Source organism: Elephas maximus, chromosome 19 (assembly GCF_024166365.1).
Source record: "Elephas maximus indicus isolate mEleMax1 chromosome 19, mEleMax1 primary haplotype, whole genome shotgun sequence".
Lineage (NCBI taxonomy): Eukaryota > Metazoa > Chordata > Mammalia > Proboscidea > Elephantidae > Elephas > Elephas maximus.
Window position 1 is genome coordinate 46271486 of NC_064837.1, and position 60948 is coordinate 46332433.

The 60948-nt window shown below is 53.6% G+C and overlaps 4 protein-coding genes, 1 long non-coding RNA gene and 1 other non-coding gene across 16 annotated transcripts; 4 read left to right on the plus strand and 2 right to left on the minus strand.

The window, feature by feature from the left end:
* The first annotated feature begins 7470 nt into the window (after positions 1 to 7470).
* On the plus strand, positions 7471 to 27969 carry MLLT6 (MLLT6, PHD finger containing). 5 transcript variants are annotated; one of them, XM_049859848.1, is made up of 20 exons: positions 7471 to 7657; positions 8885 to 8964; positions 9446 to 9500; positions 9741 to 9850; positions 10901 to 11004; positions 11254 to 11347; positions 13696 to 13854; positions 14538 to 14636; positions 17663 to 17882; positions 18414 to 19028; positions 19480 to 19661; positions 19898 to 20006; positions 21160 to 21226; positions 21418 to 21563; positions 21927 to 22124; positions 22225 to 22313; positions 23426 to 23775; positions 24209 to 24299; positions 25227 to 25583; positions 26173 to 27969. In XM_049859848.1, the coding sequence occupies exons 1-20, from the start codon at positions 7549 to 7551 to the stop codon at positions 26212 to 26214; spliced, it is 3276 nt and encodes a 1091-aa protein (XP_049715805.1). In that variant the 5' UTR covers positions 7471 to 7548; the 3' UTR covers positions 26215 to 27969. The 5 variants fall into 5 exon arrangements, with proteins under 5 accessions (XP_049715805.1, XP_049715807.1, XP_049715806.1 ...); XM_049859850.1 differs by having other exon boundaries at positions 17663 to 17801; XM_049859849.1 differs by having other exon boundaries at positions 13699 to 13854.
* A 2596-nt stretch (positions 27970 to 30565) lies between these two features.
* CISD3 (CDGSH iron sulfur domain 3) lies at positions 30566 to 34609 on the plus strand. The gene is made up of 4 exons (XM_049859932.1): positions 30566 to 30803; positions 31173 to 31202; positions 31741 to 31860; positions 33973 to 34609. The coding sequence occupies exons 1-4, from the start codon at positions 30756 to 30758 to the stop codon at positions 34150 to 34152; spliced, it is 378 nt and encodes a 125-aa protein (XP_049715889.1). The 5' UTR covers positions 30566 to 30755; the 3' UTR covers positions 34153 to 34609.
* On the minus strand, positions 34608 to 46883 carry PCGF2 (polycomb group ring finger 2). Of its 6 annotated transcripts, none has more exons than XM_049859929.1 (10): positions 46856 to 46883; positions 40345 to 40496; positions 39634 to 39730; positions 39254 to 39309; positions 39121 to 39171; positions 38790 to 38898; positions 38558 to 38612; positions 38374 to 38472; positions 36862 to 36942; positions 34608 to 36270 (listed from the first exon to the last, which is right to left on the minus strand). In XM_049859929.1, exons 2-10 carry the CDS (start codon positions 40454 to 40456, stop codon positions 35893 to 35895), a joined length of 1038 nt encoding a protein of 345 aa, XP_049715886.1. In that variant the 5' UTR covers positions 40457 to 40496; positions 46856 to 46883; the 3' UTR covers positions 34608 to 35892. The 6 variants fall into 6 exon arrangements, with proteins under 6 accessions (XP_049715886.1, XP_049715883.1, XP_049715885.1 ...); XM_049859926.1 differs by lacking the exon at positions 46856 to 46883 and adding an exon at positions 45949 to 46714; XM_049859928.1 differs by lacking the exon at positions 46856 to 46883 and adding an exon at positions 41532 to 41617.
* Positions 36938 to 41574, plus strand: LOC126062405 (uncharacterized). Of its 2 annotated transcripts, none has more exons than XR_007514033.1 (5): positions 36938 to 39554; positions 39890 to 40001; positions 40106 to 40411; positions 40711 to 40789; positions 41358 to 41574. It is a non-coding gene; the product is annotated as an uncharacterized LOC126062405 (long non-coding RNA). The 2 variants fall into 2 exon arrangements; XR_007514034.1 differs by having other exon boundaries at positions 40723 to 40789.
* Positions 46884 to 50607: 3724 nt separating the features above from the next.
* On the minus strand, positions 50608 to 50681 carry TRNAN-GUU (transfer RNA asparagine (anticodon GUU)). The gene has a single exon. It is a non-coding gene; the product is annotated as a tRNA-Asn (tRNA).
* A 1063-nt stretch (positions 50682 to 51744) lies between these two features.
* On the plus strand, positions 51745 to 60585 carry PSMB3 (proteasome 20S subunit beta 3). Its single transcript, XM_049859931.1, has 6 exons — positions 51745 to 51865; positions 52196 to 52380; positions 54534 to 54641; positions 57765 to 57942; positions 59337 to 59431; positions 60470 to 60585. The coding sequence occupies exons 1-6, from the start codon at positions 51863 to 51865 to the stop codon at positions 60516 to 60518; spliced, it is 618 nt and encodes a 205-aa protein (XP_049715888.1). The 5' UTR covers positions 51745 to 51862; the 3' UTR covers positions 60519 to 60585.
* Positions 60586 to 60948: the final 363 nt, after the last annotated feature.

The window sequence follows — 60948 nt, forward strand, 5'->3', positions numbered from 1 at the left end:
GATACAAAGGATATGATAGAAGATATAGGATATTACATATACTTCAAAAGTGTTTTATAATTTTTAATGTGATACACATATTCAACCCTCGTCTCAGACAGTCCACTTGGACCTGAAATTAGCAAGCCCCAACCTGAGCTCATCAACCTTCTCCCAATCCAGCTCTTTCCTCCCACCTTCAGGATTCCAGGGTTTAAGAAAGAAATCTGGGGGTCACCCTCCCACTCCATGACCACGACTGCCAGTTATCCCCCTCTCTTGATTCTACCCCCTATGTAGCTCCTCTCCACCCACACCAACACTCCCAGAGTCCAAGTCTCTTCCTCACTCCGGGAGATGTCCAAACATTCAACACATATTTACTGAGTACCTACTATGTTCCAGACACTGGTCCAGGTGCTTGAAATATGCCAGTATGCAGAACACGTAAAGATCACCGCCCTATGGAATTTACAATCTAGCACTTGCAATAATCTCAAAGGTTGCCCTCTCTGCCTTCCTCCTTGACGCCTCTGACCACCAGCCCTGCTGTGACCACAGTGAACTTTCCAACATGCGTCTGCTCAGCATGTTCTGTGACATGAAGTCTCCTGCTTCTCAAGACAGCCCTCTTGCCCTCTCTGCTGATCCAGGCCCAAATAATCGACAGCCCCTGAGCATTGCCATTCCATGGTCCACAGTGCTCCTTCCCTAGCCCCACTCCTGGTTCTACTGGAGAGTGGACCAACAGACCTCCTCTGCCCAATCCCCTAGGCTGCACCCCTGGGAGTTGTCCCACAGTCTCACCTTGCCAAGCAGTCCCAGCCCTATTGAGCCCTCCTTCTTATATCCTCTCTCACCTGGACACTCAGAAATCTAACCCTTTGCCATTCAAGTACACCCACTCCTCACTTATCAACATGGTTAGTTTCCAAAGACCAGGCCATTACGCGAAGATGGACATTACGTGAAAATGGAGGATAGTGCATGCTCCTCGGACTCACTTGTTAAAAATGCTGGATCTTACAGGAAGCTTAGCGGGCAGTGAGTTTATGTTAATGGGGGAGAAACAATTCAGAAAAGGAGGATGCGAATGGTTGCACAACTTGAAGAATATAATCTTTGTCACTGAACTAAACATGTAAATATTGCTGACTGGTGTATGTTTTGCTGTATATATTTTCAACAATGATTAAAAAAAAAAAAAGCACCAAAACTGCAATAACTTAAAAACTACAAGTTTGCTTCTTGCTTGTGCTACACGTTCGGGGGTCAGGTGGGGATCCTCTCAGCCCTGTCAGTACCTTCAGACTAGAACTTTGATGGCGCAGAAGTTCTCTAACTTTGCCAGTCATGGGAGAAAGAAAACCAGAGATCTCTTCTTGGGCCCTTGCTGGCTATTAAATACTATAAATCAGAGTGGCACATGTCCCTTTTATAGAAAATTTATTGTGCAGACCTGGTCAAATGGCCCAGCCAACTGCAAGCTTCCAGGATTGGTTAATACTCAAATGTGACAAATAATAGGTGAGCAATAATAACGATTAGTGCACTCCCTTCCTGACCCATTCCCCTTCTCTTTTTTATTGCTCACCATATCCTGGTATTATCTCTAAGTTATGACAATTTTAACTTACTTATTCTGATCATTGGATATTACCCTTACTACTCCCTGTCCAGAAGACAAACTCCATGATTTCAACTCATAGTAACCCTATAGTGGAGTAGAACTGCCCCACAAGGTTTCCAAGGAGCAGTTGGTAGAGTCCAACTACTGAACTTTTGGTTAGCAGCCAAATGCTTAACTACTGGGCCACAGTTTAAACAGTTCTTAAAAAAGCTTTAAAAATGCTGGATCTCAGGCCCCACCCTAGAATCAGAATCTGCATTTTAACAAGACCCCAAGGGAACCGACTGACATGCATTTTAAAAGTTGAGAAACAAAGATCTAACCAATTTCCCAACCTCTAGCCTCCCCCTCAACCCCAAGCAGTCCCTGACTCCATAACCAATGAGTAAATTTGGCCATGCATCCCTTACTTAAAAGCCATCAGTGGCTCTCCACTGCCCTCAGGATGAAGTCCAAGCTCCTTAGCAAGACATTCAAGGTCCCCTTAAACTGGTGTTTTCTTCATCGCCATCCCTCTAACTCCCTCTTTTGCTCCTACCACACGTACCACCATGTGGTGGCCACAAGGAACAATACCACACTTCACTGGTTCCAGCCTCCGTGCCTTTGCAGATGCCATTCTTCTTGTTTGCTATGTTCTTCCACCCCTTTCTCACCCACTTAATCACAGATGAGGCCTTCCCTGACCCCATAAACACAATTATTTCCTCCCAGCCAGTGTCAGCACTGTTCTTAGCACAATCATAGCCCTTATGATCTTAAAGTGAGGTTATTTCTCTGTATGTCCATCACTCTCATGAGTCCGGGAGCTAACTGTGTATCTCCCATGGCTGGCCCATGATAATTCAATGAAGTACTTGTTAAAATGCTGAATACAACTTTCTCAGCTTCTATTCTGATGGTAACAGGAGGGATGAAAAGAGGATTACAGCAAGGCAAAGGTGCTATTCATCTGTCATCCTAGAGCCTGGAAACTTCCCCAGGAGCAGAGTCATCAGCCCACAAAATGTTAGCTCCAGGGGGACTTCCAAGACCTTGTCATCCACCCAAATGCCAGAGAAAGCAACTGCTTTGCCCAAGGCCACACAGTAAGCAAGAGGCAGAGCTGAAACTAAACTCAAAGTTGTTGTTGTGTGCCATAAAGTCAATTCCGACTCATAGCAACCCTATAGGACAGGGTAGAACTGCTGCATAGGGTTTCCAAGGCTGTAAATTTTCTCTGGCCAAGCAGCTGGTGGGTTCAAACCACAGATCTTTCGGTTAGCAACTGAGTGGTTAACCATTGTACCACCAGGGCTCCTTAAACTCCAAGTAACTCTGGAAAAAGTCTGAGCAGTTGGCTGCCTCACCCCATGAACTTCTTCCCTTCTTACCCATTTTAACTCTCTGAAGGAAGTCCCTAGGTGATGCCCTGACATGGTCACTCACAGGTCTTACAGCACCTACTTAGGCTTTGGCTAGCTACAGCTGCACAAACCCTGGCAGATTGGAGGAGAGAAAGAAAGAAAGAAAAAAACACAGTTGCCCTCCAATTGATTTCGACTCCTGGAGACCTCATGTGTACAGAGTAGAACTGCACTCCACAGCGTTTTCAAGGATGTGACCTTTTGGAAAGAGCTGGTCAGCCTTTCTTTCGAGGTGCTTAGGTGGGTTCCAACTGTCAGCCTTTAGGTTTGTAGTCTAGTGCTTAACCATTCACACTACCCAGATTGAGCAGGAATCCAATTACCCTCATTTTCCAGATTGCCAAACTGAGGATGAGAGAGGCAGAGACTCCCCAGAGTCACAATGCTAGCTAATGGCAGGCGAGGACTTGACAGTAAGTACCGTGCTCTTCCTGTGGAATGATCTGAACAGCCAAAAATTCCCACACATGCACAGTCATTGTTGACAATAACCAGGACTATTGCCCGCCTAATGCCTGGGGAATCCCCTCACTCCCACCAGTTCCTCTTTAGATCGGTCCTCTATTCCTCTTACTCAGGATGTCTGACTTAGGAAAGAACCTGAACACCCACCCTTGAGCCCCAACCATGCCTGCTGGAGAGGCCACCGCGGCGTCATAACCTTTGACAGGGAAATCACCCTTCCCCCCGTTCTAAACACTTGACAGCTTCACTTCTCACAGCTCCGCGGTTAGTACCGCTGTCCCCATTCTGAGATGGGGAAACTGAGAGTTCCTGATAAGACACTACTAACCATAGTCAAAGGCGTAAGTGACAGGGCTGGGACTCAAACCCAGGTCGGTCGACTCCAGCGCCTGGTCTTTCTAAGCGGCCACGCCTACCGTGCAGGCAGACCCAGCGAAGCCACTAACCCGCCGGGTGACCTCGGGAAAGTAATTTAACCTCTCTCAACGCTCCCAAGGTCAGAAGCTTTGCTTTCGCGGGAGAAAGCCGAATGCAATGCAAAGGAGACGCAAACCCGGAGACGCCGGCGCGGTCCTTCCCCCCAGCCCCGGGGTTTTCTAACGCTGGGTGAGGAGGGCGCGCCCCTGGTCCCCAGCACCGACGAAACCTCAACATCCTCCAGCCTCCTCCGCTCTGTTCCGGGAACTAGCGAGGCAGGTTTCGCGGAAAGGCGCCCGGCCTCAGCCACCCCGGGCCCGGGACCGCCCCGACCCCAGCCCGCAGCCCCGGCCAGGAGGTGCGGGGGCCGGCGCGGTCGGGCCCGAACAGCAGCGCGGCGCGCGCTTCCGCCCCGCTCGGCTCCGGCGGCAGCCGCCGCGGCCCCACAATCCCCTTCTGGCTCCGGGGACGGGCGGGGCGGGGCGGGGCGGGGCGGGGCGGGGCGGGGCGGGGCGGGCCGAGCAGGCGGAAATAATTTTCTGTTTGGTCGGCGCTGCCCCAGTGCCTAAAACCGGGACGCGCGAGACGGGTTCCGATGCGGGAAGCGGGAACGGGAATGCGCTACCTTGACGCGCATAGTGGGGCGGCAGGGGGACGAGCGGCGACTGAGCACCTGCGGTGTGCCTTGGTGCTGTACAAAATGCTTTTCATCCGATCTTCACTACAAGAGGGTTTAACGCCCCCATTTACAGAGGGGCAAGCTGAGTTCCGGAGAGATGAAGTCACTCGCCGTATGTCGCACAGCCAGGATCTGCGTGACTCTCAAAAGTATTGCTCAGTTACGCCAAGAAGAGCACGATGAACTTGAGCCAGCTTCTTGAACCGACTTGTTGGCCCAGTCCTGCTCTCGCTCTTGTGGGTCCGCACATAGTAGATGCTCAGCAAAATGTTGCAAGCTGGAGAAGGAGCTCGGCAGCTCAGCTCTGGGGGGTTTCCGCTGCGAATCCACCTCGGCCCGCGGGGCACCGGGCTTCCCCAGACCTCTGAACATCTGCGGATGGATGCATAGAGAATAGCCCGGCCCCTCGGCTTAGCACTGGCATTCGACGAACGCGTTGTGGCGGAGCTTCAGCCGCAGCTGGGCAGATTGGGTTCAAATTCTGGCTATGCCGCCTTCGGGCTGGGTGACTTTGGACAAGTCACTGCATCCGTCGGAACCTCAGTTGCACCATCCTAAAATCGGGATATTAACACCTCCCCAAAAGTTCGTGGGGAGGGTTAAATGAAACAATGTTCCTAAAACACAAAACGCGCAGGTACCGTCTCCCATTCATTCCACAGGCGGGGCACCGGGCATCGGGTGAGGACCAAAGACAAGGCACCCGGTCCCTACACCCACGTCACCCATTCCTGGGCGCAGGGACCGACGGAACCGAGAGTGACCCCAGTCCCACGAAACCCGAAACTTTGGCCACCTCGGCCCTGGTCAGTCGGGAGGGCAAATACTCAAACATTCTGAAGCTGGCGCGTGGTTAGGACCGACAGTTTTGCCTATCATTTTCTTGAAGTTTTATTCTTTTTTAGTAAAGGTAATTCGTTAGAAACGCCTAAGTGACACTTCTCGCCCGGGCCTTGTTAAACTTTTCGTCTAAACGAAGTTAAGTCATAACAAGATCCTGGCGCGTGGCAGCCCTCGCCGGGATCCCGGCCCTCGGACGCGTCCCCGACAATCCGCTGGTTCTCCGCCCCCCTCCCTCCGGCGAGGAAGAGGTAGCCCCCCCGTCCCGCTCGTTTACCCCTAAAGCCTTCCTCCCCGCGGCCCTTCGGGATTCCCCGCAGCGGTGGGGAAGGAGGTGGGGGCTGCAGCCCAGAGTCCAGCTTCCCCGATTTCCCCAAACTCCCGCCTCTCCTTGGGATTAAGGGAGTAAATCCCTGACGCCACAGGCCAGGTCAAGGACAAGTTCTCCCCCGCCCTACTTCCCCCTCCTGGGCGGGGATTCACCCCCCTTCCCGGATGAAAGGTACTAAAGAGACGCGAGGGGGGGCGGCGGGCCCCAGCCTCTTGATGTTCCGGTTGAACAGGTGCTGGTGAAAAGGAGGCGGACCCGACGGAAGCGTCTGCCGGGGGCAGCGCAGCAGAAGGGGGGCAGCCCCCTCCACCCCCGGTCTTCCCCTCTCCTCTCCATCTGCCCCTCCCCCGCAGGAAGCGTTCCGGCCACCAGGTCTTTGAAGTGTCGCTGAAGCCCCCAGGGCTGCCTTCTCCCCTCCCCCACTTCATCTCCCGCTGGGGGGTTGACCTTTGGTCACCGCGGGCGCCGACCCCCCTTTAGGAAGTGGGGGGCGCAGATTTCGTCCCCTTTACCCACACCGGTGTTGGGGATGAAACCTCTGAGGTAACGCCCCCTCGCTTCTTCCCCCAGACCCAATTTCAGAAATTTAATCCTTTGGAGTCATGTGTGTGAGTTTATTTTGTTTGTGTGCGACACAGAGGTCAAGTGTATACGTGAGCCCCTCCGTAGTCGGGGGTCTCTAACTCGTGTGTGTCTCTAAGCGCGCCTGGGAGGCAGAGGCTGGGGTTTGTGTCTCTGCGAGGGAGGGTCAGGTGGTGTGGCGGAATGGGACGGGGAGGGAGTTGGTCTGTGGACGCCTCGGTGTGCCTCTAAGGGGTCTGAGCCCCTGGGCGTGCGAGTGCGTGTGTGTCTGTGAGCTAGACGGGAAGCCCCCCAAGAGCAGGGATGTTTGTTTCGTTCACTGCTGTATCCCACCAGCTGGCACATACTTAAGCGTTCAATAAATATTTGGCGAAAGAATAAATGTGCGTGAGAGGGTGTTTCTATCCTGCAGAGGGGCCTCCGAGAAAAAAGCCCAGAAGCGGCCATCCAAAAGAGACTCCCCGACACGAAGGGACAAGCGGCCCGCGTCGCTCCTGCTTCTTATCTCCACCTTCAGGTTTCCTTGGGGTGGAAGAATCAGACGCAGAGAGGAAGACCCGGGCTGAGGGGGCCGGAGAGTCGGAAACGCCGGGCCGAGACGGAAGGGCAGGCAGGGTAGGGCTCGGAAGTGACAACTCAAAGCGAGAAGAAGAGGGAAAAACAGCACGGAGCGAACGAGCGAAAAGCTCCCTACCAAGCCAGGCTTTGTTCCCTGAACCTAAGACTTTACCCAGCGGCGGGCGGCGGGCGGGACGGGAGCGAGCGAGCGGAGGCGCGCGGCCATGGCTGCCGCGGCCGGGCAGGGGGGCCGGGGGGGCGGCGCGTGAGCGGGCGGGCGGGCGGGCGCCCGCGAGGTGCCACTCGGCGCCTCCCCCGCCGGGCTTGGGCTGCGCGGCGGCCGGGCGGCCCGGGTAGCTGGGCAAGCGGCGCGGAGGGGGCGAGCCCGGCGCGCTGGTCTCATTGTTGGGGAGGGGGGGCCCGTCGGGGCATGAGGGCGAGAGCACGGCGGGGGGGGCGGCCAGACAGAGCGAGCGAGGAGGAGGAGGAGGAGGACGCCGAGGAGGAGGAAGGAGGAGGCAAAGAAAAGAAGCGGCGGCGGCGGAGGAGGAGGAGGAGGGGGCGAGGAGGCGCGCGGCCCCCCGCTCCCTCCCTCCCCCCCTGACCCCCGACCCTTGCCGGCCGGCCCCCCGCCCCAGCCCCGGAGGGAGCTCATGGGAGTATGAAGGAGATGGTAGGAGGTTGCTGCGTATGTTCGGACGAGAGGGGCTGGGCCGAGAACCCGTTGGTCTACTGCGATGGGCACGCGTGCAGCGTGGCCGTCCACCAAGGTACGGGGGTGGCCCGCGGGGAGCGGCGGGACCCCGGGGCGGCGCGCGCGGGGCACCCCCAGCCGCGCCCTCGGGAGACCTCCCGGGGCTCGGGCGCCCCTCCCCCACTCCACCTGAAGGGAAGGGAGGCGTGGGGGCTCCCCCCGCCCCGTCCTAGGAGGACCGGGTCAGGCATTGTTTTCTTGCCTATTGTTCCAGTCCTGCGCCCCCCACCCCAAGTTGAGGGAGTTTGGGGAGAGTCTAGGGGGCAATGAGTCCACTCCCAGTGCCCCACAGCGCCTGTGTCGGGGCTGCTGGGGGCATGTTTACCTGCGAGGTGTCCCCTCCCGCCCGGTTATTTTGGTCCTGGCTCCGGGAAGGAGAGGTCAAGGGGGGCCACCCCCCTCCCGCTTCCGGATACTGGGAGGAGCGGAATTGGGAAGGGAGGAGAAGGGTCCCAGAGGAGAAGGGACTTCTAACATTCTCCGGGGAAGAGCTGAAGCTAGAAGGGAGGTTGTGCAGGGGGCCGGGAATGGAGAAGAGGGAGGCTTGGAGTTTCCCCCAGCAGCACATGGTTCGGGAGTTAACTCCTTGAGGAATCTTGCCCAGGGCGCAGGCTGGCATCTCCTGCCTGCCTGGCACAGCCAGCTGGGCCCCCCTTCCTGGGACAACCTTAATCCTGTGGCTGTCTGCCCTTCCCGCCACTCTTCTCTGGTTACCTGCTCTGTACCCGCCCTCAGCCTTGACTTTTAACCTGTATCTATGATAGTTAGGGTGAGAAGATGAGGTCCCTGGACCCCCGACTTTCCTGCCTCTTCCCTTACTGGCCCTTTAAGAAACGCCCCCCCCCCCCAACAGAACGTGTTTGGGTATCAGTGACTTATCCTTCCAGTTTCCTCTGTTCTGATGATGAGGACTGGGACTAGGCTGGAGCTGGAAAACCGGTCCAGAAAGGGCGTGGAGGGAGGATTTTCTAGAAGTTTAAGGCCAAGGACTCAGACTTCCCCCTGTTTGGGAGTACTGGCTGAATTGGTTGTGTGGCTGAAGGCTGGCCGTTTGCTGTTGGGCATTCATTGTGGTCCTCCTGTCTAGTGAGTGATCCCCAGGCTAGGGAGCATCCCCCCTGCAGGAAGTGGATCTAGCCATTTAGAGTACCCCCCACCTCCACCCCCATTCATCCCCCGGTTACTCTGGGAAAAAGCTGTTGGCTGACAGATTGGCTCCATGACTGTCCTCCTTCACCGCCAGCTTGCTATGGCATCGTCCAGGTGCCAACAGGACCCTGGTTCTGCCGGAAGTGTGAATCTCAGGAGCGAGCAGCCAGGGTGGTGAGTTCAAGACTCCCCTTCACTGTTCCCCTTCTCCTCCCACACACCTGAGCATCTCCTCCTGGCTGAGCAAGGAGACTGGCTGAGGCTAGGTAGGGTGGGACTTAGTTCTCACACAGAACTTCCTGTTTCCAGCACACCTATCACCAACCCCATCTCTCTCAGCTTATCCCTTACTCTGCCCCACCTCAGGCATGGGGCCTTTTGTTTTTGTTTGTATTTTTTGTTATGGAAAATTTCTAATCTGTAAGTAAGTAGAGGGAGTCATATAATGAGCCTCAGGTCCTCATCCCTCAATTTCAGCAAGTATCAATTCATGGTTAATTCTGTCTCCCCTATACTGTCTCCCATTCTCCACAGACATCTTATTATTTCATCCTGGGGCCCTTTGAAGGTATTTGGGGAGGGCCCAGCTCAGCAGCTTGCCACCCCCTTTTGAAAAGCACCTCCCTCAAACGCCTGTGCCTCCTTGTGTTGGCAGAGGTGTGAGCTGTGCCCACACAAAGATGGGGCATTGAAGAGGACAGACAATGGAGGTGAGGAAGCCCCCGAGCCCCAGGGCTCATCTGTCGAGGTCAGCAAGGCCCCCAGAGCGGGGGTCTCAGAAGGCAGGGGTGGACTGGGGTGGGAATGGATGCTGGCTTGCCCTTCTCTGGGTGGCATTGGAATCTGATGGGTGGGCTGAGGAGGAGGGGCCTATTCACAGTGTGGGCAGTAAGGGGTGGGGGGTCTCAGGCTCACCATCCACAGCTGAGGCTGGCCCCACACTGCCCCAGGCTGGGCCCACGTGGTGTGTGCCCTCTACATCCCCGAGGTGCAGTTTGCCAACGTACTCACCATGGAGCCCATCGTCCTGCAATACGTGCCTCATGATCGGTTCAACAAGGTGAGTGGCCCCTGCTGTGCTTCCTTATCAGGCCCCTTCCTTGGTCCATCCTTGGGTTCCTCCAGCTGTCTTCATCTAGTGTAATTTGATTCCACCCAAACAACACTTTCAGGGACCACAGAAGTTGGTGGGCACTTACCAGTGAACTGTCCTCCCACTGACAGATACACACACACATATACACACAGTGTCATGCTCTAAAACTCAAGACAGTAGGCTCTGTGGCCTGAGGGAATACATTTTACTCAGTGTCTACTATCTGTTAGGCCTGGTGCCAGGTGCCAGGCACAGAACGTTCAGTGTGGATCAGACAGATGTGCTTGACTAGGGTGGAATTTAGTTCTGTCACACAGGCCTTCTCATTTCCATCACTGCTGTTGGCAACGCCATCTCTCCCTCAGCTCATCCTGCCTCTGCTGAACATACATTTTTGTGGTGACGAGATTGTAAATAGCAATAAACAGACAAATAAAGTAAATGCAAAGTGTGGTAGGTACTGTGAAGAAAACAAACAAGGCACCAAAATTAATAATATCTGGTGAGGGGGCTTGCTTTAGGTAGTCAAGGGAGGAGAGATTTAGACTGAGACCGGAGGGATTCGAAGGAGCCAGCCTTGAGGAAGGAAGGTGGAGGTTACAGGTTCCAGGCAGAAAGAACAGCGTGTGTAAAGGCCCTCGGTTAGGAATAAGGTCACCAGTCAGCAAGGCAGACAGTCCCTGGCTTTACACAGCTCATTGTCCAGGACTGCATTGTCCAGTATAGTAGCCGCCACCCCATGTGACTACTTAAATTAGCTAAAATTAAGTAAAACGAAAAATTCAGTTCTTTAGTCACACTAGCCACGTTTCAGATGCGTAATAGCTCCTGTGACTAGTTGCTGCTGTATCGGGCAGTGCAGGTTACAGTGTCCTTCATAGCAGAAAATTCTATTAGACAGCACTGATCTAGGATCTCTGGGAGAGGTAGGAATTGAGGGAAAGGCCACAGGATTCCTTGGGCAGAAGGACGGAGTACCCTGGGAGAAGGGGATGATTGTCCTATGTCCTGCAGACATGTTACATTTGTGAGGAGCAAGGCCGGGAGAGCAAGGCAGCCTCTGGAGCCTGCATGACCTGTAACCGCCATGGATGTCGACAAGCTTTCCATGTCACCTGGTGAGACCCCTGCCTACCTGCCCTCCCCCCAGGGTGCTCAGAAACCAAGGCCAGCTGTGCCATCCCCCTTGGAGGTTATCCATGGACGGCTAAGAGCCTTCATCCCCGCTGCAGTCTCTTTCATGATGGCAGCCCTGCTTCTTTGGCTGGTCTTAGCCCACCCCAGCAGGGGTTCAGGAGGGCGGGAGGTAGGTGGCTGGTCTGGTCTGTAGCTGAGTTCTCGGGCTGGCCTCTTCCTCTCCCGGTTAGTGCCCAAATGGCAGGCCTGCTATGTGAGGAGGAAGTGCTGGAGGTCGACAACGTCAAGTACTGTGGCTACTGCAAATACCACTTCAGCAAGATGGTGAGTCTCATCTTCAGGGTATGAGCCGGCCAGTCAGCTATTGTGTAGAGGGTGTGGGCTTGGCCAGGCCCGGTGCCTGGTGCTAGGATAGGGATGGATGGGATCAGTCCTTGCCCTTGAAGAGGTCTCTACTGAATGAGGAACAAGTTAAATCACAGCCTCAGGGGTGTGAATCAGCTGAACCAAGCAGTCTGTCCCAGAGCACAGTGCAGACCCTGCCGGTCAAGAGTCTGAGAGGCTCCAAAGAGGTGGCACTTAACCTGAGTCTTGAAATGGAAATATAATGAGAGCCAACATTTTTTGGGACTTACCGTGTCGCAGTCTCTGTACCAAATGCTTTGCTTGTTATTTTGTGTAATCGTTCCAGCAATCCTAAGGACTAGGTGTACTGCGTTTTCCCTGCTTCACAGATGAGTGAACTGAGACCCACCAAAGTTATGTAACTTATCTCACAGTTGGTATATAGGGTTTAGAATAGGCAGTCTGACTTGAAAGCTCCTCAGGATCCTGCCAAGCAGGAACAGAGAGAAGCTCGTTCCAGGCAGAGGGACTGGCATGGACACAGGTCTGGAGATGAGAAAGAGCAGGAGTGATTAGAGAACAGGGTGTTTGGTGGGGACAAGGCAAGAGATGAGTCAAGGGAGCTCAGGCCAGGCCAGATCTGGGCTGGCTTCTGCCCCAGGCCTGTGGGGCCCGCGGAGAGGCCCCAGAAGGCATGCCGGCCCGCGTTTGTGGAGAGACCAGCGTGTTCCAGAAGCGAGAGGTGTTCTGGTGAGTAGGCTACAGCCTGACCGGGAAGCAGCTTGGACATCGCCCGCCCCCCCGCCCCTTCTCGCTACAGGCAGCCGGGAGATTTGTAAGTGGGGGAGTAACATGATCAGATTTGTGTTTTAGGAAGATTATCCTGGCAGCCGCTGGGAGGCTGGATCAGAGAGCCAGGGCTGGCGCTGGTAGACAGCTGCCAGGAGGGGGTTGATGGCCTGCAGAGGTAGACATCAGGACTGTTTCTAGGTAGACTCGCCTCAGCGTGGGGGTGGTGGAGAAGAAGAATCAAGGGTGACACCTAGGCTCCAGGCTCTAGACACTGGGTGGGTGGGGCTTGAATACCTAAGGGTACTGTGAGCAGGGAAGGCAGCTAGCTTCAGTAAGGGTGAGTACATGTTCTGGTTTGCCCTAGATGGTCCTGGTTTATGCTTGTTGCTCTGGTGTAATTATTAATAGCTCCCCCTTTTGTTTCCAACAGTATCCTAGTTTGGAGCATAAATTAGACTGTCACCTTGGCTTCACAGTTTGATGATAATTCAGGACAAATGGGGAGCTTGGTTTGGTTTACAGGAGGCCCCAAGTGGAAACATTCAGATTTGGTGGATGACAGGCCCCTAGGGGGTGGTAGTGGCAGCCCCAGGCTTGTAAGGCTGGGGGTGGAGTCCCCAGGGTGTCCACATGGGTAGGGTTAGCCGAGGTGTGAGGAGAGCCAGGAGAGAGGGGGTCCGGGGCTTGGCAGGGCAGGAGTGGTGCCCAATGCTGGGTAGGGATTGGGTCAGATAAGGCCTGGAATGAGCCCTTGGATTTCGCAGTTGGGAGGTGGTTGGTGACCAGAGAGGGAGCAGCTGCAGCCCTGGGACAGGTGGAAGCCATCAGCCAGGGCAGTAGGGAGTGTGTCAGCGGTGAAGGGAAGGAAGTGAAGACAAGGAGGTGAAGATGAGAAGGCCAGGCTCTGGCTGGAAGGAGAGGCAGCATGAGGGTTGCTTGCATTTTTGTTGTTGTTTACTTCCTCCTCCTTAAGGGCAGCATGCCCTTTAGGATAGAGGAACCACTGTGTTTGGTGGAGGGGATGGGCCAGGAACAGTGGAGAAGGGGGTGATGGCTAGAGAGAGGTGTATGGAGGGAGGAGGAGATGTGGGTGCAGAAAGCAGGGACTCCCCATGAAGGTCCGTGCATACCCCTTTACTCAGGGAGGGGAGCAGAGATGGTCTCTGACCCAGTCAGCCTGAGATGGGCCAGGAGGGTCCCATGGAAAGAATGGCAGGTGGAGAACAGGTGGCCCGAGCCCTGCCCTACCTCTGACTGTACCTTGCCAGGGGGCCGAGACAAGTCCTGCCTCTTCTGGGCCTCAGTTGCCAAATCTGTACATTGGATAAGCCAGTTGAGGAAGCACTGGGCTTTTCAGGCTGACGGTCCCCTCCTGCTGAGCAGAGAATCCTTGAAGAAAAGAAGTTTTCTTAGTGATGGGCTGGGGGTGACGGGGAGGGGAGCAGGAACTGGCCCCAGGATCATTTGACTTTCAGGAAACTTTTCTTAGACTAGTAAGAGGAGGATTTGGTAATTCCTCTTGTTCTCTCCCCTAGAAGACATCGAGGCACACTGGCGGGGGGGGAGGAGGAGGAGGAGGAGGAGGCACAGGGGGCAGTGGCAGTGGCTTCATCACTGGACGGAGAAGCAGATCAGCCTCGCCGTCCACCCAGCAGGAGAAGCACCCTACACACCACGAGAGGGGCCAGAAGAAGGTAAAAGTCGTCTCCCTCTCCCACCCACATTCATAAACACGCACCTCTTTCAAAAAGTGACCACAAGGTGCCCCCAAGGGCATGGAGCCTGTACCCTCCCTTCCTCTGAGGCCCCTGAGGGACAGGAGGGGGCTGAGGAAGTGAAACATGAGAGTTGTGGAGGGCGAAGTAAGGGCCTGGCCTCCCTGTGGCTCTTTGTGTGGTTCCCCTGCACCCTCCCAGCGGCAGGACAGTGTCCCCAAAGCCCAGCACGTTAGCACACGTCTCCACAGTCGAGCGTTGTGTCAGCCAGGTTTGTAAGTGTACCTGCCTGTGTTCGCACATGCCACGCATCACAGCCTGCCTGGTTCCCATCTCTCTGCACAGTTCCATGTACCCGGGTAGATGCACTTGCAGGTGGGCATGTGTGTGTGTGTGTGTGTGGTGCTCTCTGTCACTGGTGTGATAATGGGACAGGCTATTTTTAGCAGGCAGTGGGGAAGCAGGGGAGGGGCTGTTGGCTCTCGTAGGAACCTGTCTATGCCACTCCTGTCCAGCCAAAGTCCTGAGTTCCTCCAGAGAGGGAGATGACTCCCTGGAGACCCATCCCTGAAAGGGCGTCAGCTCCCCACGTCCACTTACCATACTCATTCTCACCCAAACAGCACCCTAACTCCAATATTTGGTCACCTTTTCCTCCCCAGAGCCGGAAAGACAAAGAACGCCTTAAACAGAAGCACAAGAAGCGGCCTGAGTCACCCCCCAGCATCCTCACCCCACCTGTCGTCCCCGCTGCTGACAAGGTACTGCTGCCCACATTCAGGAGGGATGGGGTCCTGGTCTGGCAGTGCTAGAGGGAGAGAGACAAGGTGTGAGGGGCCAGGGGTAGTTCAGGGACCTGGGCACTCTACCTGAAGCTTCAGGTTAAAGTGACCCCCTCCCACCGTCTCTACCTCCACGTACCTCTTCCAGTCCCCTGTTCCAGCCTAGAAAGGCCTATGATTCTCAGCCTTGCCAATCATTGACCAGTCATGAGGGTGGGGGTGGGCTGAAGGATACCCTGGTTGCTGGTTACTAGTTGTTCACATTGGTCTCTGTCCTGGGCTCTTCTCTGTGATGGGGGTACAGTACTCAGACCAGTTCTCCAAGTTCCTGGTCCCATTCCCCAAGAGATAGGCAGAGAGGGCCCCTTCTCTCTCACCCCTTCCCTGCTGTCAGGGAGACAACCAAAGCCTGTAGTCTACCCAAAATCCCACCCCATGCAGCTCGGAACTGAGAGTCCTAGCCATGGTGGCAAGAGGGACGGGGACAGGCTCTACCCAACACCCCTCCAACCTCCACCCATGGTGGCAAGGGGGACAGGGACAGGCCTCTATCCAACACTCCCAACCTCTACCCATCCCACCCCTCCCACAGGGCTATGGTATGTCAGGTCTGTCTCCAGCAATGGGCAACATCTGGATTAGCAACCAGAAGGCCCTACCTGGGGCCAGGGAGTCTCTAATCCAAGCCAGAGCAGCCATCCTTCCCACCTGCCCTCCCCATAGAAGAACTGGGAGCTGGAGAAAATGCTTCCTCCTGTCGCCTATTATTGCCCCGTTCACTTCCACACTCCCCCCAACCCCCAGACAGTTGGCAGAGCCCTGGGCATCTTTGCAGGAGGCTCAGGTATCAGGTTTCTAGGGTGATGTTGCTGTGGCAACTGTCCCAGTAACCCTGTCTCTCTTCCCTGCTTCCCAGGGCTCACCTGGCAGAGCTTGCTGTCCATGCCCTCTGACCTTTCCCAGGGGCCTACAGCCCTGCATTAGCGCTGCGGACAGGTGGAGAGACAGGGCCAGAGCCCTGGGAGTTCCCCCAGTGGCTGGGTATCCCCTTGGACATGCTGGAGCACTCTGCCCAGCACCCTCCACACCCCAGCATTTCAGCTACCCCTCCCCCCAGCCCCTCTCCTCTCTAGCTCTCAGGACCACATCTGGCTTTCTTCCCATTCCAGCTGTTTAAAAGAACAAAGAGGAAGACAGACCAGGGCTCCACCCAGGGAGGGCCGCATAGGGTGGCTCTCATTCCCCCTCCATTCTCCTTCTAGCATCTGTTCATTCAGGACATGTTTACTGAACTGGCCTCCACCAGGGAGTGGGCCAGGTCCTAGAAGCCCAGGACAAAAAGCACCATCCCTGGCTATAACAACAAGTGCTAGCTCACTCAGCACATGTCAGGCTCTCTAGGCTAGAGTGGGGATGGAAGGGTGCACAGGGATTAGCTCATTGAATCCTCAAGACAATGTAGTAAAGTAGGTATTAACTCTACTTAATTTGTTTTTAATGGATGAAGAAACTGAGGCACAGAGAGGTTAAGTAGTTTGCCTAAAAGCACACAGCTAGTAAGTGGTGCATTTGAGATTTGAACCAGACAGCCTGACTCAAGGGCCTATACTTTTATCTACCATAGAACACTGTTCTTTGCAGTATATTAATAGCAGTTATTAGTTAGAATCAAGCCATTTTTTGTCCCTATACTACGTGTGTGACATTATGTTACTTATAAGTCTGTAATTAAGCATAATTAGCCCTGTAAGGAAACTGAAGAAACTTAAATGAGATTGAGACTTGCCAGTAAATGGCAGAGCCAGCCAGCTCAAGCTCCTCTCTGTCCCACTTCAGGCAGGGGCCATGTTTCTTCCACCACCGCCCTGCTGCCCTCACAGGGGTCCCTGGCCTGGGACTCAGGGACAGTTCATTTCAGTACAGTATGGCAACTGTTGACATGGCAGATGTGGGTACATTAAAAAAAAAAACAAAAACCCAACCCATTGCCATCAAGTCAGCTCCAACTCATAGAGACCCTATAGGACAGAGTAGAACTGCCCCATAGAGTTTCCAAGGAGTACCTAGTGGATTCAAATTCCCGACCTCTTGGTTAGCAGCTGTAGCTCTTAACCGCTACACCACCAGGGTTTCCTATGGGTACATGGTGCCGTGGAAATAAGAGGACAGAGTGACTTGTTCCACCCCAGGTATCCAGGGAGGCTTCCCAGACCAGGGGACTTCCAAGCTGGATTTTGAAGGATAAGGAGAAGTTGCCTAGGAAGAGTAAGGCCAGGGTCTCCTGGCAGAGAGCTCAGCTCATGCAAGTTCAGGTTGTATAGGAAGAGCCCTAACTAGTCAGCGGATGGGGAGTGAGCCAGGTAGCTGCAGCTCAGAATGAGCAGGGAGGGAGTAGTAGGAGTTAGAGGGCCCAAGGATGGGGCCAGGGAAACCCATTCTCCCTGTGGCTCCTCTTCCCTGCTCATTCCACTTTCCAGCACAGGTCCAGCCCTTTCAGGCCCCTCTGGATACTTCTTGGCAGAGCCCTGGGGGTGCAGTGTTTAAGAGCTCGACTGGTAACCAAAATGTTGGCAGTTCAGATCCACCAGCCACTCCTTGGAAACCCTATGGGGCAGTTTTATTCTGTCCTTTGAGGTCACTATGAGTCAGAACTGACTTGACAGCAATGGGTACAGTATGGGCAGATATTTCTTGAATGAAAGAGCAAATGAACAGATATGTGAGTAAATCAGTACTGACTCTGGGACTGTTTTCATCTCTTCCCTGCCCAGCATCATCCCTACTTAGGGGGAATGACACCTTCTTGAGTTCAGAGCTCTCCCCTCTACCTCATACCCAGGAGTACCCCAGCTCTGGGCCTGGAAGTCCTTCATGAAGCTAACTCTGGGCTCTTCCAATCGAACCCCAGGTCTTGTGCTCACCTGCTCTGCCCCCAAGTAGGGGTAAGCCCAGGCTCTGGGCAGCCCTGTAGAGCCTTCCTCTCTCCTCTCTTCTCCCGCCTTCAGGTCTCCTCCTCGGGTTCCTCCTCCTCCCACCACGAGGCCAGCAGTCAGGAGACCTCGGAGAGCAGCAGGGACTCAAAGGGGAAAAAGTCTTCCAGCCATAGCCTGAGTCACAAGGGGAAGAAACTGAGCAGTGGAAAAGGTGTGAGCAGTTTTACCTCCGCCTCCTCTTCCTCTTCTTCTTCCTCCTCTTCCTCCTCTGGGGGTCCCTTCCAGCCTGCAGGTGAGTATGGGGGTCCTGGAGGAGGCTGGGAGGGGGGAACAGCCTGTTGGCCTGAGCTTTCTCACCAGCGCTTTTGCATACCTAATTTGCATCTCATTTACTTCTTCAGTCAGTTCAGGATAAAGATAGGGTATCCCCACCAATGACTCCTCTCTGAACCTCCCCTCAGCCCTTCCCTCCCTCTCAGGGCTCACCCCTTCACCCCCATAACCTTATTCATTGTCCTCCACACTGTGCTGCTAGGTGCCATCTTGAAAGCACCAACACTAATGTTCCCTCTTATACCCTGCTGTTATCCAGGGAAGTCATTAGTGTGGGAGTTATTCTCCTCCCACTTTGTTACAGGTGGGAAAGCTGGAGAGAGGGTCTTGGCTCAGGACACAGAAACAGTTAACAGCAGAGCTCAGTCAGGAAAGCAGGCTGCCCCCTCTGCCCCCTACTCCAACCAGAGTTCTCTCCACCCTTGTCTATGGGGAGAGGAACAAGTGAGGGGTCTGGGGTCTAGCTATAACTCGCTTTTCCTCTGCACAGCCTCATCCCTGCAGAGCTCCCCTGACTTCTCTGCATTTCCCAAGCTGGAGCAGCCAGAGGAGGACAAGTACTCCAAGCCCACGGCCCCCACCCCTTCAGCCCCACCCTCTCCCTCAGCCCCTGAGCCCCCCAAGGCTGACCTCTTTGAGCAGAAAGTGGTATTCTCTGGCTTTGGGCCCATCATGCGATTCTCCACCACCACCTCCAGCTCAGGCCGGGCCCGGGCTCCCTCCCCTGGGGACTATAAGTCTCCCCATGTTGCTGGGTCTGGGCCCTCAGCAGGCACTCACAAGCGGATGCCCACACTGAGCGCCGCCCCTGCGCCTGCTGAGGAGATCCCTGAGACAGGCCTGAAGGAGAAGAAGCACAAAGCCAGCAAGAGGAGCCGACATGGACCAGGCCGTCCCAAGGGCAGCCGGAACAAGGAGGGCACTGGGGGCCCAGCTGTTCCCTCCCTGCCTAGTGCCCAGCTGGCTGGCTTCACCGCCACAGCCGCCTCACCCTTCTCTGGAGGCTCCCTGGTCAGTTCCGGCCTGGGTGGTCTGGCCTCCCGCACCTTTGGGCCTTCTGGGAGTCTGCCCAGCCTAAGCCTGGAGTCCCCCTTACTGGGGGCAGGTTAGTGACCCCTCAGGAAGAGGGAGATCCTGGCCCAGCCAGTCTAGTGAGGGGACAGAGGCATAAACAGGCAGAGGGAAATGTGATATTAACTGCTCCAAAGAACTGGGATAAAGGATGAAGGCGACAGTTGCCTCCAAGACACTCCCCACACCAGTCTTTTACATGGCTATAGTGGGAGAGATTGGGGTAGATTGCCAGTAGGACTTAGCAAGTTTTGGGAGGGGAATTTGAAAACCTAGGAATTCCCCAGGGCAGGGCAGCTTAATAAGGAGGCATGTCAAGCTGACGTCACCCAGGTGAAAAGTGACATTTTTGCAGCCAGATGGTTAAAGTGATGTGTGTGGCCAGATCCAGGGGAGTATTCTCCCTGGGAAGGGGCTGCACCAAACACTTGACTGAGGAGGGGCCTGGGGGCAGTGACCATAAGCTTCCCTCATTGTGCCCACAGGCATCTACACCAGTAATAAGGACCCTATCTCCCACGGTGGTGGGATGCTGCGGGCTGTCTGCAGCACCCCCCTCTCCTCCAGCCTGCTGGGGCCCCCAGGAACCTCTGCCCTGCCCCGCCTCAGTCGCTCCCCATTCACCAGCACCCTCCCCTCCTCTTCTGCTTCTATTTCCACCACTCAGGTGAGGCCACACTCCTGGGCTCCTTCATTGGGCAAGTGGGGGCGGGTTGCTGAGCATCCCAGCCCTCCATGGGTATTTTAGTCTGAGAGATTGGGCTTAATCACTACCAGAACATCTCCCTCTGCCTGCTCTCCTCTCTGACACACCTCCTCACTTCATCCCCACAACCCAGTACACACACTTGTGCCCTAGATCCAAGAATAACCACATGCTGGACTCTGTCTCCTTTCTTTCAGGTGTTTTCTCTGGCTGGCTCTACCTTTAGCCTCCCTTCTACCCACATTTTTGGAACCCCCATGGGCGCTGTTAACTCCCTCCTCACTCAAGCCGAGAGCAGCCACACAGGTATGCCAGTTTCTGACCCCATTACTCTTCCTTCCCAAAGGTCTGAGGGGCACTCCTGCATGTGGCCCCAGAAAAGATGCAAGGGCTTTCTGGCTGCCCCCCCCTCTGTTCACCCTGCAAAACAATAACATCATACACAACAAACCAGGATACTGCTTCACCTTAGAGCCTGGTGAGGGGGCAGGGCAGGGCAAAATCACTGCTCCATCTGGGCAGAAGTAGAGAGAAATGACTTGCTCTAGGAACTGAGGTAGAGAATGCCAGAGCCAGAACTCAAATTGTGGGTTCATGACTCCAAGCACAGTGCTCTTAACCATTGCAGTGTAGCTCCTCCCTCACCTTTTCGTGACCTCTTAGTATGTCCTTGGGATCAGTGTTTCCAGAGGTCCCATCAGTTGGGCAACCTGCTCATCGGGTATTTAGGAGTTAAAGGGGTGGACCTCGAGCTCCCCTCCCTCTTCCTAGAGAGTCAGCCCAGCTGCAGAAAGCTCATTGGTGGAAGACACCACACCAACTATTGGGTTGGGGGGCAAGGTTTGCTGACTGGCCTCCAGTTCGGGTAGGCCTTCTTAAAGAGAACGAATCCAACTCCAGGTTTAAGACCCAAAGAAAAGGGTGATAGTATTTCCCAAAACACAAATTGGGATTCTGGAGCCCAGAAATGGGTTTTGCCTTCCGACTTGTGAATATAAGAGTTTTGTGAGTATAAAAAGTCACAAAACTAATCATAATAGCTACAATTACAGGCTTGCTTCATGCCAGCTAAATGCTTCACATTTATTATCTTAGTTTAATTCTCATAACAGTCACTTCAGAGAAGTTAGGTATATTCCCAACATCACACAGTGTCAGACCCAAGGTCTGTTTTAACCTCAGATTTTTATATCTCTGAGGCTCCCTGGAAAGAAACTGGGAGGTGGATCTGAAAGTAACCAAGTAGTGGGAGCTTTTCACCTAGAGAAAGAGGAAGAGATCGGATCCCTAGACCTTGCTTCCCAGCGCCTTCCACCTTGAACTTCTGGTCTGGGGTTGGGAGATCCTGGTCAAGGGGTCTGCTGTGAGGTCCCTGGTCACGCACCCACCTCCGGGACGGGGCTGCGAGACGGACAGCATCCTAGCCCTACTGATCCCTGCTCCTCCTTCTCTTTCCAAGAGCCAGACCTGGAGGACTGCAGCTTCCGGTGTCGGGGGACCTCCCCCCAGGAGAGTCTGTCTTCCATGTGAGGGAGGGGGCAGCGGCTGGGGGAGGGAAGGGGAGGAGGGCTGGAGAGACACCTGGGGGAGAAAGGGGTAGAGATGCGGGCACCGGGGGAAGGAGGGGATCAAGGGGACAGATGGAATCCCTGGGAGGAGGGGAGACTGGAGTAGGGGTGTGAGGTAAGCCTGAGCCTGGTCTTCCCTTCTGACCCAGGTCCCCTATCAGCAGCCTTCCCGCACTCTTCGACCAGACAGCGTCTGCGCCCTGCGGGAGCGGCCAGTTAGACCCCGCGGCCCCCGGAACAACTAACATGGAGCAGCTGTTGGAAAAGCAGAGCGACGGCGAGGCCGGCGTCAACAGTGAGGAGGGGTGGCGCCGGCCTGGGAGAGCTCCCCTAGGACCCCCGGGCCCTGTCACTTTTCTCCTTGAGGTCCCCAAACGTCTTTAAGGTTCCGCCCCTAGGCCCCGCCCCCAGCCTGATCTCTAACCCAACCCAGACCTCACCTTCACCTCTAGCAAGGCTCTGCTCTGCCGGGGCCCTCGCGGCTGTCTGGCTCGGAGTTCACCTGTGTCCGCCGCTAGGCCCACCTCCCCGCCAGGCCCCGCCCTCCAGGGCCCTCCGGCCCCGCCCCTTGCTCCGCCGTGGGCCCTGGCCCCGCCCCCTGTCGCGCGGTGCCACATCCCTCCGGCCCCAGGCGCTCAGCTCTCGCCCTCTTCCGCAGTTGTGGAGATGCTGAAGGCGCTGCATGCGCTGCAAAAGGAAAACCAGCGGCTGCAGGAGCAGATCCTGAGCTTGACGGCCAAGAAGGAGCGGCTGCAGATTCTCAACGTACAGCTCTCCGTACCCTTCCCTGCCCTGCCTACTGCCTTGCCTGCTGCCAACGGCCCTGTCCCCGGCCCCTACGGCCTGCCTCCTCAAGGTGAAGGGACCTCGCCAACCTGGGGCAGGAGGATGCTGCCAGCTGGTCTGAACTGGCCGACCCCAATCTCTGACCTCCCTCCTCGATCCTCCTCCCTCAGCTGGCAGCAACGACTCCCTGAGCACCAGCAAGAGCCCTCCAGGGAAGAACAGTCTTGGCCTGGACAACTCACTGTCCACGTCCTCCGAGGTGGGCGCCCGCTGCGGGGGGCGTGGGGAGAGGGAGGGGGCCCTGGGGCAGCTGCCGCTATCCAAGGCTGGACCGGGCAGAGATTGGCTGAGCAAGTGATTGCTCGATTGGCTCCTTCATTAAACAAATAATAATAATCAAGTGCCTACTTTGTGCCAGGCGCTAGCTAAGCATGAAGTAAACAAAACGAACATAGTCCTGCCTCTAAAGGTAGACCAAATCCAAAGAGACGGTAAATAATTACAAACTGGGAGAAGTGCTAAGATGGAAATAAACTGAGAACTGTGAGGGAGAATGGGCGGGGGGGATTGTTTTGTAGATACAGTGGATACAGAAGTCTTCTTTGAGAAGTGCTGATAAAGGGTTCATTATAGCGCCTTACCCCAAATCACCCCGCTATAATTGGTGGCGGTTGGGGGAGCAGTTGCTGTTGTTGTGTTGTGGTAATTATTGGAATCAAACAGACTGGATTCTTATTTTCTCTCTGCTATTTATTAAGTGTGTGGTTGGACAATAATGATCCTAACAATAGCTAACATTTATTGGAAACTTACCTTGTGTTGGGCCCCACGCTGAGATTTTAATTTGTTGATTTATTTAGTCTTCACACTAACCCTGTAGAATATGCACTATTACCCCCGTGTTATGAGTGAGGAAACCAAGACAAGGCCACACATACCATTGCATTGTGGAGGTGGCATTTGAACCTGAGCCTTTCACTCCAGCTGCCATGCTCTTGTCTGCGGTTACTTAACCTGTGTAAGAATCAACAGCTTCACCCAGAACATAGGAGAATAACAAGATAATACAGGCCAAGCACTAAACCTTGGGTTTAGTTCACTAGATGGTTACTATCTCTGTCCTTTATTATTAAACAAGGGTGATGAGGGGTGCTGGATCCCTAGGAAGTGCTCAGTAAACATGATTTGTGAAGACTGAATTCTTAGCCTTCATCTCTGGGCCTTGCTTCTTTCTTCAGGGTGGCCCTGCCTGGGGGGTGAGGCATGGGTGGCTGCACTCTGTGAGAATGCTGGTGGGTGCTGGGCCGGGGGCCAGAAAAGGCATGCTGGCCCCTTGCCCCTCTGACCCCTCCCTTCCCCCTCCCTCCCCAGGACCCACACTCAGGCTGCCCAAGCCGCAGCAGCTCGTCGCTGTCCTTCCACAGCACGCCCCCACCGCTGCCCCTGCTCCAGCAGAGCCCTGCTACTCTGCCCCTGACCCTGCCTGGGGCCCCTGCCTCGCTCCCACCCCAACCGCAGAACGGGTTGGGCCGGGCAGCTGGGGCAGCAGGGCTGGGAGCCATGCCCATGGCTGAGGGGCTGCTGGGAGGGCTGGCGGGCAGTGGGGCCCTGCCCCTCAATGGGCTCCTGGGGGGGTTGAATGGGGCTGCCGCCCCCAACCCTGCGGGCTTGAGCCAGGCTGGCGGGGCCCCCACGCTGCAGCTGCCAGGTTGTCTCAACAGGTGAGGGGAGAGCTAGCCCTGGGGAAGGGAAGGGGGGAGGCTGCTCTGGAAGGGATTGCCCCCCTAATATCCACAATCTCCAAAAAGGAAAAACATTTTCTAGTCTTATAGGATAGAGAACCCTAGTCCTTTCTTGGCCTTTAGGCACAGACATGGTCACTCCCTAGACTACTGGATGTGAGTGCCCTCTGGATGGTAGTCTTCTACCCAATCTAGGATTACCTTTTGAGGAAGTTTTTCCATCTAACTTGTGTTCCTCCGTCTGTGCACTCTGAGTTCAGTCTCTTTCTCTTTAGATCTCTAAAATTACACATCCCTGCTTCTCTCCATCTGGGTCTGAGGAGTCTGGGAGCTTGGCGGGTAGAGTGGGGTGGGGGGACAGGAACATTTCCCTGCCCCTTCCCCATAGTTGGTGTTTGTCCCCCTTCTTCAGCCTAACCGAGCAGCAGAGACACCTCCTTCAGCAGCAAGAGCAGCAGCTCCAGCAGCTCCAGCAGCTCCTGGCCTCCCCGCAGCTGACCCCGGTAATGCCTCTCCCTCCCTGGCCACCTTAGAGGCCCACTCTGCTTACCTGCCCCCAGCTAAGGATTGCTATCAAGGCACCCCTGGGGCATTGGGGGAGGGATGTCATAGTGGTCCCAGATCACAGCCTAGCGAGGGGATCCAGAGGGTGGTGAGTCCTCAGTTACTGAGTATTTCTAACCCCAGCCTCTAGAATCTTCAGGGAGGAACTTCGTGGTCTGTGGGGGGTGGGTGGCTGAGCAGGTGATACCCACCCCCCCATCAGGAGCAGCTTCCTTTGGGCTGTCTCATGCGGGATTCTGCCAAGATTTCCTTTGGAGAAAAGAAGTTTTGCCTTTTAAAAACAAAGGAGTTAAAAAAAAAAAATAGAGAAAAAAAAAAGCACTTTTTGTAAATGCACATTAGAAAGGTACACAAGAAACCAATTCAATTGGTTTTCTGTAGGGACCAAATGGGAACAGGGATAGGAGCAAGATTTCATAATGTAGACCTTGATACATTGGGTTTTAAAAACACTGAGAATACTCTGTCTAGCAAAACAGAAAGAAATGAATCTTCAGTGTAATAGACAAAATAAAAAATGGGGGGGCATTGAAAAGCGTTGATCTAGGTTAGTGTTTTTCAGCTTGGGGGGATACCACTCCTGGGGGCATTTATGGTTGTCACATTGACCGGGGAACAGATTGCACTTTAGTGGGCAGGGGACAGGGATGTTGACTGTCCTGCACTTGGCCTGTGGTACTGCAAGGGCAACCACTTTCTTGTTCTGGTGGGGAGAGTGAGGCCAAGGGTGGGAAGTTAGAGACAGAACCCTGACTATCTCTAGGTCTCCTGCCTTGTGGGATGGGGCCTGGGCCAGGCAGGCCAGTCTGGCAGTAGGGAGAAACCGTGGGGAGCCCCAGCCAGTGCATTCTCTGGTACCCTTGCAGGAACACCAGACTGTCATCTACCAGATGATCCAGCAGATCCAGCAGAAGCGGGAGCTGCAGCGGCTGCAGATGGCCGGGGGCTCCCAGCTGCCCATGGCCAGTCTGCTGGCAGGAAGTTCAACCCCGCTGCTGTCTGCAGGCACCCCTGGCCTGCTGCCCACAGCGTCTGCACCACCCCTGCTGCCTGCCGGAGCTCTGGTGGCCCCCTCACTAGGCAACAACACAAGCCTCATGGCCGCAGCAGCTGCGGCTGCAGCAGTAGCAGCAGCAGGCGGACCTCCAGTCCTCACTGCCCAGACCAACCCCTTCCTCAGCCTGTCGGGGGCGGACGGCAGTGGCAGTGGTCCCAAAGGAGGGGTGAGTATGAGGTCCAGGGCCTTCCTGTCCCCCTGGGAAGACAGGTCTCAAGCAGGTGGCTTCAGGTGCATCATCAGAAGGAGAACGGAAGCAACCCCTAGGTCAGCAAAGTACCCTGTCCAGACCCTCTGGAGCACATGCCTCTGTTAGCACATGGGTGCCCTCATGCAGATCCAAGAGAGATACACTCTGAGCATGGGCTAGTAGTAAAAGCAGCAATTAGGAAATGGCATTCCTCTGGGAAGACCAATTAGAAAAGGCTGTTTCCTGTCTAAGCAGACCAATTAGAAAAAGACCCTCTGGTAGACCAATGAGAGAAAAGCCTTCTGTTCTCTGAAGGTGCACAGCCTGAGCCAGGGCGCTGGCCTTGGCTGGCATATACCTGCTCAGCTGAGTGCCCTGTACAGGGTACCCTCCCCACTCCTACACATTGGCCCTGGCATGCACCTGCCAGAGCCTAGACCAGAGGTTCAGCCAGGCTCCATTTCTGTACCCTACTGTAGCTTTCTTGGTCCAGGAAGCTGTTTCCAACTGGGGCGTCAGGGTCGGACACCTTCCCAAACCCCAGCTTGCCTTCCTCTCTTTCCAGACCACTGACAAAGGAGCCTCAGCTAACCAGGAAAAAGGCTAAATCCACCCACACCCCTCCTGAGCCCCCAGGTGGAGGGGGCAATCCTGGCCTGAGGAATCCTAGCCTGGAGCAGGCACCTGCACCCAGACACTGGAGAGCCCTGCCCCAGAGCATGTGTTGGGGAGGCTCAGGGAGCAGTGGCCATTCCTGGTGCCAAGGACTGAGAGTGAGAGGGGAGTCCTTGCCCGCCTGGTCCCCTCCTCCTCTGCACTGGCCCCTTTGTGAGGGGCATGGAGGGAGGGCAGGCTCTAAGCCCACCTAGAAGCCCCTACCCTCAGCAAATGTTTTGGGGTCCCCCAGAGGGCAAGGTGGGCCATGGCATAAGTGGGGGTTCAGTTAACCCCTCCACATAAAATGGATCAGCACTTGAGTGGGGACAAGTAGAGGGATAGGCCTTGGGCAGTCCCTGACCCAGCACAGAAGTTCTTTATGGAAGAAGGGTAGCCCGGTTTTTCCTGCCATTTCTTCCGCAGATGGCGAAAGAAGGGATCCCTTGGACTGTTTCTTGCTGCCCCTATACCTCCAACAAGGGTCACAAGCTGAGCTTGTAAAAGCCTAGAGATGTAGGGGGCTGAGGAAGTGGCAGGATATCATCAAAGTCAGCCCAAGCCTCCCCGCCTCTTGGGGCCCCCTTGATGAGTCAGGGGAGAGCAGGTGGGGAGAAGCCTCCGCTGTCCTTGGTGCCCCTGTCCCTTGTTTGCACTATTGGATTTAGGAGTGCTGAGGGTGGGGAGTGGAGCTGTGACTCACAGAGCACGTGTGCGTGTGTGTGCGTGTGTGTGCGTGTGTGTGTGTGTGTGTGTCAGTGTTGGTCCGTCTCCCCCTGGACCTGTGCCAGTTGAGGGCAGGCATAGGAGCAATGGTCTGATGAGGCAGCTCCAGAGCAGGGAGTTCTCAGCTCTTGTTTGCACCCTCTCCACCACACCAACTTTGGTCCCATTCTGGGGCATGAACGGTTAACAAAAACCAGAACAGTACTCCAATATTGGAGAGTAACTGGAGGCTGGGGGCTTTGAATCAGGGTAATATCCCACCTTTCCTCCCCCAGACCCACATGGTCTCAGTGCTCCCTCAGGGCCCCCCTCCCCCACTGAGAGTTCGGTCCTGTTTCCCTGGCACAGGGGAGCCCCACGAATTGGGGGTGGGGCCAGGGAGTGTAAAGTGCCCCTTCCTGTAGCAAAAGCCTCTCCCAGAATCAGCTAGCCTGCCTTCCTGTGCCCCATCCCCACCCCACCAACCAGGGGAGAACTTCTAACAACTGCTCCCTCACCCACCAGCTGTTTCCCCTGGGGTATAGTGGGCATTTTTCACCTTAAAGAGCCCCCACCTGCCCAGGACCACCAAAGGCGAGGGGCCGGTGGGACAGGCAGGAGAGAGGACAGGTTGAAGACTGTGTATGTGTTTCAGTTGCACTGGGGTTGGAGCCCGGGGAGGCACTTCCGCCTTCCCTCAGGCTCTTGTCTTGTCAGTCTCTGCATGTGTGGGTTTTCTTTGTGTGTTTCTGTTTGGGTTTTTGTTGTTGTTGGTTTTTTTTTTTTAAATAAAGAAAAGAAGACGTGTATATTTTTGGGAACGACAGAAACGTAGTGCAGATATATTTTTGCCTGTGCTGCTCAACTGGTTTTTTTCTGATACTGAAAATAATATTAATATTCCTGTTGATAAGACTTTGTAATATGTTAAAAAAAATATGTTAGGGAGTGGATAATGGAGGGGTTGGGGTGGGATCCTTCAGAGGCAATTTCTTAGGCACCTGTAAGGGCTTGGGGTTGGGGGGCAGTTGTGAGGACCTCAGAAATACTCACCTTTTTTTAATGCTAAATATCAGTTAGAAATGATAGGGTGGGATCCTTCAGAGGCAATTTCTTAGGCACCTGTAAGGGCTTGGGGGTGGGGGGCAGTTGTGAGGACCTCAGAAATACTCACCTTTTTTTAATGCTAAATATCAGTTAGAAATGATAGCATTGGACATCTTATGTGTCTTAATCTTACCAAGCTCTTTAACTCCCTGTACTTAAACCGCTGGGGAAAAAAACAAAAAACCTTCAGAGATTCTTGGAAGAGTTGCTCATTCACACCCACGCCCTTGCCCAAGGCTGGCCCACTTAGAGCTGAAGTGAATTACTGTTCTAGATAGTAAGGGAAGTGAGTCCACCCAAGGCAGCTGTGGTTGAGATTGAGAAGTCCACAAGATTTAGTGCGCTGGAGCACTCCCCCCTTCCCCCGCCCCAGCACGCTTCTCCCCTCCTGTAACTGGAGAGTCTGGGGGTCCTAACACTCAGTCTAAGCTTTCTAGCTTTCCCAAGCCCTTCACATTCCCCAGGCCAGCAGGCAGTGACCAGTTGGATTTGAAGGGACCAGGGCTGTGTATGGATTGTCCTCCTCTTTCCCCATTTTGGGGAACATAAAGGAAACAAAAGGTTTCCTACTTTGGAGGTTTGCCCATTTTCAGGAGAGAGCAGGATACCAACACAGGGGGATGGCTATAATGATCTCACCCCCCTCCCCCAGGCTCAGCCCATTTTTTGAGAATGGATTTGGATGGGGGTGGGAAAGTTTGTAGATTTGTAGGTCTTCTATCTGGGGGAAGGGAGGATGTGGTTTGCAGGGAAGCCAGAAGCAGAATTTGAAAATGCATGAGTGCCCAGAGCTGCCGTGTTATCATAGCACCAAGATGTGAGTGGGACGTGTGCAGATTTGAGTGTCTGGCCTTGGAGTCCCGACTGTGCATGAATGTCAGAGCTGGCAGGGACTTGTCTAGGGGTTGTTTGAGCCAGCTCCTCACTTCACAGGTGACAGCTTCAAACCCTGGAGGGGAAGGGGCTCAGTGGCAGAGCCAGGACCAGCCCTCAGGATCCTGGCCTCCTGGTCCTTAGCTCTCCCACCCCTCCTCACCATTTCCAAATGGCTGTCTATCCCCGAGTGTTGACGTGTGGTTTGAGTGCAGGGCTGTGCCTAGGGTGGGAGCGTGCCTATGTAGCACTGTCTTAGCTCAGAGCTGATGGATCCTCTCCATAGACAATGACACTTTAAAGGTTGCCTTTTTTTTTTTTAAGACTATATCATTAGTTTTTCCATTTGTGGGTTTTTTTCCTCAGGCTCCTGGGTCTACTGCTGCCTCCAGGTGGCCTTACCTTGAGGCTGATGGGCACCCCAAGGCGTCCTTCCTTGCCTATTCCTGTACTAAGTTCTAAGAACATGCTCACCTGGGACTCTGGTGGGATTGTAGGAAGGGCCTAGACAACAGAGGGGAGCCAGAGTGAAGACCAGCTCTGAGAAAACGTAACATCTTCCCCAAACTGGAAATACAGACAAGTTTTCAAAGGTCTAGCACCCCTCCCTGCCCCCAGCTTCCAGCATATTTCTTGGTGTGTGTGGGGGCGGGGAGGGCACAGTTAAGGGTAAGGAGCTTGCTCCCAATTCTTTGTCCCAAACTCTTTTCCTGGGAAATGGTACCTGAAGGGATTGAGGTAACTTCCACTGGGAATTTGGAGCAAAGTGGGGAACAGTAGCCCTGGCTCCCTCAAGCCGAAGCCATTCGGATTAAAAGTGTGTCTAGCTCCCAAGCAATTCGTCTTGATCTACTGAAAAGTCAGGGACTGGATGGTGCCCTCATCCCCACTTGCTCACTTCCTCCTTTCCTCCAGCCCAACTTGGGTCTTGGGTGGTGAGACTGGAGGCGGGAACCCAGGTTCTCACCCCATCTTCCTTCCTTACCACCCCAGCCTGTCTAGATGTAGCAGCCCCATCCTAGAGGAGCAGGGAGGGAAAGCCACGGATTGCAAACCCAGGGGCTCCTTTTTCATTCCTTCTAAAACCTTTAAATCCTCAGCCCAAAAGGCAATGGCTTCCCCTGCCACCTCCAAGCCTGGAATTGTGCATAACCCGGATCTTGTATCTTTGTATAACGGATGTTATTTGTACGAAGGGCAAATCGTAAACAGCACTTGTTCTTTTAATAAAAGAATGTTTTCAAAAAAAAAAAAAAAAGCCAAAGAGACCCCGCCTGCTTTATATGGCTTATTGAAAAGGGGGAGGGGGGAGTGGGGTGCCAACTGTGGGAGAAGACAAGGGTGGGGGTTTGGTCTATGACCTTTCTTTCAAACCAGAGTGCACAAAAATACCCGATTTACATAGTGAAAATGCAGATACCTGAGCCCCACGCACAAGAGTGTAATCTGTTGATCTGGGCGATCTGGGAATCTGTTTTCAACAAGCTCCCCAGATGATGGAATGTACCCAGGCTGCACTTTTAGAGACAGACACACAACACACACACTCGACGATGCTCTGCGCCGGCCATTCCGCAGACATGCTGGGACCAGAGGGGGCGCCAGGCGAGTCCCCTCGCACACACACCCGGAACCGCGGGGAGCTGCTGGGATTAGGTACCGCGGCACAGTTTCCGGCGGCTGCGCCTGGGCCGGACCCGCAGGCCAGCAGAGCCGGGCGGCGTCTTCCGGGCCGAGGCGGGGCCGGGGCGGCCGGAGGCAGAGGGAAGCGGGAAGGTGACCTGGCAAGGAGCTGTGCGGAGCGCGGACATGGGCGGTGTGGGGGCGGCCCTGCGGCGAGCGGCTTGCGGAGCAGGAGTAAGTAAGCAGCGCTCCCCAGACGCGGCCGGTCCCTAGTCCTTCCTCTCCTTGCCCAGCGCCCCGCCCTGGCCGCCTGCCCCTCTGCAGAGTGTCCCGCCAGCCCCGCGGCGCCTTATCCCTTGCAGCCCTCCTCTCAGCGAGTTCCATCAGCAGCCGTTTCCTGCGCGCCTTCTGCGTGCCAGGACTTCTTCACCATCTCCTTCCGCTCGTTACTCCTTTTCCTTACCCTTTTACCTCCCCACACCCTTCTAACCCCCATATCCCTTTCCTCCCAGTTTCCCATGTCCTCCCTTTCCACTGATTTTTTTTTTTTTCTGTTTGCAAACCACTGACTTCGTCTCGTGATGCCTGCGTGCCTCTCAAAAGCTGAACCAAAGGCGGGACTTCTCCTGGCTGGTAAGTACCTCCAGCCTCCACCCCTCGCTTAAGTCCCCAGGACCTGGGAACGGGACTGAAAGAGGGTACAATCCTGCTGCCTACACTCCCGCCTCCGTATGCGCTGCTGGGTCTGCCAATCCCCACCTCCTGTAACCACTATGGCTCCAGAAAATGTACTGGATCAGAGGGCACAGGGCAGGGAGCCAAGGCTGAAAACAGCAGTGCTTGCCAAACGAAGCCCCTGGTGCGGCTGGCCCTGCCTTAGGGCTGATGGGATCCCCGCCCTACCTGCCTTAGCACCCTGGAAGAGCCAGGGTTTGAAAGGAAGGCAGCTGGAGTCCTAAACCTGCCTGCAGTGCGTTGGAATCTCCTCCCCATCTGGACTTAAAGTTCTTATGGTGCCCTGGGGGACTGTCCCTGCAGTATGGCATTAGATTAGCCTCCTGAGGTGGAAGCCTGGCCCAAGCCAGGGCCAGTGGGTAACTGGACAAGACAAGGCAGGAAAAGGCTCCCAGGGTTTGGTCTGACCCTGAGCTCTTGTCTTCCCTTTCCACAGACCCAGTGGTTCTCCAAAGCCCCAGCCAAGGCTGTAGTGGCCCAGAAAACGCCCATCAAGGTGGAGTTGGTGGCTGGGACCACATACAGATGGTGTGTGTGTGGTCGCAGCAAGAAGCAGGTGAGAGGCCCCAACCCCCTCTATCCCTTCTATTACATATGACATCTCCTAGTTGCAGACAGCATGGTTGTTTCCTGAGATCTCTTGCCCGAGATATTCTTCTTCTTCCCACACATGTCTGTGAAATCAACAAATGAGATTCTAGGTTGTTTTAGTTATCTAGTGCTGCTGTAACAGAAATACCACAAGTGGATGGTTTTAACAAAGAGAAATTTATTCTCTCATAGTCTAGTAGGCTAGAAGTCCAAATTCAGGCTGCCAGCTTCAGAGGAAGCTTTCTCTCTCTATCAGCTCTGGGGGAAGGTCCTTGTCATCAATCTTCTCCTGGTCTAGGAGCTTCTCAGCACAGGGACCCTGGGTCCAAAGGATGCACTCCTCTCCTGGTTCTTCATTCTTGGTGGTAGGAGGTCCCCTATCTCTCTGCTCACTTCTCTCTTATATCTCAAGAGAAATTGACTCAAAATACAACCTAATCTTGTAGATTGAGTCCTGCCTCATTACTATAACTGCCTCTAATCCAACCTCATTAACATCATAGAGATAGGATTTCCAACACACAGGAAAATCTCATCAGATGACAAAACGGTGAACTGTCACACAATACTGGGAATCATGGCCTAGCCAAGTTGACACACATTTTTGAGGGACACAATTCAGTCCATGACAGAGGTGAAAGAATATTCTCAGGCCAACTCCACCTGTGGCCTTGACCTCAGGTATTCTGTGTGTCAATCCTTTGAAATGAGGCCAGAGAGGCTGACACTAGTCACACAGCCAGAGTGGTAGAGACCAGGCTCAGCTCATTTCCTGGTGCTCCTCCTTTGCAGCTCCAAGGCATTGATGCTCACCTGCCTCTTTCCCTCTCTCCATCCTCCTCCCAGGAAGCATCTGGGCCAAAGGTTCCCAGGCCTTGGACTCCCAACATTGGGAAGATTCTGTCCAGGCTCTCCTGGTCCCCAAAGCTTCCCAGCTTGCTCCCATATCCCTTCCCGCTCCTCTGCTTCTAGAAAACCTTCCCCTTTCTCAGTTCATATGACTCTCCTCGTCATCTGCTGCAGCCTGCTATCTCTTCTAACTGGCTGCCTGGGTCTCAGGAGCCTTTTGTCCCAGCAGAAACCTTCCCCATTTTCTTTGCCTCCCAACCCCCATTCTTTCCTGAGCTGAGCTCTGAACTGTGTGCTTCCAAGTGGTGTGGCATGGTATCAGCAGCCCAGAGTCCTGCATGCCCACTTTGCTGCTGATGTGCTGTGGACTTTAAGCTGATCCTCATGAGGGTGGGACAGTGCTGAAGGTACCAGCTCGAAGGAATGTGGCCCAGCATAAGGAGGCACTCTGTGCCCCTCGGACAGGGTGCTAATTTTCATTTGCACACTTCTCTCATCTCTCCTGCTTCCTCTCCTCCTACCCCACCCTGACTAGCAGCCAGGTCTTGGCTCCAGCTCTGCCACTAACCAGCAAGTCCCATCACCTCTTTGGGCCTCAGTTTCTATCACCCAGTCTCTGCTTAAGCAGCTTCAAGGATGGACGGGGAGCTTACTTCTGTACCAGGCAGCCCATTCGCTATGGACATCCCCTTCCTCCCTGTAACATCCATTCCCTACCACATGCCCAGGTGTTTCCTGGAACCAAACAAAACTGATGCCACAGCCTCAAAGTGTTGTGATGCACTTGGGCCCTCTCCAACCCAGAGAACGTTTCACTCTGAGAACATGGGGGAGGGAATGTATTTCATGAACCAGTGGAGACTCAGAGCCATTTAAAAAACAAAACCAGCACCACAGATTCGTGTAAACATTGCAAGCATTTCACTTTAAAAATTCTGTCCTTGAGTCTTGCCCCCGTTGGTCCCTCGGAGACTCATGCTGTAAAAACTCATCCCTGAGCGCTTTCATGGACGAAGTGCTTAATGACTGTCAATTATTCTGTTTCCTCTGACAACTCTATTTATTACCCCCACATTACAGCTGAGAGGGATAAATCACCTGGTCAATATTTATTACCCCCACATTACAGCTGAGAGGGGTAAATCACCTGGTCAACATGAACCCAGATGTCTGACTCGACTCTGGAGTAGGTGGGGCCGGGTCTCTGACTCCTTCTTTCTTCTACCAGCCCTTCTGTGACGGCTCCCACTTCTTCCAACGCACTGGCCTAGCCCCACTCAAGTTCAAGGTCCAGGAGACCCGCACAGCTTCCCTCTGTACCTGCAAGGCCACCCAGAGGCCCCCATACTGTGATGGCACCCACAAGAGTGAGCGGGTGCAGAAGGCAGAAGTGGGCTCTCCGCTCTGAGGGGGTGGCTGCTGCCAAGCCCCAGGTGTCTCTGACAAGCACTGCCTTTGTGAGGGGGAAAGCTGAGTGCGTAGCCCAAGAAGAGATCATCCAGAGCTCTGGTACCCACACCTGGACCCCCATAACCTGGGGTCTCTAATCTGCGGGTAGCCAGGAGCAGGCCCCTGGGTTCAGCAGCTGCTGGTGGAGAAGATGGCACGAAGAAAGCATACCTATCGAAAGTGGTAGTCCTGTGGTCACTGGTGTGAGGCACCTGCCCCACCCCCTGCTCCAGATTTAACCTCTGTGTGTGGGCTAAGGGCAACTGAGCAGCCACAGGGAGAGGGCAGTTCTGATCCATGCCATATGGGGTTCCCAAGACAGGACTGGGCCCAGAGACAAAAGGAATGATGAGGTCAGGGGACACATTTCATTGCTCCCCCACCCCCTCTACCCAAAGAACTACAAGCTTGGAGAGTATGCAGCATTTATTACAAAGCCAAGAGATACAAATGTCCCAGGGCAGGAGGGCACAGTCACAGGACCTCAGACACAGGACAAGGTGCAAACACAGACAAAAATGCCCTGGAGGGCTCCCAAGCCCACACACCTAGGTTGTGATAGAATCTAGAGTCTTCCCTCCTCACCTCCTCCCAGTCTATGTACATTGGAGGAAAAACAGGTGGGCAGGGGTCTGCTGGGGTCTGCCTCCTCAGGGGATGGAGGTGAGTCAGAGCTCACAGGTTTCCATCTTCTTGTGCTTTTAGGTGCCCCTGGCGCCCCCTGTCCTGACTCTGTCTCAGCGGGGGTGAGGAGGAAGGACTGGAGGGCAAAACGTGGGGTCTGTGCTTGTCTGAGGTTAACCCCTACCCACCCTCTGCCACTGCAGGCTCCCAAGTGAAACCTCACCATCAGCCTTGCTGGAGAGGGTTCCTGGGTGAAGTAAGGAGGGCAGGAGGGGATGAAGCTGTTCACAATGTAAAGCCACAGTGGAATTTCAAGGGCTGAGGCCTCTGGTGGCCTGAATCTTCTCTTCCACAAGATAAATGATACAAAGGCCACACACACAAGGGGGCAAAAAAAAAAAAAAAGGCAGAACTATCTATTCTTTGCACAAAATTTCCACTGCAAGAGGAGAAGGTGAAGGAGATGCCACCCCCACAGGCCACCCACTCCTCAGAACCAGGGGATAAACTGCAGTTGTAAAAGGCACTGTCTTAACAATTCTCTGTGAACATTCAACAATGGGGGGAGAGACATACTTGGTCAGGGGCAGGACAGCAGCCAAGATGGGTAGAGAAAACTGGGTGGACCCCTATACATACCCAGTTAGGAGTTGTGCCTAAAGCTTTGGGGCCTGGTGGGGCCCCCCAACACCCCATCTACCTTAGGGAACAGAGGGAGGATGGGACAGGCTTTTACTGAGCCTCAAGTGGCCTTTCCTGTCCACCTCCAGGCACCCCAGAAAAGAACAGCAAATTACACAAGACCCCCTACAAATAAGCACCCCATCCCCCACACACACACACACAAAGTTTTGTTTCCTGTAGCATTTAAATTAATCTGGCTGGTCCATAGAAAATAAGTATGTATATTTGGTTTTTCCTATGTACATATATATAGAAATTTATTTATAAAACCCACCCCCCACCCCTAAGGTGGGAGGAGCTGGGAATAAGTAGATGAGGTGGAAAAAAGAGCCCAGAAAAAGTGGAGGGGTGGAGAGGCATGGCTGGAAAAGGAAAGGGAGGGTCCTTTTCCTCAAGTTAAGGGGGGCACAGGCGCTCCATTGACCGTCATCTTGCGCCCCCTGCTGGTTGAAGATGGTGTCTGCAGGCAGTTCGAGGTGCCCCCATTGGCCGCTGTGGAGGCCCCACTGGCTGTCGAAGGTGGAGTGGGCGAGGTAGGGTGGGTGGCCGGGGGGCCGTGGGAGCTGGGAGAGCCATGGGAGGGGGTGGCTGGGCTGGGCAGGGAGGAGGAGGTGGCCGGCAGGGTGGCAGGGCTGGGAGCCTTGTCGCTGACTGACTCACACTCAGAAGCCCCGCTGGTGTTGGTGCCCTCTGAGGGGGTGGGCGCCGTGGGCAAGGTGAGCCGCTTGCAGGCTGGCTGGACACGATACTTGAGGGGGAGGGGGCCGTTCTGCAGGGAGGAGGTGGGGAGAGAGGCAGGGGGGCAGTGTCAGGAGGAAAAGGCTAACCAGGCCATCACACAGCTTCAACCCACAGTTGCCCAAAGGAGGAAAAAAGGAAAGGTACAGGGCCTTGGAGAGGAGAGACTCGGCAAAGAAGAGGAGACAGATAATAGGAGACCAGAGATACAGAACAGAATGTGAGACCACAAAGATAGAGAAACTTGGAGAGAAAGAGGGCAAGACAGAAGGAAAACCACCTGAACTTTTTAAAGATAAAGATGGAAGGAGAGCCACAGTGAGGAAGGCAGGAGAGCAGAAACAACATTTACTCCTCCACAGCCACAAAACTGTTTTCTGACCCCAAACTAGGACACATGCCAAAGGATCCTTTTCTCCTGAGTGTGAGAGGTGATCTGGGAGAGACAGCCAGGAAGTGGGGCACCTGGGCACACCCAGCTGATGGGGCAAGGGATGGACCGTCTGTGGTTAAAGCAGGGTGGCCCATGTGGTTACCTGTGGCCACAGACCAATGCCAGACCCTGCAGGGGTCTCCTCCCCATCTGCCCCCATCATGCACGGCCGCACCCAGCCTGGCTCACCCGCCGCCAAGGGTAGATGTAGGCAATATCCATGAGGGTATAGTATTCCTTCAGCGGCTCGTCCTCATAGAGAACCTCCACCTGGGAGAGGGAAGGGAGTTAACACCATGACCCTGGTTGGGCTCAGAGCTCTGGCTATTTGGTAATCCAGGTTGAGTCTTGGGGGTTGGTGGGAGCAATGGGGAGGGTGAACTGCCATGTGGTTCCCTCCTTACTCTCACTGTGGACTTCACTTCCTTACCAGAGCTGCCCAGACATAACTCCTGGCCGCCAGATGGGAAGGGATCCACATTGTAAACAACCCCCTCCCCACACAAGCCATCCACATAGTGGTTTGGTCAGCCTCCCAGAGGAGCTAATGGGCAAAGAAAAGGCCCCAGGTGAGAAGGATCTCCTTGAGCATGGGTTCTCACCCCTGGTTGTTGGTGAAATCCCCCAGTGGAATCACAGTGGTATACTCAGGAGGTATTTAAAAAATATCAATGCTTGGCTCTCACCCCTGCAGATTCTGACTTAACTGGGATGGTGTTAGGACAGAGCACTGGGAGTTTTAAACCTCCCCAAACCAAATACCAAACCCATTGCCGTCAAGTTGATTCCAATTCATAGCAACCATTAGAGTAGAACTGCTCTATAGGGCTTCCAAGGAGTGGTTGGTGGATTCAAACTGCCAACCTTTTGATTAAGAGCCAAGCTCTTAAACCAGTGTGCCACCTGGGCTCCTTAAGCTCCCCAGGTGATTCTAATATGCAGCAAAGTTTGGGATCCACGGTCTTAGAAGGGGCCTAGTTGTGCAGTGGTTAAGGCACTCAGCTGCTAACCAAAAGATCAGCAGTTCAAACCCACCAGCAGCTCCACAGGAGAAAGATGTGTCAGTCTGCTTCCGTGAAGATTTACAGCCTTGAAAACCCTATGGGGCAGTTCTACCCTGTCCTAAACAGTCACTGTGAGTCAGAATCGACTCAACAGCAGTGAGTGGGTTTTGGTCTTAGAGCCTTGCTACTCACAGTGTGGGCCTGTGGACCAGCAGCATCACTAGGGATCACCTGGAAGCTTGTTAGAAATGCAGACTCTCAGGCCCCACCCCAGACCTTCAGAATCAGAATCTGCATTTTAACAAGCCCTCCAAGGGCTCATGTCTACGTTCACCTTTGAGAAGCACTGTCCTAGGGCTACTTCAGAATGTTAGACTTTCCCACAGCCAGCTGGCCTCAAATAAGGCCCTGTGGTTTTGCACACACACCCTACCACAGTTCAAAGTGCACGAGCATGTGTGCACACACAGACCACCGCCCTTGGTTCTGTGTACCTTGGAACACTGACTTCAGCAGATATAGACTGTCCCCTCCTAATCTTGGTTTTAACTGCCCTTCTGCACGGGCTCAATCATAATCTATGCAGGCCCTTGGTGCCACCAGCCAGCCCTGAACAAAGGGTGGGGTGCATGGACTGTCAGACAGAGTCCCACACAGGCAGTTACTTCCTGAAAGGGCACAGAGGCCTGGGACCCACCTTGTACTTGCTGGGGACGTCCATCTTGTTGCGGAGAAACTTGGCAAGATGCATGACCGTCATGGCTGCTGGGCACCGCAGGAAGCGCACCCCTGTCTGCTGGGGGACAGGCACCCATGGGGGCTTTCACCCCAGGACCCTCTCTCCCACCCACATGCCACTCCTCAGCAGGTCCAGCACTCACCTTCTCCTTGTCCCCATCCCCATTCTCCAGGGGTCCCTTCTTCTCCTCTCGCTCCCTGTAGGGAAAAACAATGAAGCTAGGGAGACCCTGGAGTAGGCAGGATGCCCCTAATTCACACACTCAGAGGGGCTTCCCAAAGGCACCCCTTCCTCCTAGGGGAGCAGGGCCAGGGTGGAAGATGTGCGCGGCCCACTCTGGGAGCCCAACAGGTCCAAGTGTGGGCCAGACTTGCCTGACACCCTCGTAGAACTCGATGGAGAGGCTGACGATCTCATCATCACTCAAGGCCCCCTTCTCTTGCTCCAGGACCTCACCACGGTCCTCGTTGGAGCCGTTGGGGACTGCAGAAGGAGAGAGCTCTGAGGAGCTGGCTTAGGATGGGGGAAGGGCACCCCACTAAGGACCCAGGGGTCATGTAGCAGGGCAGGGGTGGGGTGTCCAGCAATGCTCAGGGCGAGTGAGGGGTGGACAGCACAATACATGCAGTCCCTGTGGCTGGTGGCAGCCCTATACTCGCACGCTCAGCCCCAGGCCTGTGAGCACACAGACATGAACACACTCACCCTCTGTCAGGGGGTAAGCTGCATAGAAATCCCGTCGTCGTTTCATCTCATCTGGAAGAGGGAAGCAGGGTGAGGAGAAGGTGGTAGGCTAGGAGATGACAGTGCGGGCAGAAGGGGAAAGGGTGGCAGATACCTTTAAAAAGCCCAGGGACCAACTTGTAGACAATGTCTTGAAGGGTTTTGTCAGATCTGGAAAAAGGTGGGGTCTGTCAGCAGCTGCCCCACCCCATCTCCCCAGCCAAGGGACCCCCGTCCCTCCTCCCTTCTTGAGACCCAGGACCCAGGCATTTGGGTCCTTGTAGGTCTGTTTTCACCCCTCAGGTATTTCTCTGCCTATGACAAGCTGGATGCAACCCAAAAGGAGGGAAAGGGCCCAGATGCATAGCCAATGCTTCTCCCACAGCAGCTACGTTGGCTATAGGACACAAAGGCAGGTGAGAGATCCAGGGGAAGCATGTGAGGGAGCACCCGGGGGACCCAGGGGTCAGCACGGGCAGTGCCAGGCCCACCCACCTGATGCTCAGCAGAGGTCGGGTCTTGTGGACCTGCACGTCACACATGGGGCAGTATTTGTTGGTCTCCAGGTAGCGCACGATGCAGGTTTTGCAGACTTGGGGGTTGTGGAGAGAAAGAGGAGAATCAGAGCCCCTTTCCCTACCCAGGCACAGCCCTTATGCTCTCTGCTAAGATTCAGGTATCTCTCCTTCTCCTCCTTGTCCCCACAGTTTAACCTGTTCAAAGACCCAACATGTGATGTCTGTCTGTACAGGTAGAAGCTCCTTATCCATTCTCAGGGGAGGACAGATATCCTGTGTTTGTGTGTATGTGTGAGACAGACAGACGAACAGACAGCAGACTGGTGTCATGCACAATGCATTAAGGTGAGTCCCAAGCCCCACTGATGGAGTATAAAACAAGAGCTAACCTCTTAGACACCTCCCTGGGTCCCCGAACCCTGGCCACCATGTCTATATTGCCTTTTCAGGGAGTGGAATTTCAGCCACAGACGAAAACTGAGGTTTCAGGAAAAAGTGCCTGAAATGAACTCCTGGGCTGAAACCACCTGATCTTCCCTCCCAGACACCCTCTCTGTGACCCGGAACCCCCATCAGACACACGGACCATGCTTGCTCTTTAGGGCAGGGGCTTGTGTTTCTGCCTTCCCTGGGCACAGCCCCCCCCAACCAGCTGCCCACCCTGAGAAACACCCCACATCCAACTCACAGGAATGCAAGCACTCCACGATGGTAGTGGCATCGATGAAATACCCCCCACAGAGGGCACACATGAGGTGAGGGTTCAGCTCTGTGATTTTGATCCGTGTGGTTCGATGCATGATGCCGGGGTAGGGGGTGGGTGGACTGGGGAGCGTTACCCTGGGAAATGAAAGTGCAGTTAGAAACCCAGAGATCCAACAGCCCCTCACACGCTTAACTTCGCACCCACCCAAGCAACATCTCTCCCTGAGCCCAAGGCTCGTCCTCTCTGGCCTCAAGGTGGGATGGGGTACACGGATGTGGCTGGTTCTTTCTGACCCTCTGTGATGCTGGGGGCTCTGAAGACCCATGCAACCTGGAGTAACAAGGTTAGGCTCCATTGCAGGTACAGCAGGATGGATTGAGGTTAGACCACAGGAAACACTACCCAACTCTCCAGAGGATGTGGAAAGGTAGGAAAATAGGAGAATGCATTTTCTGTAAATCTCCCTGATCCCAATCCATATTTGCTGAAGTGGTAAGCACTCAGCTGCTAACCGAAAGTTGGGTAGTTTGAACCCACCAGCCACTCTGCGGGAGAAAGATGTGGCAGTCAGTTTCTGTAAAGATTGCAGCCTTGGAAACCCTATGAGGCAGTTCTACTCTGCACACGCAGGGTCAACATGAGGTCAACATCGGGTTGCTATGAGTTCGAATTGATTCGAAGGCAACTAACAACAAGTGCTATGAGGAAATTTAGATAAAAGGAAAAGAAACCACCCCCCTCAGCCCCTCTAAACCAAAAAAAAAAAAAAAAAAACCCAAACCTGTTGCCATCAATTCCGACTCATAGCAACCCTATAGGACAGAGTAGAACTGCCCCATAGAGTTTCCAAGGAGTGGCTGGTGGATTAGAACTGCCGACCTTTTGGTTAGCAGCCATAGCTCTTAACCACTATGCCACCAGGATTTCCTCAGCCCCTCTAACCAGGTGTGAAACCCCCTGACAAGTCTTTCTATTCTATCCTTACCTTCTTCTAGCCCATCCAATCCTCCTCCAGGAAGCCCTTCCTGGAAACACTATGGGCACAGGCTGCCTAAATTTGAAGAGGGCACCCATCATATGTTTCTCTGGCTCTGAATCCTGCCCAGGCCCCGGAGCATCTCTCTCCTCTAAGGGCCACTGGATAGACAGGAAGCTTCCTCGAAACCCACCATACGCTGATCATTCGGGTCCAGGCCTGGTCCTCAGGCAGGGACTACTGAAGATGATTTCTACATGCCTGAAGTTGGGAACACACAGCTCCCGCCTGACCCCAGGCCCACCCCCAGATTCTGCAGGTAAAGGCAGTCAAAGAACCAGGGCAAGAAGACTGCTACCACCCCCTCCACAGGAATCCCCTCCACGGCCCACAAGCCCACACATGCTCCAGGACCCCTCTTGTGGACACACAGGAAAGTTTCCCCATATGGGCACTGCCACCATTTCCCACGTGGCGACACCTTTGTAACCTCTGCCCAGTGACAGACTACAGGCACCATGGATGCCTCAGCCCACCTGAGCACCCTGTTAGGCCCCCCAGCAGGGCCTAGGGAGGCCAGTCAAGTCCACGTCTGGACTGGCTGATGTGCTCACTTCTAGGTATACAAATCAACCTGCACCTAGAAGGGACAGCCTCTCCCTCCCTTCCTCTTTCCCAGAGTAAAAGTCCAAGGAGTGGGGCTTGGGAGGACGGCCAAGCCCCAACAGCTCCTTTACAACATCCTCACACCCTGCTCTCCTTTCCAGAAGGATTTCTAAAGCAACCACATTGAGTTTTCCAGGACAAGAAATTCACAGCCGGGATCAGCAGTTTCTATAGAGACCCCAGGCTGAGTTTGGCCATGACCCAAACAGCAAGCAGAGGCACAGGGAGCCTGGCCAGAGACCAAGAGAGATTGAGAGACACAAAGGCCACACTGGGAGAGATACCAAGTTAGAGGGCAGACACAGAGGAACAAGCAAGGCCCAGAGCAAGCCGGAGACCCTGAGGAGATGCGGTGCCTCAAGACCTGCAGAAGGGAAGGGGCTCCCCCCACAGAGGGCAGCCTCGGTCAGTCCTCCTTGCATGGTCCCCCCTTCACATTTACTCAGGCTTGCTGGCTACTCCACTGTTTGGTTGTTTCCATAGTAACCCTGTCCCTGGCAAGATGCCCAAATATTATTACAACCATCCAGAGGAGGAAAGAGGGAGAACTCCAAGTGGCTGTCTTGTGGAGCGTGTGTAATAGCCATCGTATGTGTCCGCGCTTCTGGGCTGCCAAAGGTACTTCACGTGACTGCTTGTCCTGTGTACTCATGTGTTCAAATGTGTATGAGTGTGTCCACATCCCAAAACTAAACATGTTGGGGTCTGATCATGCTGGAGATGCAGGTTGTTATCAGTAAACTCATGCCCCCTTTTCTCCTCTCTCTCTGAGATATACACACGCACGCAGGCATGCACGCACGCACAGTCTCCTCACATTGCCTTTGCCATCTCATTCGCATACTTGCTGTGTTTTCAAAACAAGACACTTGCTCCTATGACCTCCCACCAGGGCCAGTTCCAGCCAGACAGACTGTACAGCCTTCACACCCAGGGGCACCTCGCACTTCCCTGAGCATTTGTGGGAATTCAGACCAAGACCATCCCTCAAGCCCCTTTCTGGATGTAAGGGAAAAAAGGGCTATGGTGCTTTGTTGAATGAAATGTTCCTCCTTCTCCCCTTTAAGAAATGAGCCCCCCTTGTCATACTCCCTGCCCCCTCCCATTCCCAGGGGCCTCAGACTATTACCTCTGGGGCTGGGGGTGGGGAGAAGCACTGATTGGTTCCTCACCTGATTGCCATGGTTACATGCAGGGCCCTGCCAGCAGGTGCCAAGAGCAACTGTAAACAGCAGCTCTGTTCCCCACAGCACCCCACCACCACCACCCCATCCCCTTCCTAGGAAGCTCAGGGCCCACGTTACTGACACCCAATTCCTCTCCAGCTCATGGGGCTGGTGTGTGGTGGGAGCAGGGAGAGTGAAGAGGGACAATGGGCGCTGGATCTCCAGCTGTCATCACTTTAGAGAGGAGGCTGGGAGATGGGAACAGCCTAAGACTGACAGACAGATCCCAAGAAACAGAAAAGGGAGACCAAGGGCCATTCAGAGGTGGCCTCCATAGAGCTCAGGGGCTTCAACAGATCAATCCCACCTGTGCCCCCACAGTGGGCCTGGGCACTGTCTCCCACCCCCGACACAACATTTCCCCCAACCAGGGGCCAAGTTCTTCAGTACCTTCTGTCCCCAATTCACTGTCTTTTAAGGGCTAACCCTTGAGTGGCCCCTGAGGCCCAGGTTCTGGCCAGAGTGGCAAAAAAGGAGCTTGACTAGTACCCAGTCCAAGCCTGGCAGTTATCTCTCTGACCTCAAAGACCCTAGCTAAGAGACCACTTCCACCTCTCTCTTCTAATTAGTAGTCTCTTTCTGGAAGCCCCCTTCTCCCAGTTTAGGCCCCTCTGCTGTCAGCGTCTCCATTTCCCCTGCAGAAATAACTAGTCTCTGACAACCCGGAGGCCCTTCTGCTTACTTAGATGCCCAGCAACAATATTCTTTGCTTGGCCTCCCCTCCAAATGAAATTAGCCCAACTCCCTCACTAGGAACTCCTCGGGTCTTGGAAAAGTCACTCAAGGTCACAAGCAAACATCTAAAATTGCAGAAGCGAAAGAGATCTTAGAAAGCATTTTGTCCAATCCTTTTATTTTACGGGCAAAGAAACTCAGAGAGAAATGACTTGCCTAAGGTCACACAGCAAAGCAGTGGTAGGCCTGGGACAAGAAGCTTCCTGACTGCATTCCAGTGCTCTTTTCACACTGGCACCAAGGCCAGGCTCCTCACTCATCTAAAGAACCAATAAACCTGGCCTGACCCTACCCAGACAGGTGGGAAACGGGACAGGCACTCAGTGAGCCTGCTGGGAGGGGGTCAAAATCTGGCCAAAACATTGCCGTAAGCATCAGTGTTCTCACCTTGATGTAGGAAGAGGGAACAGAGACTAACTGCCTCACCCCACCTCATGGTACAGATGGGGAAACTGAGGCTGCTGGAATGGCAACAGCTTCTCCATGGAAGCACAGTGAGCCAGAATGTAGTCACAAGACTCAGACCCTCAGTTCCAGGACCCCCTCCCTCTCCCTTCTGCATGGGTCCAACTGTGCAAGCCGTGTGTGTGTGTGTGTGTGTGTGTGTGTGTGTGTGTGTGTGTGTGTGTGTGTGTGTGTGCGGGTCTGCCTGCCTGCCTGCTTTCCTGGGGACACTGCCAACCTCTCAACCTTTCCGGATCCTTGACCGTGACCTCCCTCCCTAGCACTAAAACGGCCTCTAGCCCCTCCTAAAGCCGGGCTTACTACCCTCCCCCCCTTTTCCTACCTCTCAGCTTCCTGAGATCAAAAACAAAAACCCAAAATATACACAGATCTGCACACTGCTGCCCCCCCTCCGACACATATACAGGGGCAGACACACCCCATCCATCTCTCACACTCAACACGCAAAGCCGGACACTATACAACCAAGCAGATGCGTGCAAGCGCACACACACGGCCAGACAGACACTTGGCCAGACACACACACAGGAGGCCAGACACACCCCATCACACATACAGCCAGACCAGAGCCAGGCCCACGCTTGCCAGATGCACAAGCCACCTCCACCCACCCCAACCAGACACACAGTCTGACATCCCTGCCTGAAACCAGACCTGCACACACATTAACCTTTTGTGCCTCCCTGGTCCACCCAGGGAAAATTATAAGTCTCCCAGCAACAAAGGCAGCACAGCCCACAACCTCCACTCTAGGAGCCAAAGGCTGGAGGAAGGGGTGGCCATCTGACCAAGGAAGTCCTCCACATCTGACCTGCACAAAAATGTAATCTCTTATACTGTTCTGGCTCTCTCCATTCCCATGGCAACAGTTCCACCAACCAAGAGCTATCAGGCAACGCCAGGGACAGCAGAGAGCCCCCCTTCCTGCCCCCAGACAAGACTTCCCCTTGAACCCCACCCAACTACACACACGCTCTGGTCTCACCTGGGATCTGTTTCCTGCCTCATTTTTAAAGACAGCTCTAAGGCCTCAGCCCCCAAACCCAAACCAGGGGAACCCCTGGGAAAAAACCTCCCCACCAAGAAGCTGCAACAAAGCTGGCTTTAATGCTCCTTCTCCAAGCAATAGCACCTTGGAACACAGTGGAGCCGGGGAGGAGGGAGAGAAATCAAGAGTTTCAGGAACAGAAACAAACTGCAAGAGCTCCAGAGAAGGCATAAGAACAGAATGGGAGACAACCAGGAGACCCTGCCAGCGACAGGGAACCCCGGAGAGACTGAGGCAGCAGGGGGACACTCAGAGACAAAGACAAGGGGAAGTGCAGGGTGACGCTGCCACAGTATTTATAGGCAAATCCACCACCCCCAGGCTACCTCCTTCCCCACCTCGGGCCAGCCAGAGCAATTCTAGGCAGTTGGGGGCAGTAGGGGAATGGGAGAGGAATGCCTAGGCCCACCGAGGAGAGAGGAGCGGCAGGGGGCGTCTGCCGGCCAAGGGGTCCCACCCCCTCAGCTAACCGGCAGGAGGGCCCGCGGTTGGGGAGAGCCGTAGGAGAGGGGCCAGTGCACCAGGCCCTTCTGCCTCCGCGGGCGTGGGAAGTATCGCGATACATCTCGCCACCTCTCCACTCCACGCCTCCACTCGGGCTTGCCCCAGAGGCTGGGTCTGAGCATCGGGGACCGCAGTTGTCGGTGGCCGCTCCCACCTTCCCTAGAGCCAAACTTTCGGCGGGGCCCGAAGAGGGGAACTCCGCTGAAAGAAGTGCTGCTGAGGTGGTTCGGAGAGGGGCGGGGCGCCCAGGACTGGGATGGGGAAAAGGGACGGGCTGGGGGAGGTGCCCGAGAGGACGTGGACCCCGGCAGGAAGGGGCGCCCCCCGGCCCCGCAGCAATCAGAAAGCATGTCCCTTGCTTCCTGGGCTCCAGTCCTCGGGCGTCCGCGACGCCCCAATGCCCAAGGGAGAGGCAGTGAGCGAGCCCTCCGCAGACCGAGGGGGTGGATCGGGTAGAGCCACGGGCTGCTTGGCTCGTGAAGAGGGCTGCAGGGACAGAGATCCACCCCCGCGCGTACCCCCAAAGCCCTCATGGCGGCCCCGGATCCTACCCCTCGCTACCTCAGGGGGCAGGGGTACCAAGGGGCTGCGGCACAAAGAGGTGGTGGTCGAGGGGAGACGCCAAATCGTTAAAAGAGGGAATCCACTTCGGCCATCTTGGAAGGGAGGAAAGAGAAAAAGGGAGAAAGAAAGGCGGACGGGGCCATCTGGGCTAGGGGTTGGGAGGGCGGGGGACGCGAGAAGAAGGCCCCGCTCAAAGCCTCCCCCCTCCCACAAGGGTTTGGAAGGAAGTCTAGGCCGGCCCCCCCATCCCGGTCCCCAGATTGTTGCGGAGTGGGAGAAGGAAAGGAAGGGGAGTCCGCGTCCGCTTACCTGGGTTCGGGGTCCGGTGGGTCTCGGGGAGGGGGGGATGGGAGGGAGGGAGGGAAGGGAGGGGAGGGGGGCCGCAGCCGTGTCGTCCGCTCTGGCGGCAGGAGGGGAGAAACCTAGCGTAAGAAAGGAGTTTGTGAAAGCGGCTTGGGGTGGGAGGGCGAGAGGGGAGGGGAGGGGACGAAGGGGGGAGGGGAGAGACGGGGCTGGAGGGGGGACAAAATGGCTTTTTTTCCTCCAGACAAGAGTAGGTCCCGCCCACTACTCACCCACGTGACCTCATTCCTTCAGGGTGTTTGCGGAGAGGAGAAGAGGAGGGGGAGAGGCTAGCGCGGCGGTTCCCCACCCGGTGCTGGCCCCCTCGCAAGTACGGACACGACCCCTCCCTTCCCAAACAGCCCCCTTCTGCGACTGATGGATGAATCCTTGTCTCTGTGACCCCCCGCACTTAACCCCCTCCCCCCAAAATTTGTGTGCCTCTTCCCCTCCACTGGCCCTGCGATCCCCGCCCGGAGCTGGAGCGCCTGGGATATAGTGAAATGAGGACTAGGCTGCACTGTGGCTCACTCCGCAGTCTTCCAAGCCTCAGCCTCGACCTAAGGGCCCTGGGCCTTGGGCAGTGGACGCGATGCCTCCGCCACGCGTCCAGGTTATTTTCATTCACTCCAAGTTGACACTGCTTTAAAATTAATAACTGCATCTATGAGACTGAGCTTGTCCGCTCCGCACCCTTTTGCCCCTCTCAGCAGCTGGATCAGTGGCTCTAAAACACCTTGCTCCGGGTCCCAGCCAGGGCGCCTCGGGGAAGAGGCCTGGCGCTGTGGGGTCCCCTCTCTACCTGTGTGGCGCCGCGGGGGAAAAGGGGCGAGGTCCTAGCACGCTCTGGCCCGAGGGAGGAGGTCTCGTGGTTGGGACTCGGTTAGCTGTAGTGGCGGAGAAGAATGGAACGCAATCTGGGCCCGGGCGACCAACTAGCTGAAAACGGACCGGGATACAATAACTCGGGCGCAGGCGAGAGCCACAATGGCTAGAAAACGAGGCGCAGGGGCTCGAGGCTGGGCCCGCGCTTTTTCCTGCCTAGCACCGGTTCCCGCATTTTCCGCCCGCGCACTATCGCGGGGTGGCTGTGCGCTCTGTGCGCCTTCCTCGCCGCCGTGGCGGGAGGAGCCCGGGGAGCGCCCAGGCGGCTGGAGCCAGCTGACTCCGACCGTCGCTCCCGGCTCCACTCAGCGCTCGGGCTCGGGTCCCCAGAGGCTCCGGCCCGGGAAGAGAGCGAGCAGGGAGGCTTGGAAAAGCCAGGAGGAGCTGCTGAGACAGGCGCCGGGGAACCGCATAGATATTATGTTACGGCCACGGTCCGTGGGGCTCAAGAAGACGGTCGATTCTTTATTCAAGATTTTTCAGGGCTCGACGCCGTGTCTGTCGGTCAAAAGAGCTGGATTATCCGCCCAGAAGCGCCATTAAGCGCACCGGCGGTTAGTGGCTCTACAGGAAATTAGGAAAAGAAGCTTCGGAGCGTCTGCCTACTCCTTTTCTTCCCTACTTGCTCGCAGCCCAGGGGCCCCGGACCGAATGCTTTCACCCTCTGGTCGGCAACCAGAAGACTTGCAGACACCGGCCGCCAAGCGACCCCAGCGTCAACCTCAGCCCACACGGGCTAAATGGGGGCGGGGAGGAAAAGGATGGGCGGGAGAGATATCCGTCCAGAGTAGGTGGCCCGGGACCCGCGGGAGAAGGGCCCGGAAGGATCCGGTCACCTGCTCCCCTGTCACTACACCGGGTGGGGGGCCGCGAGTTCACCGGCCCCCACAGGAGAGGGGGCTCTTGGCGTGGGCACTCCCACTGTCCCCACGGCAAGTGTGTTGCCCGCATCCTAGACTCTGCCAGGGAAGACTCGCGAATCCTGCTCTGTCCCCAGTCGTTCTGTAAGGGTCAACTGGGTGCGGCAAGGACTCCCGGTCTGCCCCCACTTTGGAGTTAGAAGGGGACTGGATTAAGAGAAACCTGTAGGGACCTTGGGGAGACTTCAGTCTACGATCCACAACGGGCACCTAGGGGCTGCCCCTGGGGAGAGTATTAGCTAGTGGGAAAGGGGCTGACTGTCCCTGTGCGTCCCCACTATCGTCCATTAATCCTGGAGGGCCGCCAGAGGGGGCCAGAGTTTACTGGTGGTCCATTCTCTTATTCTGCAGACAATCATTAACCGCCACCAGAGAGGAGTATGCTGAAGACCTCCCACTACCCAAACCTAATTTTTAATCTTTTTTTTTTTTTTTTCCAGTCCTCATTGACCAGTCCCCAGGTCACTGGCCTTTCTGGCTTAGCAGGAGAACCTTCTGACCCAACCCTTCCCACACATGAAGTTCTTTGGTTTTCCAGTCTTTATTCCATTAACTGACATAGAAGCACCTGTCATGTACCAATGTCAGCCACTGTGCTAGGAGCAGGGGACACACAGGAGGGATACACAGTGCCACTGGAGCTTATGGGGAGGGCTGTATTGCTGGCCTTTAGAAGAGTGACCCTCATCTTAATGAGCATGGATGAGCACTGGGAGGGCGGTTTAAGCAACATGTTGAGAAAGTACATCTTCGGAGGGAACACTTGACAGGGAACTGCTTGAGAGAGACCTTGGTTGTATTCTCCCCCACAAATCTGGTCCTCCTGCCCAGTGCCCTGGGATGGCCTCTGGCAGACATTAAGAGCCAATGCTTCCCTCTTGATTTTGTGTTAGTCGTAGTACCTCGCAGGGTCCTCGTGCTGACAATTATTCATCAAAAGAGTCACTGCGTCAGTCAGATTAGAAACTCCAAGAGGACAGGAACCCAGGAAGTCTAGGTAATTATTTCCAGCACACACCACGAGCTACCGTAAGGTGAAGGCCCCTTCAAGATGGTGATGATGTCAGGAAAGGGCAGCTTCTCCTTCTGTTTTGACTGTCTACCTCTCTCCAGGGTCGCTATGAGTCAGAACCAACTCTTTGGTTTTTTAGGTTTTACCTCTTTGCGCTTTAGGTAGATCCTTCTGTCTCCCCAAAACAATATCCTTTGTCAGTTTCTGCTTCTATTTCTCCGTCCTCCTCCCCACTTCTGCGTGCACATTTCTGGGGAAAAAAACATTTTGTTACTCTTGTTTTCCTTTTTCTGATGCTTGTGTTAAATGCTTCTCTTTTCCCTCTCTCCATTTTCTCCGTGGGGCTTCCTCTCATTCACCCTGCTTATTTCCATTCTCTCTGTGTGTCTCTTTCTGTATATCACAGCTGTGTTCTTTCTTACCTTTCTCTTCTTGCCTCAGTTTGTCTCTGCCAACCTCTCTCTCCTTAGTCTCCTCCCTTCCAAATGTAATATTTGGAGATTGTAACATCGATTGAGGCAGACAATGGGAAATCGTTCAGCCTCCAGTGCAAATTTATTCTTATGAAAAATACAACCTGAAACGTATTGCACGGCCAGACAAAAACCTCTGTCTTTGCCTTTCCTGCAATCCAGCTTGGGGGAGGGAGGGGTGCGGTGGAGGGAAGTGACGGAGAAATTATCCCATTTACTTATTGAACAACAAAGAATTTTCAACAATGATTCTCTGATTTGCTATATGAAAACTGTTGCCTTTGTCGTTTCAGTATGAAATTTCATTCTTCAGGAGTTAGGAGCAAAAAGCTCAGTTTTTACCCCCCTCTTAGTGGAAAGGAGTATGTATACTCGGAAAACAGGGGGGAAAAAAATACACACACACAAAAAAACCCCACAAAACCGAAGCGTCCCTGGGTGGGCTCGAACCACCAACCTTTCGGTTAACAGCCGAACGCGCTAACCGATTGCGCCACAGAGACCGCGGTAGTTATCGAGTGGCTGTGAGTCAAGTCAATGGGAGCGAGGCTGTGACGGCGCAGAAGCTAGACCTGAAGCCCGGTAATGTGGTGAAAGGAAGCCGGACCTAGGAGAAAAGGGGAAGGGGCCTGGTACAGGGCGGCGGCGGGAGGGCAGGAGGTGGTACGTACACACCTCTCCTCCATTGACCCCGGGCAGGGTCGGCATCAGTTACCCCCGGAATCTACCTTCGACGTGAGGAGACCCGGAATGTTCCTTTTGAGGGTAACCTGAGACTTGGGGACATGTGAAGCCGGCTGGCTTGGGGGTCTCGAAAAGCGGAACAACCTCCGGACTCCAAACCTCTCCTTTGCAGCTGAACACCTGCAGCAACAAAATACTCCCGACACCCCCCTAACCCCGTACTATTAAATATGCATTTAATAGTCGCCTCCTACAGCCTGGGCACTGTTCTAAGCCAGTGACTGTCTAAAGCCTGACACAGCACCAAGAGGTCTGGTGGTGCAGTAATCAAGCTCTTGGCTGCCAACCCAGAGGTGGGTAGTTCGAACCTACCAACCGCTCAGCGGGGGAAGCTGTGGCAGTCGGCTTCCGTAAAGGGTCATATTTTACAGTTGGAAACCCTGTGGGGGCAGTTCTACTCTATTTTATAGAGTCGCTAGGACTCAACGGCAGTAAGTTTAGGGTGTTGAGCATAGTGCCTGGCACACGAAAGTGCTCAGTAAGAATTTCTGGAATGAGTGATACCCCGGATCCACACAACATGCCGAGAAACGTTACCCGGGGGTCCTTCCGCTGGCCCCATAGCCCGCCACCCCAACCCGCCCCGCCCCGGCCCTACCAAATCCTTGCTACCCCAGCCCACGTGCGGCGTGGGTCCCGCCCCCCGCTTTAGGCTCCAGAGTTCGGGTCCGCCGCGATCCCAGCACGCACCGCGACGCAAAGGCTCTTCCGCACTAACAGTGACTTTTCACTTTCCTCTCCCCCCGGCTTTGGCCTCTCAACTAAACTACGTAGCGCTGGTGAGTGACAAGGATCCAGAGCCAACCGGAAGCCCAAATGGCCCGGAAGAGCTGGCCTTCTAGCCAATGGAAAGAAAGCAGCGAGAGTGGTTGCTCAGTGAGGACTGCTGCGGGCTTACTGGGCTCACGGCGGAGTTTGGGGGTCTTGTTACACCGCAATCATGGTGAGATGGGGCTCGAAGAAAAGGGATACGGGGTAGGGACTGAGGAAGGAGGAGGGGGGCAAGGGAGGCTTGGGAGGCATAGAGAGCCTGGTGGTCGACGGACAGAAGCGGCTCCAGTTTGAAGGGGAGCGGACCGCGTTGAAGACCAAGGGGGGTGAGTGTGGCTTCTCGCAGCCACGCAGGGTAATCTCAGAGCTGGAGTGCGAGGCGTCCAGCCGCCCCCACCGTGGAGGATGGGGCGTATAGGAGCCTCCGGAGCAGGGGCTGGATCGAGGGCTATGGTCACATCAGGCCCCCCAGCCTGAGCTGCTTCGCCCCTGTCTGCTCCAGTCTATTATGTCCTATAACGGAGGGGCCGTCATGGCCATGAAGGGGAAGAACTGTGTGGCCATCGCGTCCGACAGGCGCTTCGGGATTCAGGCCCAGATGGTGACCACAGACTTCCAGAAGATCTTTCCCATGGGAGACCGTCTGTACATCGGCCTGGCGGGGCTCGCCACTGACGTCCAGACTGTGTAAGTGTCGGGGTCCCTGCCCACGCCCAGGCTTTTTCTAGGACCAGCCTTGCTTAGCGCCTTGAGTGGTCTGGGTGTCCGTTATCTACTTAACATGTCCAGTATCTGAGACTTTGGCGGACATCCTAGCAATATGAAGAAGCCCTGGTGATGCAGTGGTTAAGTGCTTGGCTAGTAACCGAAAGGTGAGCAGTTGGAACCCACCAGCCACTTTGCTGGCAGAACGATGTGGCAGTCGGCTCCTGTAAAGATGATGCAAACTAATGAGTGTCAGAGCCAGGGTCCTAAGGCAGGCCTCTCTGAGACCAAAGCCTGTCCTTAAAGAACTGCAGATCTAGTTGAGAGACAATACAGAAAGGTAACTAACCCATGATGAGTTGGCGCATACTAATTACCAGGTTATTTAGTTGACAGTGGTTATGTGACTTGAGAGAAGGAGGCTGGGAGGTGAAATAGGTAGCTCTTGTGATGGCCCAGATGTGGGGGTTATGGTCCTAATGGGGTGGTTGTGGCAGAAAAGCAAAGGAGTGGGTTTCTGAGAGTTGTTGCTAGCAAGCCTTAGTGGCTACTTGGATGTTTTGAGACCAAAGAAAGTCATTTATTAAGGGCAGGAACCATGTCTTTATTATTTTTGTATTCTTACTGTGTAGAACAGTACCTGGTATATAGACAATCCATAAATTTTCTCACAGGTGATTTCTGTTTTGAGCATGTTGACTGAAATATGGGAATTGGGAGGACTAGTTTGAGGGAAAGATGATGACTTTGATTTTTGACACCAGTTTTGAGGTGACAAGGCAAACCAAGTAGAAACGTCTTGCAAGCAGAGTTTTGAAATTATATCTCAGGAATAAAGAGGCATTGATGATTTATTAAATCTATGGGAGCAGAGTCTAGAGAGACAAAGTATGTAGAGGGAGAAATAAGCTGCAGTTCAAAAGTTGGACCTTATATTTCACTGGAGGAAGAAGAGAAGCCAGAGGAGAAGGTGAGGGAAAAAATCAGGGTAGGGTTTCAAGGGGGATGATGTGGTCACAGGTGTCAGGTGCTTCAGGAAGGATTAGCAGCAGTCCCTGGGCTTTTTTTCGTAGAAGGTCAAGAGACTGGTTCACTAATGTCAGTGGAAGCTTGACGGAAAATTTTCTCTCATTTTCTTAAAGTTCCCTAAGTATCAGGAACGTATATAACTTTGAAGTCCTTCCCAAAACCTAACCTAACCTGCTCTTTTTCCTCGGTAGAATCAGAGAATTACAGTTTAGGGTTCCCTCCAGTGTGAAGGCCCCATCAGCCTTCCTCTCTCCAGCCTGCTGTTCTTCTCACGCCATTTTCTTTTCCTCAGGAGGGTTTTCTCAATGTGTTTGGTTGCTTGCGGGCAGTAATTGCTAGTTTCTCTAGGTCTCGGTTTCCTCACCTATAAGATGATGCTAAAGTCACGTCCAGGGCTCTTTCCAGGTCTAGTGTCCTGCAGCTCATAGCTTTGCCTCTGGCAGGTATGGCTTTGGTCTGCTCTGTGCAGGGGACTGTCCTGGGGCTCTGAGTTGGTGCTGGAGGAGGGAGGAGGTGTGATCCTTTTTCCCTTCCAGCCCATTTATGCAGCAGCTGCTTGTTTTTAATATGCATAGGACTTTGCAGTTTTCCAGTACCTTGTCATATACCCATACATTATCTCTCTGCCAGGGTATTTATTTTATTCCATTTCCTTACGGATAAAAAGGTTAAGTGGGAAGATGAAGGCTTAGCCTATGTCTGTGCTCTCTTATCCATTGGTCTTACCAGTATAAGTTTTCTGTGACTTTATATCTGCAGGCACATACCCCATAAAAGCGTGGAAGGAGCTGCCCATTTTATTGTAGATAAATTGTACCTCAAAAAAGAGGAAAAAATTCATTTCCTACCTCCCCACCTCCCAAAAAAAAAAAAGGATGGGAAGAAAGGTTAGCAAAGCAGCATCTTCGCAGGGGTAAGTGTTGCGGCATGGAGTCCTGAACATGGAAGTGAGACTAGACTTCTGGTGAGAAAAATTGAGGAGAAGAGAGGAGTCTTGGCAGGCATTGAGATTGTATGCCTACCTGCTTACTTCCTGACTTCCACAGGGTGGACACTAGGAGACATTCAGCAATGACTTTCTACTTCATTTTTTACTCCCACCACAGTGCCCAGCGCCTCAAGTTCCGGCTGAACCTGTATGAGCTGAAGGAGGGTCGGCAGATCAAACCTTACACTCTCATGAGCATGGTGGCCAACCTCTTATATGAGAAACGGTGAGTAGAAGTATAGCCTATGGCTCCAGGACTCTAGGAACCCAGGAATCTTGACTGGGGGCCAAGTAGGCCTGTAGTGTTGGTCACGGAGCGGGGAGGAATTCCTTCTTGTTCTCCCACTTATTTGCAAGACGATATCCTTATTTTATGGGCCTGGTCTCTCTGGGCCTGTCTGACAACCAAATAGGAAAGAAAGGGCTTACTTCAAAGGAAGGCAGGAAGTGCGAATAGCAGATGGCCTTGCCCTTACTCCAGGGCTCTTCTGTCAGCACTAGGTTCCGTGGACCGGCAGGGAACCTAGGAATTGGCTGTGTTAATTTTTGAGCGTTCTCTTCGAGGACATGACGAAGAGAAAAGCAGGGGCTTTATGGAATTCAGTGCAGAGGGTGGCATGGAATTGAAGGGAGAGCTCTGTACATACTGTCCTCACTCATCTCTGGACCAAAGCTGGTGGCAAGAGCATAACATTTTTTTTTTAACTTTTTATTTTGAAATAATTTTAGACTTAACGGAAAAGTTACGAAAATAATCTTAAGCTACTTCAAAACTAAAAGTCTTCGCCATCTCCATAAAGAATTCTCCATAGCTGGAGCAGTTTCGTTGTCTTTTTAGTATTGAAAAGTTAAAAGCAAAAAAGGGCTACCTGTCCGTTAAGTGGAGCCCTGGTAGTGCAGTGGTTAAGAGCTACGGCTGCTAAACAAAAAAAGGTTGGCGGTTCGAATCCACCAGCCGCTCCTTGAAAACCCTACCAAGCAGTTTTACTTTGTCCTGTAGGGTCTCTATGAGTTGCAATCGACTTGACGGCAGTGGGTTTGGTTTTTGGTTTGGTCCTTTAAGTGTTGGTTAATATTCTCAACTGTGAATTGTCTGCTCGATACACGTATGTGGTAATCACGTTTACCAAAAATCCCAAATTGAGAAGGGCTTAAGAATTTTTAAGGAGGAAAAAAAAAAGGGTCTTATAAAATTGTAAAAAATAATTCTCATTTAGTTATATATTTAATAACTCGTGTTTATTGAAAAGAATAAAAGTATAGGACATTGAGGTTGACCTGGAAAATTCTGGATTCATAGCTGTTATAGTCAGGAGCTTCTTCCACAAGCCCGGCTGAGATAATGGGTTTTCCAGCAGGATAGGCTGAGGCAGTGATTTGCAAAGTTGACCAATGAGCAGACCCTTTTCACAGGAAAAAACTCCCCATGGGCCCCAGAGAATCCACTGAGGCCTGTCTGTGAAACACAGCATTTCAACACTGCCTGTCTTCAGGTGGTGCCTTGAAACTGAAAACTTGGAAGTATAGATGCAGGCCCAGAACTGTGTTATAGTATTCAGGTTTTTGTTTGTTTGCTGTTTCTGGGAGGTTTTTGTTTTTTTTTTTAATATTTTATTATTGCACTTTAGATGGTTTACAGAGCAAAATAGTTTCCCATTCAATAATTTGTACACAGAATGTTCCAAGATACTGGACACAGTCTCCTCAATGTGTCAGCACTCTCCCCATTGCCACCCTGGGTTTCCTGTTACCTTTCATCTGGTTTTCCTATCCCTTCTGCTTCTCATCTTGGCTTTTGGGTGGATTTTGCCCTTTTGGTCTCATATGATTAACTGTTCTAAGGAGGTCATTTCTCTTGGGTGTTACTGTTTATTTTGTAGGCCTGTCTACTGTTTGCCTGAAAGGTGGTCTCTGGGAATGGCTTTAGTTCCATGTTAAAAGGTTGTCTTAGGGCCGTAGTCTCAGGGGTTCTGCCAGTCTCTATCAGACCAGTAAGTTTGGTCTTTTTTATGGGTTTGATTTTTGCTCTACATTTTTCTCCCACTCTGCCCAGGACCCTCTATTATGATCCTGCTCAGAGTGGTGGCAGCTGGGCATCATCTGGTTTTTCTGATCTCGGGGTCATGTAGGCTGTGGTTCATGTGGTCCATTAGTCCCTTAGACTAATTGCTGCCTTGAGTCTTTGGTTTTCTCTGCTATTCTTTGCTCCGGCCAGGATGAGACCGATAGTTGGATCTTAGATGGCTGCCCACAAGCTTTTAAGACCTTAGATGCTACTCACTAAAGTAGGATTTATGAGTTATGTTATGCTAGTTGACATAGATGTCTCCCGAGTAGTACTCGGTTTTAAGGTTATTACTTGGATAATCCAGGATATTCTTATATTAACTTTTTTTCAGTTGAGAGGAAAATACAAAATTTTAAATTTTTAATAGAAATTGATACAGGGATCTGTTTGAGAAACAGTGAATCAAGGCACCCTACCCCTAATCCTCTTTCACCTTAGAATCATTTTTTTATTTTTTTAAGAATTTTTTTTTTTAGTTGTAACTCCAGATCATGCCCTTAGAAATTTCTGAGCTGATACAAGACATCGCATATGGGTGGCTATCAAGTTGGTTCTGGCTCATAACGAGTCCGTGTGACGGAGTACAACTGGTTTTCTTGGCTGTAATCTTTACAGAAGCAGATTGCCAGGTCTTTCTCCTGTAGAGCTGCTGGGTGGGTTTGAACTGCCAACCTTTCAGTTATCAGCCTCTTTATTTTGTTCCTATTGAGTATTTTGTACAAAAAGTTCCCTATGATTGATTCTTTTCAAAGCTCGGGTCTAGAATAAGTTTCTGATGAGCTGCTGTTTTCTTCTGGTGGACAATGAGAATAACCCAGCCCACTGAGAACCCCTCTTTACCTTGCCTGCTAGGAGGCTCAGAACAAAACTGTGTCTTCACTGAAGTGTCTTGTATTCTGTTTTATTGGTTTAGTTTTATTTTGTAGTGTTTTTCCTATAAACTAGTTCAAATCCTTTTTGGAAAGGAGTTAGGGCTGTAAATGTATAAATAGAGGGTTGATAACTGGTAGGACCTTGGATTAGGATGGGAAGGATTAGAAGAAAGCAGAATTCCCAAAGAAAGGAGGAGTAGAGGGTCAGGTGAGAAGGATATGAAGGTAAGTGTCAGAGAAAAGAAGTCTTAGAGCATTGCAAGATCCCAGGAGAGAGGGAAAGGTGTTCTTCCCAAGCAGGTCCTTGGTCTTCCTCACCCTGTCTGGACCGGAGCCTTGTCTTAGTAGGCCTAACATGGAGTTCAGTGTTCCTGAGTCAGGCTTCCCTCTCCGGTTCTGGACCCCACAGGTTTGGCCCCTACTACACTGAGCCCGTCATCGCTGGGTTGGACCCCAAGACCTTTAAGCCCTTCATTTGCTCTCTGGACCTGATCGGCTGCCCCATGGTGACTGACGACTTTGTGGTCAGTGGCACTTGTGCCGAACAAATGTACGGGATGTGCGAGTCCCTCTGGGAGCCTGACATGGTGAGTTGGTGGTATGGGGCGGGGTGGGATGCTGAGGCACCCACTCCTTGGCCGTCAGGAAAAAATGTGTTTGCATGGCAGGTAATGGGGAGAGTGACCCAGGTGGGCGACAGAGCCACAGCTGTTAATACCCGAGTGTCTGTGCAGAAACACCGTCTGTCCAGGGCCTTGGTGCTAGCTGGTTGGCTGGCTGGCTGGCTCCAGAGGAGAGCACCTTCTGCTAGGAGGCCCCAGTTAGATATTTGCTAAAACACCAAGTAATTCCTCACATTGGGTTTACAGGGTTCTCACATCCCCTCACTGAGGGAGCATTTAGCAAGGTGTGTAAAGTCAGAGGCAACACAACCAAGGGGCTCAGGAGCCAGGCTGTGTGGGTTGGAAACCTGGATCCACAGACCACTTAGTTAAGTTCTTGGGTAAGTCACTTTACCTTCTGTGCCTCAGTTACCTCAACTGTAAAGTGGGGATAATAATAGAGCTTACCTTACAAGTGTTGTGAGGGGAGCACATGAGAAGAGGTTAGGATAGTGCCTGACAGTGAAGGTTGGCTTTATTACCATTGAGTGCCACTCTGCCAGGCTCTGGGAAACCAGTACAGGCTGTCTTCCAGGAGCATACCGCAGTCTAACGACGCAAGAGCCTTGTTGGTAGAAGGAACAGCCTATACAAAGGTACAGGAGTGGTCTGGTGTATGTAGTGACTGAGGAGAGCTCCATGAGGCTGGAATGTGGGTGGATGTGGGGTAAGATGGAGAACAAGATTGGGATGATACTTTGAAGGGCCTTGAATGCCATACCAAAGAGTTTGGAGTTTGTCCTTAGGCATGGTGCCAAAGGAAGTAAGGAGCGAGGAGAACCAGAGGCCTGCAGGTAGATGAGACAGACTGTTGCAGTCACCTACAGGAGGAGCTGAGGTCCTGAGTGAAGATATTGGCAATAGGGAGTGGACAGGAATGAGGGAGGTGGAGATGATGAAGAGGGCCGAGTTTTCTGGCTAACAGGTTTGGGGCAAGATGGGCTCATGGTTGGACAGGTTGAGTTTGAGGTACCTGTGAGACATCCAAGGGGACAGTCCATCAGAAAACTGATAAAGCACATGAGAGCCAAATAGGGAGTCGTCTCCCTGTTTTTTAGAAGAGGAATTGAGGCTCAGTGAGGGACACGTGACTTGTGTAAGGTCACACCGCTGGTTAGTGAAAGAAATTTGGGGCTTGAAATCTAGGTCTCTTTCACTTTCCTTTATATAACCCTGTTCCCTTCCAAAGAAGGAGGTGAGGGGGCTTCCGCATCCAGGGAACCATCCTTCACTTCAGGTCCCAGAGGGCCCTGAGCCTAGAAAAAGGGAGTTAGGATCCTGAGGCCCTGGGATTTGAAAGGGTTCTCCTCTGTTGGCAGGACCCAGAACACTTATTTGAAACCATCTCCCAAGCCATGCTGAACGCAGTGGATCGGGATGCAGTGTCCGGGATGGGAGTCATTGTCCACATCATGTGAGTATGAGTTGGGAGGTGTCTAGAACTTTGCAGACACCTTCCTCTTCCCTCACAAACACACACCCAATCTTCCCAGCCCACTGGATAGGTATGATGTAAGAAAGGCGCTTGTGGCAGTCACGGGATAGCAAAGATCCATGCTTCCCTAGGGGTAGCAGCTGGGAGCTGACCAGGCTGGCTAGGGGCGACATTCCCATGCCCCTGTCAGAGGAGCCTCCATGACCCTGAGGCTCTTCCTGACAATTGACATTTCTTTGCTTCCTTAACAGTGTCCCCAAAGTCACAGATCTGTGTGGGAATGAGCCATGGCAGAGCTGCTGCAGATTGACTGAAATCCTAGGCGTGTCCCCATTCTCTCCCCAACTCCCACCAGTCTGGAACCCAGAACTGTGATATGCTGAGCTCTGGGAACAATTTTCCAACGCCCAACCAGCTCCCTAAGTGCCACCCCTTTCCCCCTCTTGTTTGTAGCTGTTACCAGGGACCTGATTGGATGGAGTAGAAAGTGACCTCCCACCTGCTTTCCTTGGGGATATCCCAGAATAAGCATTTAGACTCTTTTTCTTATTGAACAGCCTGCTTAATTCCTATGATGATTAGATAGGTGCTGACACAGAATTTACCACCCAGGTCCTTGTATGTACATTGGGCTGAAGCTTCTCACACCTTCTCCTTTAAGTTTTTTGTTCTCTAGGCCAGGGGAGCTCCTTCCCTTCTTTGGAGGGCTTCTCAGTCCAGGCCTGTATCATCTGGACTCTTTTTCTACTTCTAGAAAACCTTCACTAGAGTCCCCCCATTTCTCCATTTTTGTCCATCCCCCTGATCCCCTAACACAGGCTGAGGAAATAGCAATATTAATGTAATATGATCAAAACAGGTAAACCAGAGCTAGCAGGACAGCCGTGTGTGGTGGCTCCCTTTCCTAGAACAGATGTGGGACTGGGGGTGTTGGGCCCAGGGGCTGGCTGGGAGGTGGAGGCAGTCTGGCTAGACTGCTGGTTATAGATGTTTTCCTGTGACTTTCTCCCTCTGCAGTGAGAAAGACAAAATCACCACCAGGACGCTGAAGGCCCGGATGGACTAACCCTCTCTTCTTCCTGCACCCTAAGCCCACTTTTTTTTTTAATAAAATAGTTTTTCTTTCACTATTACCTACTGCTTCTTTGTGTTTGATGGTTTTACCACAGATCTCTGTCCCTCCAGGTGGGCAGTTACAAATAGCTGCTCAGGGCTTACTGCATCCCTTGAGTTTTCTTCCTGGTACCCCAGTGAGCGTAATCGACCAGTCACTTGTTGGATGCCTGCCGTGTGCTAGGAACTGCGCAGAGTGTCTCACACATACTAGAACTTAATCATTGTAACAACTTGGGGTGTAGTTGGCATTATCCTTGTTCACAGATGTGAAAAGTGAGACTGTAAAATGACTTACCCAGGGCCACTTTAATAAGTGGTAGAACAAAGATAGAAATCTCTGGCCTGTTTGACTCCAAGGCCTAGAATCCTTTTTACTGAAC

Excerpts from the sequence above, each read along its gene's own strand:
- MLLT6 (XM_049859848.1), top strand. The coding sequence starts at position 7,549 with ATGAAGGAGATGGTAGGAGGTTGCTGCGTATGTTCGGACGAGAGGGGC. Across the intron at positions 9,501-9,740 it reads GAAGAGGACAGACAATGGAG|GCTGGGCCCACGTGGTGTGT; the intron begins GTGAGGAAGCCC and ends ACACTGCCCCAG. Across the intron at positions 14,637-17,662 it reads TCGTCCCCGCTGCTGACAAG|GTCTCCTCCTCGGGTTCCTC; the intron begins GTACTGCTGCCC and ends TCCCGCCTTCAG.
- CISD3 (XM_049859932.1), top strand. The coding sequence starts at position 30,756 with ATGGGCGGTGTGGGGGCGGCCCTGCGGCGAGCGGCTTGCGGAGCAGGA. Across the intron at positions 30,804-31,172 it reads GAGCGGCTTGCGGAGCAGGA|CTGAACCAAAGGCGGGACTT; the intron begins GTAAGTAAGCAG and ends GCCTCTCAAAAG. Across the intron at positions 31,203-31,740 it reads GGCGGGACTTCTCCTGGCTG|ACCCAGTGGTTCTCCAAAGC; the intron begins GTAAGTACCTCC and ends CCCTTTCCACAG.
- PCGF2 (XM_049859924.1), bottom strand. The coding sequence starts at position 40,717 with ATGGAGCCTAACCTTGTTACTCCAGGTTGCATGGGTCTTCAGAGCCCC. Across the intron at positions 39,172-39,253 it reads GGTCCCTGGGCTTTTTAAAG|ATGAGATGAAACGACGACGG; the intron begins GTATCTGCCACC and ends TCCCTCTTCCAG. Across the intron at positions 38,613-38,789 it reads GAGTTCTACGAGGGTGTCAG|GGAGCGAGAGGAGAAGAAGG; the intron begins GCAAGTCTGGCC and ends TTTTCCCTACAG.
- PSMB3 (XM_049859931.1), top strand. Across the intron at positions 57,943-59,336 it reads CCCTCTGGGAGCCTGACATG|GACCCAGAACACTTATTTGA; the intron begins GTGAGTTGGTGG and ends CTCTGTTGGCAG. Across the intron at positions 59,432-60,469 it reads GGAGTCATTGTCCACATCAT|TGAGAAAGACAAAATCACCA; the intron begins GTGAGTATGAGT and ends CTCCCTCTGCAG.